At 42.5% G+C, this 72,089-nt stretch overlaps 1 protein-coding gene across 1 annotated transcript; it reads right to left on the reverse strand.

The window, feature by feature from the left end:
- Nucleotides 1-3,140: 3,140 nt before the first annotated feature.
- ube2j1 (ubiquitin-conjugating enzyme E2, J1) lies at nucleotides 3,141-60,177 on the reverse strand. Its single transcript, XM_028605985.1, has 8 exons — nucleotides 59,777-60,177; nucleotides 35,564-35,637; nucleotides 34,198-34,329; nucleotides 33,517-33,601; nucleotides 28,183-28,288; nucleotides 10,971-11,100; nucleotides 9,733-9,861; nucleotides 3,141-3,599 (listed from the first exon to the last, which is right to left on the reverse strand). The coding sequence occupies exons 1-8, from the start codon at nucleotides 59,805-59,807 to the stop codon at nucleotides 3,306-3,308; spliced, it is 981 nt and encodes a 326-aa protein (XP_028461786.1). The 5' UTR covers nucleotides 59,808-60,177; the 3' UTR covers nucleotides 3,141-3,305.
- Between the last annotated feature and the right edge of the window lie 11,912 nt (nucleotides 60,178-72,089).

Raw genomic sequence — 72,089 nt, forward strand, 5'->3', positions numbered from 1 at the left:
CTAAACCAGTCATACACTGTGGACATGTTGTTATGCTGTTTGTATGCACAAAAATGGCGTAATGCGTTGTTATGAACTGGCATTGCTAACAATGGCTAACCTGGCTAGAGCTAATGAAAACAATGAAAATCCAACTTGTACATGGAACACATTCAAATCGGGTGTGACGTCATTCCCAGCCGACTTCGAGGTAAAGCATAACGCACAATGAGCATCAGCATTTTAGTATTTAGCTCAAAGCACCGATGTGCCAAAAATACAGCCTCAAAGAGCCTATATAGCACGGCTATAGACTCTTAGACTCACATCCACTTCTAAAGAATCTAAAAAAATCTAAATCAGGTTCTATGGACACAAAAGAAAGAAGAAAGGATGTTGTACAGCTCAATATCTCCGAAATACACAGCTAATACCCTGTGCTTCACAGTAGCTTTACATGTTCAGATATCTTGGCTGTGAAATCTGCCATAATCACTGCATAGCTTGTTGTGATTATTCAAACCTACATATAATAGAAAATGTGAGATGGGTGGCAAAATGTATTCTACACACATTAGGACCTGGAAATGACCTGATCCTTCATTGGGAGTACTTCAAGGTAACAGCAATGTTACAGGTGGGTCTGTGGGTATAAGAAAGACATTACACATGGCTTTCATTTAAGCGATTTATTTTCTGTTTATATCCCACTATAGCAGCCTTGGGCACAAAAACTGAAGAGGCAGATATACAGAGATTCTGAGAATATGGAAATTCATAGCTTCACACACTCTGCTGCCTTCAAGTCATACCTGTACACATGCAGGTATAGGATGTTGCTCAAATAAATGATAAACTACAGAGACAGAATTGTTCCCCTCAACCTCAACAGATAGACTGCTATGAACTCGGATGTATTTGTATGCTGCCAAGTTGTTGTACGTGTCAAAAAGCCGTCAGCTACTATGTGCAAAAAAAATCATTTAAATTGCTTCCCAGTTCCTCATCACTCAAAAGTATATTAAAGAGGGTAAACGTTAGACAGTGTTTGGGTCTATTTATACAATTAGGGGGGGGAAATAGCTGTTTGCATACAGTTTAAGAGAATGCAAGCCAACCAAGAGATTAATGCACAAGGACGTGGGGTGAATACCATGACACAGCAGGGGAGGCAGGGAGAGAGGCAGCGAGGGAGGAAAGATACAAATGAATGGGATTACAGTGACCACAGAAAAATGCCTTCAAATAAAATATAGAAAATCTGTTGTAGGTGGGAAAGCAGAATGGAAATACAATGAGTCACATTTGTATTGAAAGTAAGCAGAAAAGTTGGCGGAACAGGTAGGTGTTTTTCTGAAGACCACAGTCATGTATACTGGTGCAAATAATCCCTAAAAGTAGCTCACCAGTTAACGCTGCAGTGGTGAGAACAGTTGAAAGCACTCTGCCCTCACGGTGTGTAAACGGGTTGCATTTAGCCGATCCTGGATCAGCTAACTCATTCCCTTCACTGGGGGAGACTGCTGGGAATGACTACACTATGGGCTCTATTTTAATGACGACCCGCACTCCCGACATGTTTGGCATTTTTGCTTTTGGTATTTTGCCCAGCGCACGTGGGAGCACAAAGAGTAGTCTACTAGCCTTAGACGTCTGCACTGAGAATAGATGTTTCAGAACCACGTCCGTGTCTGGAGCAAAGTCACTACGCCGGCAATTTGGTGATTTTGTCAACAAAGGCAACCCAAATACTATACATTTGCAAAATCAATTCTTAAAATTGTAAATGAACAATTCCAATTAAAGCCTTTCAAATCAGTAGATGCATTTTAATTGCCTTTAAAAATAAAAAGGCAATGAATATGATTATAGCAGGTATTACACCATATTCTTTGACCACATTGAAAGAGTACTCCGTGGCCGGGTTAGCTCAGTTGGTAGAGCAGGCGCACATGCATGGAGGAGTATGCCTCGCCGCAGAGGGTCCAGGGTTCGAGTCCGACCAGTGGTGATTTCCTGCATGTCCTCTCTCTCTCTCTCTCTCTCTCAGGAGTTTCCCTCGGTTTCTGAGGGCTGACACAATTTCAATTCAATTCAATTTGTGGTTGTGTCAAACAATAACAACTGCAGACAAAGCAGGTGTCTCTACTATCCCTGCTGTCCTGTGTGTGTGTGTTTAAGAGCTAAGCCCTGCCCTCGGTCAAACGCACAGAGGAGAGGACAGAGAAGCTGGCGCGACCATAAATGAGAGCAAGAGAACTCTAAGTATAGTTTTTTTTCCTCTTCATTCGGCTAAGTGTTATAATGGAACCCACATGGAACAACAATTTTCAGAAGTGCTGCTATTTTTCTTTCTTATTCCTAGCTACAGTAGGGTCACACTTTCTGATTGATGGCTTGTGTCAGAAATTGTGACCTCGAGGCACGTTCTCAACTACTCACTTGCAGAAAGCGTGATAACGTCCCTCCAACGACGCCCCTGCAGGCACACATCACAGTGGTCCCAGAACATGGTGTAACATACGAACGTTGGTAAACGTTCTGATTTGAAATGCTTCGCCACACACACACACACACACACACCTCTACGCACATCAGACTTGTCAGTTATAATGCAACATTCTGCCCGTTTATGTGACAGACGTCAGCTCTTATCAATCCTTCCCCTCGTCACAATATATATTAATCACAATATGATTCATCCGTGAGATACGGAATTGAGACTTAAATTCCATACCGACTACACAGTGGCCGCTTCATTTGCACAATTGAAATAGAGCCCTGTAAGGTGTGACTGACCTGACCAAACAGGAAGTTACAGCAAACCAAAAGAATTATAGCTCATACACTATGTGCAGATGCTTCCATGATTAATTCATTACTTAAATACAAAAATCCCCCATGACCTTGTTGACATATTATATTACAGTTTCAATTAAATAATGGGAACAAGTGGCAGCACTAGGACAGAACTATTCTATGGAAGGGTACGTGTGGTGTGTGTAGCTGCTGAACTGATCACAAACACGACAAAGCTTCCCATTCTTAAAAATGCATGACACTCTGGAGAGTAAAATTCACATTGATTAAAAGACACCCCCCCCGGAGGTGTTGTGGAGAGTGGGAGCTCCTCCTCTGCAGGAATGAAAGTTCAACCCCCTCAGCGGAGACAGAACCCTCTGCTGACAAACAGGGAGCGCAGGAAGTCAGTGTCAGCCTCGGCTCTGGTTCCACTTCGGCTGGCCATAGTTCTGTTAGGGTGGTAGCAGGGTGTGGGGGGTGGGGGAAGGTGACTTGAGCGTGAGGAGGGACGGCCAAGTGTGTGGTCACAGCTCGTAGTCAAACTTGTACTCGTGAGCCAGGTAGATCCTGCGGAAGATGAGTGCGGCCAGGGCCAGAGTGAGCACCACGATGAGGGCTACCGAGCCCGCGCGGCTTTCATCCTGAGGTTGGCGAGGAGTCGGGGCAAAGACCGGCCTGCTGGCCGGTTCTCTGCCGTCTCTCTGGCCCTGCTGGCTGTGCTGCTGGGCACGACGCTGCCGGGGGCTGAGCGGGCGGCCGACGACGGGGGCCGCGGGGGCCTGGGGCCCGACTGTTCCTGTGGCTGGAGACGCCTCTGCCTGCGGAGGAAGATGGCATTGGGGAAAAAAACCAGGCATTAGAGGTGAAACAGTTACTCGACTAATCGATGATGCCAACTGGATGCGGCTGCGTTGCGTTTCGTGTTGTGCTACAGCTTAGTCACGGCTCCATTGTGGCTCTAAAGTGCACTGGATATTTTTTTTAGAAGTGAAGTGTGTCTTTCAGCAGACATCTCTATACAGAGGCTTTCCCTCCAATCTGACTGAGCCTGAGCTATTTTGCAAAGAAGAATGAGCAAAAATGTCTCTAGATGTGCAAAGCTGGTAGAGACATACCCAGTGGTGTAGTCTACGTGATACGCAGGGATACACAGTATACCCGCTAAGAAAGCTCCAGGATTTCCATACACCCACTTAAAAATGCCCAATGACAAGCAACAACATACTTTCTATTATATTTTTGATAGATTTTTAATTGTCAGTGTTTTTTTTCTTCGCATAGACTAAATGAAGGTATGTCCACCTTAAATTGGTGCATAAAAGTGTATCCGAATGCAGGAAATGGAAATCTTTGATGCTCAAAATAACCCTGGGGGAGGACACCCAGACCCCCCACTCAGTTCCAGCTCTCTGTCCTCACTCTCACTCAAAGACAGAGCTTTCGCATAACATTCACAGACCCGCCCAGTGAGGGTTGGCGACAGTGGGGCTGTAAATGCTGGACATCTTTTGTTGCCTTCTGTGATCACTTCATTAAATGTCAATACATGTCAATTTAGCCGATCACCCAGTCCAGCTGTTGTCATTAACCTGCATTTATGTTGATTCTGTTAGACAATGTTGTCCTCACAAAATAAGGATGTGATCTGCAGCTCAGCCAACAGCTTGGAAATGACTGCTGGTTAAAAGGTAGTATTTATGAGCTACAATCAAATCACTCATCATCAATTAATACTCCACCATAATTCCACTGTCTGACAATAGAAATGTAAAATATGTAAATGAGGATAATGAAATCACGAATTTGGTTCTATTAAAACAGCGCATTAAGATGCTTTCCTTTTATGCAACTTTATCGAAATAATAAGTCATTCATGAGCTTCCAGGATCAACACATTAAAAGCTACTCCCAGTTTTGGCATGTATACTAAGTGCTAGAGTTAGTTAAAGATAAAGTTATGATGCTCGTGCTGATAGAATGAGTTCTCTCTGGAGGGCAGGAGACTGTGAGGGCGATGACTAACCAATGAGCAGTGCCGACGGGCCTAGCTTTTACACAGAAAATGTACATTTCACCCAATTAGAGACTGGCTGGAGGGAGCCTGCACAAACTGGACAGATGCAGTAAACACTTCACAATTATCTTACATCCCTCTGTACTCAGGGAACAGCAGCAAGGCAGTGTGGGATACCGCGGGCCGGACAAGTTTTAACTCTTGTCCCTTCAACTGCAGCGGCAGATGGGGAGTCCATTTCTGACGTGGCCCTCCTCAGTTTATCTAAACACTAATCTAGACCCTATTCTCTGCCCATTCAGACTGGATCAATGGGTAGCAGCTGGAGTCAAAATCAATGCTCTTAGGCAACAAAGCTTGTACATACCATCTGAACTGGTGAAAAAGCCACACAACCACAGGCTTCAGGCTACCATGGCACATCAACTATGATGTAATGAGAAAGCGCCGATATCCAGCTGCTTGATTTCATACAACCACAGTAACTCCGTGCAATCAATTGAGCTAGCGTAGTGCTGCTGCAAACTCAGTATGCAGAATCATTTCCTTCCATACATATTCAATATGATTTTTGAGCTCAGTGGGATCTCAGCAGGTGATTAAGCATGGCTCCAATTAAAAGGAACAATGTGAAAGATGTGTAATTGACTGCATACAGACAGCACCATGTCATGTCCTTTTGATTGTACACTGTAGAGCTTCCGAACACCTGCTGCTCTGTCCAACACTTTGGAGCTTAAATGGGTTTAAAAAAGAAGCACAAGAATGCTGTAGACAGGTCGGGTATTAAATTATTCCAAATATCAGGAGAAGGAATCAGCAAAGCCTAAATGGTCCTTAAACTAGGTCGCTTGTCAGTGAATGACATTTATTGTTCAGTGGTATATTTTTCATCAAGTCTTTGTTGATGTTATACATCACAAGAAAGCAGTCAAAACAGTCAGTGGCTTCATTCTACAGCTATTCTTGAAAAGCACACTGTATCTTATTTATTACAATATGATCCATTTACGTTGTGAGATACAGAATTAAGACTTATATTCCATACCAACCATAACCAACTTCACAGTGGATGTTGCATTTGCACACTTGAAATAGAGCCCTGTATGGTGTGACTGACCTGACCAAACAGGAATTTAAAGCACAAAAAGAATTACAGATCATACACTATGTGCAGAGGCATCATAATTAATGCATTACTTTGAGAGCAAAATCCCTCTATTGATTGCACTGAGTTACTGTGGTCGTATGAAATGATCCTTAAACTAAGGTTGCATGTCAGTGAATGAGATTTACTTTTCAGTGGTATATTTTTCATCAAGTCTTTGTTGATGTTATACATCACAAGAAAGCGTCAGGCTTCAGTGTGCTTCTTTCTACAGCTATCACACAGGCAGAGATCCACTGTAGAGGATAACATTGTCGACTCTTGAATCCCTGACAGACTAGAGAGAAAAGGTGATTAGGGCTGCAACAACGAATCGATAAAATTCAATTACTAAAAAAGTTGGCAATGAATTTAATCATCGATTCGTTGTGTCGCGCAACTATTACGCCACCTTGTCGCGGAGATAAAAAAAAGAAATTGAGTTGAGCGCAGAGCGGAGCGGAGCGGAGCAGAGCGCAGCGAAAGAAAAGAAAAAAGCGCAGAGCGGGGGTAGAAGAAATACGGAGAGAGACCGGAGAGACCCGTAACGTTGTTCTGAAACACTCGGCGTAGGCAGAGTCATCCACGGTGTGGGAGCATTTCACACTAAATAAATCAAAAACGTGTTAATTGCAAGATAAGCAAAAGCGACACGGCATGGCAGGGGCGCACCACGGTGATGAGTCAGCACCTAAAACGTAAACATGTTGGAGTCCTTGATGAGGAGGAAGGGAGTTCAACAGCAGGGTAAAGTCACTACACTATCCTACTTCTGTTCCGTTCTGAAGTGAGTAACGTACCGTCCCTCCAGTAGCTCTTCTGGTGCTGCCGTTTACTCGTTATCCAGCTGACTAGCATGACAAGCTAGCGTTAGCTTGTTAATAACAGTAATAAAGCAGGGGTGGTATAGTTTGCAAGACTAAAGACACGGTTTTATTCACTCGCCTTTTTTGGCCCATTAATTTTTCAATCTGTTGTCATGTGTATATTATGTGCTTTGTCCAATATCAGTTATTGTTAACAAATATATTAGTGTGTGGTGTATAAATGAAGTTAACTTGCACTTACTACAATGATGGTAATAATTTAATGAATAAGTGTGTGTGTTTGTGTGTGTTTGTGTCTGTCTGTGTGTCTTGTCTGTATCTGTTATTTGGGTTACTTACCTTTACACAACTATTAACTAAAACAACAAGTATGTATGTATTGAGTTGATGTAAATTAATGCTTTTTTTATCCGATTCATCGAAAAAATAATTGACAGATTAATCCCTAAAGGTGACATATAAGACATGTCATATTTCCAATATGGCGCACAACACTTCATTTAAGTCAGTGGTTCCTTAAAGGGTAACAACTGTTTTTTCTTTTTCAAATTTGACCCTATTTTCCCATGTTTTTGTTTCTAAGTGCAGTGTTTCCCACAGATTAGAAAGCAATTTGTGGTGTGGGGGAAAAGGGGCGGGGTAACAATCAAGTATCAAAAACTGAGGATGACACGCTGTTGGATGCTGTCCTCCTCTCCTACGCTTTCTTCAATGCCTAACAAATCTATCTCTTTCTCTCCCAGTGAGTCTTTCTGCTTGAGCAGCACTGGTTGAAATCGGAAAATATTGTAAACAAATTAATAATATAACTAATTCCACTGGTCGGACTGTTCAGCTCTGTTTGAGACCAATACCTCCGGTTCAGGCTGGTCCTCATCCTCAACACATGCCTTTTTCAGTCGCGGAAAATACTTTTCAATACTCATCTGGATTGAAGCAGCAAACATTCAGTGTAAGAGGAAAAAAAAATGACATAACATTGTTTTTAATAAGTTTATTTGATTCACAGCTGCTACATACAGTGTTTTGACCTCGACAACCCAACTGCATTTTACCGCAAACTTGCGACTCGTTAACTTTCTAAAGCAGGCGCAATCGCTTGTTTGCAAAGGGTCGGGTCGGGACTCCAGCATTAACACACTGAGAACATTGTATTCAGAATATAAAATATTTTTTTATAGCACTTTTTAATGTGTGATTGTGTAAAGGTGTTCGCCAGCCGCCTTCCCTCGTTTTGATGGAGACAGACGCAGTGTGCACGGAGGGGAGGGGCTGTGTGTGCATCTGTGTGTGTGTGTGTTTGTGTGTGTGTGTGTGTGTGTGTGTGTGTGTGTGAGAGAGTGAAACGCGTGAGTGACAAAAGAGAGCAGGGAAAGAAAATGCAGCTGAACGAATACGCTGCCTGTTTTAAATAGTGTAAAAAAATATATATATATATATATATATTAACAACAAAACACAATATGTGGCGGCCGGTGTTGATTGTATGGCGCGTGTGGGACACACTGAAGTGACTGATGGGAACAAGTTTTGGCATTGGTCCGTTATTAAGCGAGATCGCTGCAGTTGGCAGCGGCAAAACAAGCTACAATGTAAGTTAATAGGGCAACTGTCCAGCTTGTATTTACCTTCACAAAAGTGCTTGTTTTGCCCCTGACCGGCTCAGATCAATTAATTAATTAATTAATTAATTAATCAAGTGTCTGACAACATTATGGAAAGGATTTTGAAGGCCTCCTGCACACTGGCACTGGTCAAAGTTTATCTTCTATTAGCTTGAATCAGTCGGCCCATTCTCCTCTGATCTCTAGCATCAACGAGGCATTTTCGCCCTGCAGGACTGCCGCATCCTGGATGTTTTTCCTTTTTCAGACCATTCTTTGTAAACCCTAGAAATGGTTGTGCGTAAAAATCCCAGTAACTGAGCAGATTGTGAAATACTCCGACCAGCCCGTCTGGCACCAACAACCGTGCCACGCTCAAAGTTGCTTAGATCCCCTTTCTTTCCCATTCTGACATTCAGTTTGGAGTTCAGAAGATGGTCTAGACCAGGACCACACCCCTAAATGCATTAAAGCAGCTGCCATGTGATTGGCTGATTAGATAATTGCATTAACGAGAAATTTAACAGGTGTTCCTAATAATCCTTTAGGTGAGTGTATGCCGATTTGATTACAGCAAAGACAACGTTGGCAGTATTGACGGCAAAATAGGCTACAGAATATTTCGTTCTGTATTGACAGATTTGAAAAATCGATAATTATTTATTATTTTTTAAATTACATTTATATCTGCATTTATGTAAAAACCTAGAGACGTTCAAACATCAAAATGTCATTTATTCATTTATTAAATTTATTTATCCAAAATAAAAACGGACACGCCACGCAGCTGACACTCACATGCCATACAGGCAGTGTGCAGGATGCCTAATGAGGTCGACGTTTCTGTTAAAGAGTAAGATCCTTTTTTTTTTTAAACATAAAAACATCGGGGAAAGTGCGTCTCCATGAAGCTCCCAGCTAAGCTCCTCTATCTCGTGACGTAGTTAGGAAGCAAGAACGAGCTAACTACTGATAACATAAGCATTTTGGCTCGGTGGATGTCGATTTTAAAGTCATGTCAAACATTTTTCCCATCCTTTTCCCATCGATTTCCAGCCTTAGCCTGTCACTCCCCCTGCACTAACGTTACTTGCTCCGTGATGTTAAGACCTCACAATGCCTTGTGTTTTTCACCCCCGCTAACGTATCAGATGTGACATGACAAAAGCCTTTCGTTTTCACATGTGGGTAGGCCAAGGTGAGAAGAGGGAGATTAGCTAACGTTAGCCAACATTCGAATAGTAATTTCAGGATTCAAATAGTATTGATTATTTTACTAATCGAATTATATTCGACTTTGGGAACTCGTTCCAACAGCACCAGTCCTGTTTAACCCCAGGGGGGCAGTATGACACCTACCTGCTCAGCCCGGGGCTCTTCAGAAGCTTCCTGGCCTGCAGACGTGGAGGCGTCTTCCTGGGTGAGTGTGGAAGGCTCGCTTTCTGCACCTCCGCTCTCACTTGCCGGTCTAGATAAACTGGACTCTTCCTGCATTAACACACAGGGAAGTGCAGTCATCTACACTGTGCCTTGGCTCCTGTCATAGCGCTGGACAATATAACCTCAAATGTATGTCATAATAAACTGTCACAAATACTTTAACAACTGTAAAGAAAAACAAACAAGAATTGTTTTTTAACAAAAACACTGCATGATATTTTCTCTGTCATGGTGGCTTACTTCGGATGAGTAAGCTAGTAATAAAGTAATGGGCAATTCTTAAATAATAGCACATGGCCAGCATGGACAAATCAAAGCTTGGTTCAATTCCAAATCTGGAATTACCTGTAATATAATAGTTCACACAGTAAATTTAGTATACCACTGCTGCTCTTACTTTCCATTTTCTGACAGAAGTACTAGTTTCATTTACTAATAGTTTCCAATCACTTCTACTTTGTTGCAGGTTTTAAAAAGTAATATCAAAGTCAAGCTACGGTCATTGAAATTCAACACTTCCTGCATATGTTTCAAATCAAAAGTGTAACAGAAACGAGAAGAATAGCATTTGAGCTGTTAGAAGACTTAATGTGAAACGTGTGCAGAAAGTCTCAATGTTTCACTTCATAATCAGAAAAGTTAATCAATTAGAGAATAAAACCAGTATTTCAGTATTGTAAGTAGTATTTATTATATTCTGTAAAAGTTTTGCAGATCAGCCACGAGTGGACCTCGCGGTGAAATTATTTTATTAACTGCTGTTTCCAAAAATGTACACTTGACTTTTTAGCCAACATGCATGAGAAGTCCTAAGAATGCTCAGAAAAAAAGGGCAAATATGAACATTTATACTTCCATTACATCTGGGCAAACTCCATCTGCTGATGAAGATGTGATCATCATATGATCGAAATCCCCAGAACAGCTACTAAATGGACCTTGTGGTGGATAATTAATTTTAACTGTTTCCAAAGAATTAACTTTTAAGTGAGTAAAAGTGTGAGTATGACAACTGTTTATTCTCACTTAAATCATACTGCATTTAGACAATTCATTGACAATTGTAATATGAGTACATTTAAACGGGTATGAGATTCATAATGGTTCATTGACCAGCCCTAACATCAAACAGGGTTCCCGTTACAGCTAGTTTGTACCTTGAAGTTGATTTGCTGGGCCAGCTCTTTAGCCTTGTGGTCCTCTGCGCTGGGGTTGCTGTTGGGGGTCAGAGCCAGGAGGGCAGATCGCATGGAGCAGCCACACGCCTCACAGCAGAAGTCCTGGGACCTGCCGGATAACAGGTGGTACACGGTGAGGTCATCCTGCTGCCAAGAGCACCTCTCATTCTACATGTCACAGTGCTAACCCTTGGCCTAGAGAGTAGGTTGCCCACTAGGCAGACACACTAGTTTACTTTCTGCAGGTCCATTATTTATTCCATCCTGTTGGCACAATAGATCTGTTGTCCTGGTGTTGCCAAGTTGTGTAGCCCAGGCCTCTGTGGCCTACTTGTTAGTGGGCAAGTACGATTTTCTAGACATTTTCACATTTTATGTAATAGTTGACAGTGAAAAGGCAGACTGGAAATAGGCAGAGAGAGAGAGAGAGAGAGGTATAACATAGGGCTGCAGGATTCTTTGTAAGAATTAAGATCACGATTCTTTCACTGCATTTCTTGTCTGTGAAAGTGTCCTTCAAAGAAACAAAGCAAGCATATGGGCTTATATTAAACATTTATTAAATTCCAACATGGTCAACATAGCTCCACATTAAAAAGAAGAAAATCCTATACGTCCCATGTCCTATGTCGTTATTCGTCCCATCAACCCACAGTAGTACAAATAGTTTCTGGGAGTTGGAGGAAAATACAAGTGAAAAAGGTTGCATTACCAAAACCAACATCCACTTGTTTCCATTAAAGACTTTATTCTTTACAGTTATAGTCTATAATGGGCACCGCTTTTTAACATGCAACAAAAGATGCTCTGTAAGCATTTGGCTACCAAGACGCATTCTGTGAGCACACTAAAATGACTTATTTCTGGTAATTTCAGTATGCAAACTGTCATCATTCATTCTTAATGAAATGACGACTTTAATCAACCAAATGTTTGTTACTCTGGCCTCCATGTGTTCCCCTCCACACCTTGACCAATGCTTACACTATTAATTTCCAAGATTCAGAGACCTTCATTTAAAAAAAATAAAAAAACAGTATGTGTGACAGTATTAGGCCATTTGATGAATAAGCAGGTCCCTCAACTCCATAAGTGAACAGCCTGCGTCATAAATGAAAAATAAATTACTGTGAGTACAATGGCAGTGGTTCAGTGACTAAATAAATTACCTGTTAATTATGAACAGGCCCAACATTGATGTTCTGGCTCACTTGTCACAGTATATCAGGTTTACCTGCCAAGTTAACTGAAAAATTAACTTTTTTACCAACTAGCGTGTAGAATAATTACATTTTTACTGATATGTCACACTACCTGTATGCAATTATACGGTGGCTCATGCTTGTAATTCATACTGAAGTGCAATTAGGTTTGAAATACATGTCATGATTACGAAGCAACACTGATGTAATGCATTTGCCGCAACACCTTATCTTAAATACATAATGTCGCGGCTACATGCTTTAAAGAAAATCCTGCAATTCTTCAACCTTTGTCTTATTGTCAATAATGTGTCGACTCTGTCTAGTGGCCATGCTACCTATTCTCTCCAAACCTCAATTTTAGATATTTGGGAAACGCAACTTCAGCAAAACAGCATACATCTGGGAAAGCAGAGCATTTTACATAAACTATGTTTTTTTACAAATAATTTCAACGCTTGTTTCGGAGTCCAACTGAATGGAAACACAGAAATTAGTCCTCTTAATTCGCTATTGTAGCTAACCGTATAAGAATCTATTTTTAGGGCAATATTACGGCTAACCAAACAAGCTGCATATTCATCTGGGCACGACGGTTGGTTTACAGGTGTGAGGCTGTTGCTTACGGTTTTTTGCTTGCCACAATACACGTTCAGCGGAGTGCGCATTACCCAATTCTCAGTGAGTGTAAGCATGGCCCATAGTCAGATTGGGTAACACTTTAACAGTTAGCCTGTCTTTTCATTGACATTTTGTTTGACCCTATTAATTAGCCTGGATCAGTGTTCATGTTGGGCAATTCTTGTTGTTGACCAAACCAAGTTGTAGTGACTGATGAATCCGTCCCACAGACATCATTTTCTGTTGACAAAGAAGCTGTGGTAGGGGCTGCTATATCTCCGCTATCTATTTTGCAAGGACACCATTGCTGCATCCAGAGCTTAGTGCGATTGTAGTTGTGTTATTTTTTTCCCCTATCCTAGAATAGGACCAATTCACGTTGAATCACTCGGTGCCAAATTTCGGTACCTGAGAGCGCGTAAGTCCTGTCCTCTCTGCATGTTTCACAGAGAGCGGGGCTCAGCTTCACAAACACACACACACCAAATACAAGAATAAAAGTTACAGTGCAGTGTAAGAAATGAATATTTCTTTTATTAATAGGTTGTAGGCAGGAGAGAGGGACACTGCAGTTATTAGGTCTAAATAGGTTAGTGATACAGGAGTGAAGCCATTTGAGTTTGTGGCAAAACTTTTCACAGTGCTAATTTTTCATTTTGCGACTTTCGATTGAATAAGACTTTCATGATTTAAGTTTTCTTTTAAATAGTGTTAAAATCTCGTTCTCATGAACCCAATCTCGTCTCTCGTCTCGTGAGCTGGCTGTCTCATCACACCCCTAATAAAAATGTGTAGCCAGTCCAATGCTGACACAGCAACCCGTTCTCACTTCCAACTCGTCGATTACCGACGCTTGGTCAATGGCTCTCAGTGTCAGATACCGACACAAAAAGCACCCTTTAGCGTCTGTATGGAACGCACCAGGCAGAGCAGCAGCTCGACCACGGCACTGCAAGATGACATAGTATGAAGCGCGACAGCGATTAGTATTAAAAATCTAAAATCTGCGTAAGGAGGCAGGTTAGGGGGGTAGATGGGTCAAACAACACAGGACTTTCACCCGGGAGGGGTTTGTGTCCCGTTGTTGTTCAACGTGTCACTTAAATGTACATTTTGTAACCCCACTCACTTCTGAGACTTTTTTAAGCGAGAAATCAACTATATAAAGCTCAAATATGGTACGTTTTACGAAAATTGATGGCTTATTGCAAATTTGGTAAGACTGTGTGTCGGAGTTCAGCTGCCGGTGCTGCCTGTGTTGCTGCCTCGCTGCATGGCCTGCCTTCCTCCACAGACCCCGGCCTGCTGTGAGGTAGCTGGAGCTCTGTCACGCCTGGCAGCCCACAGCACTCCATACCCGCGCAAAGTCACCGTTTTGGAGTTAATGGACCAAACGCTGGTGCTCTGACAGAGCTCCAGGGCCTGCAGCTCCGCTCTTCCTGCTAGCTAAATGGCCCGTGTGTGAGAGTGATAGCGCGGTCAGCGAGCTTGTTACACCAGCAATCTCTTACAACAGTTCCAGTTAATCTTGGCTGGCTGTCAGCATAACTAGCTATATTTACAGTTTGAATTTTTTCACGCCACTTATACAATATATCCTTAAAGGTCTTATAAAGCTAACGGTGTCCGATTTCAAGTTAATGAATTTCTGTGAACAGTGGGGGTTTCGTTAGCTATGACTGTCCCTTCAATCCTAGCTATGTGTAGCTAGCTACAAATCAGGGATAGTTAGCTTAATTTACCGCATAATGTGTGTATATTTATAGTTTGAATTTCATCACGCCACTTATACAATATATCCTTAAAGGTCTTATAAAGCTAACGGTGTCCGATTTCAAGTTAATGAATTTCTGTGAACAGTGGGGGTTTCGTTAGCTATGACTGTCCCTTCAATCCTAGCTATGTGTAGCTAGCTACAAATCAGGGATAGTTAGCTTCATTAACCGCATAATGTATGTATATTTACAGTTTGAATTTCGTCACGCCACTTATACAACATCTCCCTAAATGTCTTATAAAGCTAACAACGGTGTCCGATTTCAAGTTAATGAATATTTGTGAATTGCAGAGGAATTCTAGGAGGAGCTACTGTAGCTCTCATTGATAGAGCTACATCCAGCCGCAGGCTCTATCAATGAGACTTGCGGACAAGCGGCGTTTATTTCCCCAATCGTTTGTTTAAATAACTCAACACATTATAATTACACACATTAAAAGATTAACTGGAACCTGTGGTAACAGATTGCTGGTGCAACAAGCTCGCTGACCGCGCTCTTACTCACACACACACACACACACACACACACACACACACACACACACACACACACACACACACACACACACACACACACACACACACACACACACACACACACACACACACACACACACACACACAACGGGCAATTAACTAGCAGGAAGAGGGGAGCTGCAGGCCCTGGAGCTCTGTCAGAGCACCGGCGTTTAGTAGTCCATTTGCCAAAAACCGGTGACTTTGCGCGGGTATGGAGTGCTGTGGGCTGCAAGCCGTAACGGAGCTCAATTGAGCTCAGAGCAGGCCAGGGTGTGTAAAGGAAGGCAGGACAGGCGGCGAGGCAACAACACAGGCAGCACTGGCGCTGAACTCCGACACACAGTCGGACAAAATTTGCAATTAGCCATCCATTTTCGTAAAACGGCCCATATTTGAGCTTTACATTGTTGATTTCTCGCATAAAAAAGTTTCAGAAGTGAATTTTGTAATGGAATAGCAGAGATCTGTGTGACCTAGCTAGATTCAGAAGGCTGAATCCTGAATACTTGATCTCAAGTCAGTTGTGTAGCCTATGTAAATGTTGGGGCGTGACTGTTCTCTTAAGGTTCCGGATTTTGAGATGCTTGCGTAAGCAACCAGCTTTGTTGAGATTTGCCCGTTTTTAGCGGCAGTTTCAAAATATGAGATTTTCATAGTAAAGGGGTGTCAGTGGGACTTTGAGCTTCTATGTATGTCCTATTTACCCACCGAACTGTCGTTATTCAACTATGACAGGGTAAAATTGGTTTTGCATTCTATCACCCCTTTAAAAATTATACCAGACTCAGAGCGTCAAAATTTGACGGCAAGGGGTCCTGACCAAGCACGTTGAAAAGTGGCGCCAAAGGAGTACGCAAAGCGTTGAAAAAATGAAGCAAAGGGGACCTGACCCAGAGGGTTAGAAAAAATTACGCCAAGGGGTCCTGTCCAAGTGAGTACAATGTTTTTAATTACAGTTAAAATGGCTAAAACTACGCAAATTAGACCTGAATTACCCCATCAAACGCTCTATGAAGAGAGGATGACTGCCCAAAATGTTCTCACTGTGGCAATTTAAACATGAACAAACACACAGAGAATTATTTTTGGAGAAGTGTAGCAGGCAGCCAATCAACAGTGTGTTTGATACAGAGCCAAATTTCAGATTTCCTGATGGTCAGAGTGTGTTGTGGTCAACACGAACAAAGAAAGAGAAACCAGACAAAGAACTCTGAATTAGTCAAGCATTTAAGTTACATTTCACAAAGTTAGCAGCCAGTGCAGTGGGTGGTATTGATTTAGAAAAATGTACCGTCATCTAGGTGCTCAGCCAATGGTTATTTGGCATCTTGATTATGAAGCTTTAAAGATTTTTAGGTTAAGCTGCCCATACCTTACAGGGCTGTGTATGAATCCTGTCAAAAAACTGGCAGGAAAACCAGCTTCAAAAGCTGTGTTTATGGCACTGGCTGTCTGTTTGTATTGTTGGCTGCCTCACAGTGTATCCTCATCTGACAGGTTTGTTATTTAACCTCACCACCTGTGGCACATCTACATGCCAGGTCCCTGCTAAGGGTTCAGACAGCTGTGTGCACTTTTACGCTCTCATGTCATTCTTGACAGTGGGGTTCAGTGCAATATTGCTAAAAGAAGGATCAACACAGCTGCATAGCGCAGTGGTGTGGAAACACACATAAAAATGCAACACATTAAAGAAGTGTCTGTGGATTTGACTTAGAAAAAGCTAATCGTCCCTTGCATCAGCTAATGGGCTGATGTTACAGCTGTGAAGAGGATGGATGAATCATGCTCTGAGGAACACCACATCATCACTGTGGCACTCCTCAGGCTAAAGGTGGCATGGATACATTTGGATACATTATGGTAATAAATGATCCAAATCAGTGTCTTCCTCTGGAGCCAAACTGAAATTGGATTCTATTCAAGTGAAGTTAAGATGTAGCTGGGGAAGAAGCTGGGCTTTTAAGACATTAGACATTTTGCAAGGCATGGTAAATGTTCTCTTACACCTCCAGTCATCTTGTCAGTGGACTATGACAGCTTAAACAGGGAATCTATGTCTCCAAAAGCAGATATTCCGTGGTTGGTTGATGGTTGCGCACATGAATGACTGTTTGAATTCTTTTAGTCATGAGTGCTAATCATCATGAACACATCTAAGCTTTAAAGGTCCAATATGTAATATTTGTACTGTAATAAATCCAAAAATGACACCAATACCTCATCAGATATTAAGGAATCATGTTAAACTGAAATACTATCTTTTCTGACAACAATGCTTATGTCAGTATTTTTTCTTTTTGAAATTTACATTCCGTGACGGAATTTATGTTTATGTTTTGATCTGTGTGTTGTTATCAACGGCTCAGTTTGACAGCCAGGCCGGGTTGCCAGATATACCTGTAAAAACGTAAACCCAGCGCGCTACAGCCGTAACGGTAGTACAGCCATGAAAGCAGCAAACAAACGAACAGGATCAACGGAGATAGATTCTACATAACATAAAAAAAAAGAAAACAGCATGTTTCTAACAGTTGCGTGACCAGAGACGTAACAACCCCCTGGTAAATATTGGAGATGTATTTGAAAGATGAAGACAGCTTGGATCCCAAAATGACGCAGAGTTGGCTTATTTTCTCCTGAACAGGTAAGCATTAGCTTCAGGCTAATTTATCACAGCTACTAGGGACAGGCATTTTTTGTCATTTCAACATTTGTGTACTCACATTGAATTATATAGCTAGAGTACCCGAGTTGGTTACTCGCAAAAACAATTGAGACATAGCCAGTAAAGTGATCCCGACTGGTCCTGGCTAACGCCGCCATGCTAACCCTGCTAACTGTTAACGTTACAGGGAGGACCAGGCAAGCAACCCATGGCTGTTTACAGCATGTAGCCTCTTCAGCGGCTGGAGCCGACAACCGTGAGTTATTTTAAACCACGAGAGGGGGGCTGTAAATCGGAAAGAGAGGACTGTGAGTTTGCAGTGTGTTTAGCGATTGTTGCCGTAATTCTAAGCCAATGAAGTGTGTTCCGTCGGCAAGGTAGTAGTATTTTTAACGTTCCGTATTGTAATTCTAAGCTGAGGAAGTGTGCCTGACTGGCGTTTGGAGAGGACAGTGAGGTTGTGTGTGTTTTTAGCAGTTCATACTGTAATTTTAAGCCGAAAAAGTGTGTCTGTCAGTTGGTTACAGAGCTCCGCGTGAGCACTGGCTTTTATGTCAATATAGCCAGCATCTACCGTTAGCTACTCCGCTGTGCTGTGGAGTAATGTCTGGCTATGTGAGACTAGCATCTAACGTTAGCTACTCCGCTGTGCTGTGGAGTAATGTCTGGCTATGTGAGAAAAGCGTCTAGCAACGTTGTTGTGAATGCTGCGGTCTCAGCCTGGCAACCTCCATGAACTTCGAGTCTGGGCAGGAGGGGGCGGGGGAAACGACTCTCCAGTATTTTGAATTGGTAGTGCAGTAACTATTTTAACCGCTAGCTGCCAGTATTACATACAATATTAGATATTGCACCTTTAAGAAAAAAAAAGTCAAAACTGGAGATTTGGTTTGTAAAATCTCAGATGCATACTGAGAGGACAGCAGCATGTTTGAGATGACAATCAGACAAAGCAGAATTGACATTTGTCATTATCACACACTCTGGAAAATTTAAACGTAGCCTACATCAGCAACCTGTGCCGCCTGCGCCACAGCATTAATTCTAACTATTGCAAGCAGTGTTGGGCAGTGGTGTTTTTGGTTTAACTACTTCTCAGTAGTACAAATTGAAAATACAAAAAATACTCTAAAGAAAGAAAAACAAGGCCGAAAAGACCAGGGATTAACTTGATTGGACAAACAAAGAGATGGAAGTGTTGCTTGCTTTCAAAAGGTCTCCGTTTCTGCCTGTCCAGACTACAACACAACCCCGGAGTTTTCAAAAGTACGCAGGGTCAGCAGTGTTTCCAAATGTCTGTGTTTAAGGGGCTCGGAAACACCGGAATAGTGTCGACGCAAGGTTTTTTTAAAACAAAAACGTATTAGTGTGGATGTAGCCTCATGCTGAGCTGAAATGGAAACACTGCCGCTTCTTTCAGTTTAATTTAAAAGGCATTCATCTTTAAGGATTCGATTATTCTAGTTTAAAAAAAAAATAACTACAGTGATTTTGCTGACTAAAAGTGGCTAACTTTTACTTGATAACATGCTGTGTCTGAAATTGCGCACTTCTGTACTTACACTTGCTATTTTGAGTACATAGCGTGTTCACACTGACAAAGTTTGGCCAACTGCAGTGCACTACGAGTACAAGGATGCTGCACTCAAAGCCATCAAAAATGTTGAGTGTGAAATGCTGGACACTGATCGCTCTCAACATTCACCATATTTGCTACGGAGCGGATGCTACGGGACCACCAACGTATTTTCAAACTTGTGAATTGGGTGGGCGAGGAAGTTGCAGTGGTTACTATTGAAACGGCGAAACACAAACTATACAAATGTAATTTATGCTTCTTCTTTTTAGTAGTACCACTATACTGCTGTCAGTTAGGTAGAAAAAAAGCCGGGTCGACGCCAACTGGTGGCGAAAACATACCGCCCGGCTGCAATTTGCCATTAAACAGAAGAAGAAGAGTAATTTCCAGTAAGTGCATGGAAAATACCCTACCCTGTCAAAATTTACGCACTACACAAGTGAGTACATAGCGTACACAGTGCACTACATGTATAAGTGTACTCGCTAAGGGTGTGATTAAAACGTGACGAGATTTCTCGTCGAGGTGAAAAGTTGTCTCGTGAGGCGATGTGATGTCAGCGTGATGGAGCGTGAAATTACTATTGAAGATCCCCCTGCAACTTTTAAATCATTTGTGTGCAAACATTTTGGTTTTCCTGCGGAAATAATAAACGGCAAAAGAGTGACAGACAAGACGAACACAATATGTAAACATTGTAAGAAAAAAATGCCGTATACCGCGGCTAACACGAGCACTATGCAAAAACACTTACAGCACCACCACAGCTCTCTACTAACTACTGCACCCGCAACGAAAACATTAAAAGGGCAAACAAGTCTAAAAGCCTTTGCATCTCTGCAAATAATTGCCGTGCAAGAGCCACGGCAATAACGAGGGACATACGCGTTTTCATTGCAGCTGATATGAGGCCATTTTCTGTGGTGGAAAATGTCGGATTTAAATATCCTTTGCTGTCTCCACTTGCCAAAGCATACCTTTCCATCCCTGCTACCTCAGTTCCAAGTGAGTGTGTTTTTTCTACTGCAGGAGAGACATAGTTACTGCCCAAAGGTCTCAACTGCTGCCAGAAATAGTCGACATGCTTATATTCTTGAAAAAGAACATGACCATATCTTAGACTGTTCTGCGTAGTTTATCTTATAGAAAAAAATTGTTTCTGTTTGCACTTGTAGTTTTGAGAGAGCAGTACTTTGGTTATTGATACACTTACTGTTTGCATTTAAAGTTTTTCTGTTATTTACACATTTATTTTATTTACACATACTGTTTATTTTTTTATGTTCGATTTGTGGAAAGGAGTTAGATTTCTCATGTGAAATTGTACAAGGCAGAAGCCAGTTGGTAGAGTTTATACAAAACATTTTGCAGTATTTGCACGTCCTTTACTGCATATGATTCATTAAAATAGTAAAAAAAAGTTAAATAACCATCCATCTTCCATCCATCTTCGTCCGCTTATCCGGTGTCGGGTCGCGGGGGGAGCAGTTCCAGCAGGGGACCCCAAACTTCCCTTTCCCGAGCAACATTAACCAGCTCCGACTGGGGGATCCCGGCGTTCCCAGGCCAGGTTGGAGATATAATCCCTCCACCTAGTCCTGGGTCTTCCCCGAGGCCTCCTCCCAGCCGGACGTGCCTGGAACACCTCCCTAGGGAGGCGCCCAGGGGGCATCCTTACCAGATGCCCGAACAACCTCAACTGGCTCCTTTCGACGCAAAGGAGCAGCGGCTCTACTCCGAGCTCCTCACGGATGACTGAGCTTCTCACCCTATCTCTAAGGGAGACGCCAGCCACCCTCCTGAGGAAACCCATTTCAGCCGCTTGTACCCTGGATCTCGTTCTTTCGGTCATGACCCAGCCTTCATGACCATAGGTGAGGGTAGGGCGAAAACTGACCCGGTAGATCGAGAGCTTTGCCTTCTGGCTAAGCTCTCTTTTCGTCACAACGGTGCGATAGATTGAATGCAATACCGCACCCGCTGCGCCCGATTCTCCGACCAATCTCCCGCTCCATTGTCCCTCACTCGCGAACACAACCCCAAGGTACTTGAACTCCTTCACTTGGGGTAAGGACTCATTCCCTACCTGGAGAAGGCATTCCATCGGTTTCCTGCTGAGAACCATGGCCTCAGATTTAGAGGTGCTGATCCTCATCCCAACCGCTTCACACTTGGTTGCGAACCGATCCAGTGAGTGCTGAAGGTCGCAGGCCGATGATGCCATCAGGACCACATCATCTGCAAAGAGCAGCGATGAGATCCCCAGCCCACCAAACTGCAACCCCTCCCCACCCGACTACGCCTCGATATCCTGTCCATAAATACTACAAACAGGATTGGTGACAAAGCGCAGCCCTGGCGGAGGCCAACCCTCACCTGAAACGAGTCCGACTTACTACCGAGAACCCGGACACAGCTCTCGCTTTGGTTGTACAGAGATTGGATGGCCCTGAGAAGACCCCCTCACCCCATACTCCCGCAGCACCTCCCACAGTATCTCCCGGGGGACCCGGTCATACGCCTTCTCCAAATCCACAAAACATATGTAGACCGGTTGGGCATACTCCCAGGCTCCCTCCAGGATCCTTGCGAGAGTGAAGAGCTGGTCCGTTGTTCCACGACCAGGACGGAATCCGCATTGTTCCTCCTCCACCCGAGGTTCGACTATCGGCCGAACCCTCCTTTCCAGCACCTTGGAGTAGACTTTACCAGGGAGGCTGAGAAGTGTGATACCCCTATAATTGGCACACACCCTCTGGTCCCCTTTTTAAAAAGGGGAACCACCACCCCAGTCTGCCACTCCTTTGGCACCGTCCCAGACTTCCACGCAATGTTGAAAAGGCGTGTCAACCAGGACAGCCCCTCCACACCCAGAGCCTTGAGCATTTCTGGACGGATCTCATCAATCCCCGGGCTTTGCCACTGTGTAGTTGTTTGACTACATCAGTGACTTCCGCCTGGGAAATCGGCGACAATCCCCATTATCCTCCAGCTCTGCCTCTAACATAGAGGGCGTATTAGTCGGATTCAGGAGTTCCTCAAAGTGCTCCTTCCACCGCCCCTATTACCTCCTCAGTTGAGGTCAACAGTGTCCCATCCTTACTGTACACAGCTTGGATGGTTCCCCTTCCCCCTCCTGAGGTGGCGAACAGTTTTCCAGAAGCACTTTGGTGCCGACCGAAAGTCCTTCTCCATGTCTTCTCCAAACTTCTCCCACACCCACTGCTTTGCCTCTTTCACGGCAGAGGCTGCAGCCCGCCGGGCCCTTCGGTACCCTGCAACTGCCTCCGGAGTCCTCCGGGATAACATATCCCGGAAAGACTCCTTCTTCAGTCGGACGGCTTCCCTGACCACCGGTGTCCACCACGGTGTTCGTGGGTTACCGCCCCTTGAGGCACCTAAGACCCTAAGACCACAGCTCATCGCCGCAGCTTCAGCAATGGAAACTTTGAACATTGTCCACTCGGGTTCAATGCCCCCAGCCTCCACAGGGATGCACGAAAAGCTCCGCCCGGAGGTGTGAGTTGAAAGTCTGTTGGACAGGGGCCTCCTCCAGACGTTCCCAATTTACCCGCACTACACGTTTGGGCTTACCAGGTCTGTCCAGAGTCTTCCCCCACCCTCTGACCCAACTCATCACCAGATGGTGATCGGTTGACAGCTCTGCCCCTCTCTTCACCCGAGTGTCCAAAACATACGGCCTCAGATCAGATGAAACGATTATGAAATCGATCATTGACCTTGCCTAGGGTGCTCTGGTACCAGGTACACTTATGAGCATCCCTATGTTCGAACATGGCGTTCGTTATAGACAATCCATGACTGGCACAGAAGTCCAACAACAAACACCCACTCTGGTTTAGATCAGGGAGGCCGTTCCTCCCAATCACGCCTCTCCAGGTGTCTCCATCATTGCCCCGTGTGCGTTGAAGTCCCCCAGCAGAACAATGGAGTCCCCACTGGAGCCCCATGCAGGACTCCAGTCAAGGTCTCCAAGAAGGCCGAATACTCCGAACTCCTGTTTGGTGCATATGCACAAACAACAGTCAGAGTTTTCCCCCACAACCCGCAGGCGTGGGGAGGCGACCCTCTCGTCCACGGGGTAAACTCCAACACAGCGGCGCTCAGCCGGGGCTTGTGAGTATCCCCACACCCGCCCGGCACCTCACACCCTGGGCAACTCCGGAGAAGAAAAGAGTCCAACCCCTATCCAGGAGTATGGTTCCAGAACCAAGACTGTGCGTAGAGGTAAGCCCCACCAGATCTAACCGGTAGCGCTCCACCTCCCGCACCAGTTCCGGCTCCTTCCCCCACAGAGAGGTGACGTTCCCACGCCCCCAGAGCCAGCGTCTGCCGCCCGGGTCTGGTCCGTCGAGGCCCCTGACCTTCACTGCCACCCATGTGGCATCGCACCCGACCCCAACGGTTCCTCCCACAGGTGGTGGGCCCATGGGATGGAGAGGAGTTGCCACGTAGCTTGTTCGGGCTGTGCCCGGCGGGCTCCGTGGCAAACCCGGCCACCAGGCGCTCGCCGACGAGCCCGCCGTCTGGGCCTGGCTCCAGACGGGTCCCCGGGCTTCCTCCGGGCAGGGTCACTCCATCTCTGCTTAGCTTTTGCATTCGGGTTTTTGAACCATTCTTTGTCTGGCCCCTCACCTGAGACCACTTTGCCTTGGGAGACCCTACCAGGAGCACAAAGCTCCAGACAACACAGCCCTCAGGTTCACAGAGACACACAAACCTCTCCACCACGATAAGGTGATGGTTCACGGAGAAGTTAAATAAGCAGTGACAAGCAAACCGTCTCTCTGGGAGGTTTTTCAAACAATAACCGTAATAACATTAATAAAAAATAATTATCAAATAAAGAAAGCAAAAAAAGGGATGTAATGAGTAGAGTGCTCTTCAGAGCAGGTACTAAAGTGGGGGTGAGTAGTAAAGTAAAATAGCTTGGAGATCCGATCTCGTCAAGTCGCAGGATGTTAAATAACATTCATCATTAATAGTTGATTTCAAAATGCACACAAATTGTTTTGCATTTTGTGATTTTTCAGTTGAATAAAAAAACTATTTTCCATTCATATATTCATTGAGGATTTCTTTAAAAAAAAATTTAAAATCTCGTCTCGTCTCGTTCTCGTGAACCCAATCTCGTGATGTGTCTCGTCTCGTGGAGTAAGCGTCTCGTCACACCCCTAGTACTCGCAGAAGTATATGAATTGAGACACACTGTTAGATTTTACACAAAATGCCTAACTTTGGACAAGCTCCAGTTTGGTAACAACAGTTATGGCCCATTGTGTTATCACAACTCCAGCTTGACAGCATTTTCAGGTAGACATGCACTAAGTGAAACTCTGAGTTATACGAGTTGCATTAAGAAACAGTAGTGTCAAATACTGCATGCGCACTGCCCTGTGGGATGGATCTGAGGATTTGAAGCAATCCGGGTTACATCACTAAACAGAAGGGGAGCCATATTCTTCTGCAAGGCCTGTCACCAGTTATCTGCAGTACAAAACAAGTGTAGCACTATTCTTACCGGGATAAATGAAGGGTTTATTTGGCAATTACTTTGACAACTTTGCCCCAGAAAAGAACTTGACAATCAGGCAGGCCACTGTATCCCTACACTGTAATAACTATTATCACAATATATGCTGTCAGCATGTGTCCTGTATATGAAATGTTCACTCGGGTGTCAAAAATGATTGACATTTTTCATTTTAAATTCTGAGACTTCCCAGGCTTCTACAGGACCCTGTGTTTGGTTTGTCACATAACAAGCTAGCCATCATCTTCTGCAGTTTACTTGTCAGTCACAAACTCTGAAAAACATTTGACAAAAAATATCCTGCTGTGCAGATGCCCTTTTCTGACTGACAGCTCTACAATCACCATGGGCATGGAAACATAGATGAGAAACCCAAAAAGAGTGCTGCCTCAGCCTTACACAGAGTAAAAAAACTAAAAGAACTTTTTTTTTTCCATCAGGGAGATGGAGCAGCCATGTATTTATAGCAAAGTGCATCTATCTCATCTCTATGTGCTAATGAAACAGCCGGCTGATCAAGACCCCCGTCTCATCTGCTATTAGAAGAGCGACTTTAGCTGGATCCTCTCCTTCTCTGGCTTTGTGTGGTTTCCCTCGGAGGGAAATGTGGTGTGAAATGAAGAGCAACGTGCCCACTCATGCTCCCTCCAGAGGCCGGGTATTTTTGTGATAATGAATTTGTCATGAATTTGTAATACTAGGACTGGCTTGGGCACATTCCTTTCCTTTTGTGACTAGGGACTTTTTAGTGGGAGGCATGTCCACCGAGGCTCATGTGTTGATTACATTAAATGCTCATATGGAGTTTGCTGTGTTAAAGGGTGACCTGGTTTTTTAGTTTTTATTCCTGGATCCTATTTTCCTACGTTTTTGTCTCGAAGTGACTGAGTGGAACAACAATCTTTGAAATTGGTACACTATTTAGCTAGACCGCTGCAGTCGGCAGCAGCGAAACAAGCTATGATGTTAAGTTAAAGGTACAATATGTAACATTACTGCATTAAAAAGGTCTAAAATCGACAATAACTATGTTATACATTTTTTGTTGAGTTGTCTACTTACACTATCCCAAATGTTTCCAACAACGTTCAAACCCAGAGAAATCTGTTAGTTTCTTTTAACGACACGGGACATTTCATTTAGTCGCCTGTCAGTGGCGTCATAAAACCTTTGACCCCTCTAGTTCCTCTAACTTAACACGGGAACCCAGATGATACGTTCGAGAGTAATTGTAAATCCTACAATGTCACAGAAAGAATAATACTCAGTAACCGTAATACAGCTTGCTTTCTGCCACACGGCATCATTTTGTCATTGACTACATGGCACTTACAACACATTAATACAGCAGAGACCTTATTTTTAAATTAATTTCAATATCCATCAATCCAGCTTAATGTTATGTGCTACGTTGACAGGTAGCGCATGCTAATGCTTGGTGGGGAACGTTATAAGGTTACAACATCGTTCAACACGCTCATCAAGTTATTTTAAGTATAGTTGTTTTCTAACCCATGATTACGTTCGCCAGCTGTATAGATGGACAACTAATCTACTGCTAATTTAGCCAGCTATCCCACCCTGGTTTATCTGCCTCGCTCCCGCCGCTAAGGGACTTCAGTCGGGACGAGAGCCGACAACAGCCCCGGGGACATGACATATCTACAGTTAGCCAGCAGCCAGCCACTATCGTTAACTTACAGCGATCCGAACCCAGCCAGCACAAACTCCAGCGCCGGGTGATAGCGATGCTAACAGCAGTAACAGAAGGTTTTAATGATTCGTCGGGGGAAACAACCAAGTCCGAGTCTGGCTGGCCGCGGTGTTGTGCTGAAATTCTCCCCTCTTTAGCGGTCTTCTTTACAGCTAAGTTGACTGCGGAAACAACGGTTAAGTTTCGACACCAAAACGACTTAATTAAGTTTAAAAAAAGGTGAAGGTAGGGAGAATTCCGGTAGCAACACCCTCCAGCCATCGGACGTAAAAGTTATCCCATGGATGTAGACGTAGCCTCGGCCGCAGAGTATCTCAGCCAGCCCCAGCCACGAAGTAAGTCTCTCAGCGGTGTTGAGTAACGTTACAGCAATCCCCCAGAAAATTACATATCGTTCGTTTAAAAAGCTTTTGCGTACCTTTAATTTACGTCCACAAAAAGTGCTCGTTTTGCCACCAACCGGCTCAGATTATTGTTCTAAGTGTCTGACAACGTTATAGAAAGGATCCTTACAGAGGCCAACCCTGTATTTAAAGAGTAAGATTGTTTCTGTTTAACATGAAAAACCCCGAAATAGCCATTGCCAAACCCACCAAACCCATTTAAATATACAGTAATATTATCATCATAAAAACACACTTCATTCAAAGTTCACCGAAACAAAATAAAACCATGAAAAGCCGTCTTGGTTCGTCTTTCCACTGTTCCAACAATCACCACTCTGGTTTGGTTGAAATAAACACTTAAATTTACCCATTTACGTGTGGAAATATGCTGGCTCTATAGACGCTAAAAGTATTGTTTATTTAAATGGAGTCTGGTGGGTTTGGCAATAGCGATTTCAAAGCTGTTTCTGGGTAAACAAAAAAAGATTGGTTACACTTTACCTGAAGGTATCTACATAAGAGTGACATGACACTGTCATGACCGTGTCATAAACTTTATAAACCAGTCATAAACATTCATGACATAACGCTTCTTTTAGTAAGTGTCATTCGGTTTTTGTCATGACAAGTTATGTTAGGGTTAGGGTTAGGGGTCATGTGTTCATGACAGTGTCATGTCACTCTTATGTAGATACCTTCAAGTAAAATGTTACCAAAGGATCTTACGCTTTAACAAAAAGGTCTATCTCTGTAGGGATTTCCATAATGTGGTCACATAGAATAACAGTCTGAGCGTGTCCGTGGCAAAAACAGTACTTTTAGTGAAAGAAATAGACAAAGCACATTTGCCCCATTTGAATGCATTGCATCCCGGTTTGCGGCTGCCGGTTACAGCGTTATTGCAGTGGATACATTTTTAAAGATTCTTGTTCACATTAGTCACGTAAACACCAATACAGCCCGGGCTGAAAATCATGCATGTAATGTCAGTACTGACCATATCCTTTACCGGTGTGTTGCTAATCCGGCATGCAAGATCATATAATCTTTACGATGCACACTCTTCCTCACCACTCACCTCATTATCATTCTCTATCCATAGCAGTGCACACACAACACATGCTCTGCACAGAGTAAACATTGGAGTGATTTTCATCCACCAAAATCTTACTTTTTGGCAAGGGCCTTCCTCTCTTCTGGAGTATAATCAAGAGATCCTATCGCCCCCTCTCCTTTTGTTGGCATGAATCCGATTATAGCTATTAGGGCGGTTCGGACTGGAAGAGAAACGGACAAGAGGAGAAAAAAAACAAAGAGAGGATGAGAAACATTAAAATCAGAGCACGTTCAACATTCCTGGGTAAAACAGGGAAGGTTAAATTACACGACAGGGCGCACCTGTCGTCATGTTCAGTGACCGTGTTACGTAAGTGGGAAGGATGCTTTGTTTTCTGAGCGTAAGCCGGGATTTACCCTGGCCTATTTGAGGACACCCACCATGTGTGTACCATGTGTACACATTCTCCAGCTGGCACAGGACACATTTTACAATATGGTCAGGGTCAAGGGTTTGTTTGGGTCTATATTATGACTGGCTGTGTTTTGTCTGTGCTCCAGTCTATCCAATATACTAAATACATACTCTGGAAGCCCATTTTATCTGACTGTCGTTGAAAAAGATAAGCCTACTAAAGTTATCCATATTGGATTTTATTACAATACAGTAACTATACTGTAGACTACCCATAGAAACGGACAACATTACATGCACACTAATATTTGTTGTGTTTTTTGTGATAAGGCCCACACTGCATCATTTTGTTAGTTGATCATTTTGAATGTTATTTTATAACATATCATTGAAAACAAATAACACAAGAGGCGACACTTTCTTTGCTGAAATGCAGCATTTATTTTATTGGCTGCCGCTCACACTGCAATTTAACAACAAGTAGAACTATTCAGAGGTTATTGGGCCCATCCAATTTAACTCCACATACTGTTGTGTTGATGTAGTTTATTGTCAAAACGTTCGCTTTCTTCCAGGTCGACTATTAAACAAACAGGGGGGGCGGGTTTGTTGTTCGGACAGACCTGCCCCCACTTCTAAAAAAATCCTAAAGGAAACACCGATGTCCTATTTATGATTCTAATGTCCATTTAAGAGCACTCATTCATACTGTAGCAGTCATCACCATGACCACCTTTTAGTTGTAACAGCTCATCATTTCTCCATTATGGTGTATAACTTAATAAACATGTTGGAATGACCTTATTAGATTCCATATGAGGGCACGTTGGGTCTCTCAAACTGTTACAAAGCCAAATTGGACATAATATGGAAGCATTTGAAATGAATTATGGAGCATTTGAATTCATTCTTTTTCATTATTGTATTTCATGGCTAACTTTACCAATTCTTTCACGATAGGCTACTGATACCTTATACCACTATAGCATCTTCACCACCAAACCGTAGCTATCTTCCCGTAGCTGAAAGCCTCGTCAAGATACTATGTATTTGCAGTGCGGCCTGACATGAAAACCCTTTACATAAATTAGACTTCACTCAGTCTCATTTGAATTAACTAACAAAAAAAAAAAATCAAAGTAGAGCAGTAAGTTAGTCATTTGCATCGACGAAGTTAAGTCTGAATACAAGAAGAAGAAGCAGCAGCTCATTTTACTTTGATAACAGTTTACATATACATATACATATATATATATATACATAGGTATATATACACACATCATATATATATATATATATATATATATATATATACAGTGGTCCTCATTTCCTGTTCCTTTGCATGTTTGTCACACTTAAGTGTTTCTGAACATCAAACCAATTTAAACAATAGTCAAGGACAACACAAGTAAACACAAAATGCAATTTGTAAATGAAGGTGTTTACCATTAAAGGAGAAAAAAATCCAAACCATCATGGCCCTGTGTGAAAAAGTGATTGCCCCCTAAACCTAATAACTGGTTGGGCCACCCTTAGCAGCAACAACTTGCAATAACGTGCAATGAGGCTTTTACAGCGTCCTGGAGGAATTTTGGCCCACTCATCTTTGCAGAATTGTCCTAATTCAGTTACATTAGAGGGTTTGAGCATGAATTTTAAGGTCATACCACAACATCTCAATAGGATTCAGGTCAGGACTTTTTGCCACTCCAAAGTCTTCATTTTGTTTTTCTTTGGACTTGCTGGTGTGTTTAGGATCATTGTCCTATTAGAACCCAAGTTTTTCAGCTTGAGTACACGAACAGATGGTCGGACATTCTCCTTCAGGATCTCTTGGTAGACAGCAGAATTCATAGTTCCTTTTATCACGGCAAGTCTTCCAGGTCCTGAAGCAGCAAAACAGCCCCAGACCATCACACTGCCACCACCATATTTTACAGTTGGTATAATGTTCTTTTTATGAAATGCAGTGTTCCTTCTACGCCAGATATATTTGGACACACACCTTCCAAAGAGTTCCACTTTTGTCTCTTCGGTCCACAGAATGTTGTCCCAAAAGTCTTGGGGATCATCAAGATGTGTTCTGGAGAAAGATACTTTGATGTTCTTTTGCTCAGCAGTGGTTTTCTCCTTGAACTCTGCCATGCAGGCCAAGTCTTTTTCCTGATTGGAGGCATGAAACTTGAGGCCTGCACTTCTTTTGTGACCTCTTGATGAGTCTCATTTGGGGTAATTTAACTAACTCCTGGGAAGGTTCACCACTGTTCCAATTTGTGGAAATGGCTCTCACTGTGGAGCTGGATTCCCAAAGCTTTGGAAATCTTTATAACCCTTTCCAGACTGATAGATCTCAATTACTTTCTTTCAATTGTTCCTGAATTTCTTTGGGTCTCGGCATGATAGCTTTTAAGGATCTTCTGGTGGACCTTACTGTGTCAAGCAGCTCCTATTTTGATGCCTTGATTGTGAACAGGTGTGGCAATAATCATACATATAGAGAAATTGAACTCATAGGTGTGGACAACCACAGTTATAGTATGTTTTAACAAGGGGGCAATATATATATATGGTTTATTTTTTTTTCTCCTTTATAATAAACACCTTCATTTATAAATTATTTGTATTTATATATATATACTTTTGTTTAAATTGGTTTGATGTTCCAAACATATATATGACACATATGCAAAGGAACAGGAAATGAGGAAGGGGGCAAACACTTTTTCACACCACTGTATATATATATACACACACACACACACACACACACACACACACACATCTAAAGATATAATATAGATCTAAAGAAATAGGATTATGTAAAACATGAAAACTTCTCCAGAGTGATATCAAAGAGAATGTTTGAATTACTTAGGACATTTTATCAAATATGTAGGCGTAGCATATGAACTAAAACAGCATCCAACAGAGGTAAGCGTAACCATGGAATCACTAGAGGTGGCCTGGCTGTGAAGTGCAGAAATCAATTATGTAGCCAGGCTTTCTGGTGTCATTCCAAAAAGAATGAGGCACATTTAACGCTTTAAAAATCCAGCAAGGGAAGTCAAATGTCTAAGGCGTGGCCAGCCATGTAACTTGCAGTATGTTGGTAAAAAGAGGTTTAGAGTAACTTTTGTCTTTGATTTTATTTTATTATTGACCCGTTATTACCTTTTTTCATGAGCGGGAACTAGTAGGGAAAAATGCTTTGAGGAAGATGCACTGTCCCCCACTGAGTTCCCCCTGATTAAATGCTAAGAAATAACATGTAAGCAGAACTCAGCAAATGGGCAGATCGCCAGCAGAGAACTAAAATGAGTTCAGTAGAAATAAATGATCAGTTTTTACCCTGCGGGTATGAAAATATGCATTCTTCTTCTAATGAAAAGGTTCACTTTTAAGTACTTAATAAATACTGGTTATTTTGCAGTGGCCGGCAATGCTAAGGATATGAGGCTAAATCCAAATAAATCTCCCAAAAATATTGAACCCTAAAATCAAAAGCGAATCTGCGTTTTGGTTTTTCTTTACACATTTATAACTTATCGACAGAATTGGAAGATTTTAGCTGGTCCATGTTGTGCAAAAGCTTTGGACTGTCATTTGAGATAAAGAGGCCTGCGTGGGCCACTGTAAATGGCGCGCATGCTACAAGCATGCACAGAGACGTTTATGCTCAACGCATTGTTCGTTGCCGTATTCTCTGAAACACCAGAGGGCGTACAAACAAAATAATCTGTGGCTAAGCAAGAAGTAGTGGAGAAGAAGAGAGCCGAAGTAAAGCAAAGCAGGTTGCCTGGCAGCGAATTTACGAATCCTACTATGGCCACGCCAAGACCCGCCCTACAAAACAGCTCGATTGGTTGGGGTTAGGCTTTTGACCTAGAGTGGTTAAGGTTAGGATAGCCGATTGGTCAGGGGATAGGACCTGTACAAATGGGGTTATGTAAGCATGGACGCCTGGCCAATAAATGCTATTGATGCTACATCCTGTGACACCCTGCTGTGCCCTGCTACGCCATGAACTACTACAACTACTATTTCTAGTCACTGATCCATGTTCATCCACTGTTCATCACACCCCCAACCGGGACCGCCAGACACCGCCTACCAAGAGCCTGGGTCTGTCCAAGGTTTCTTCCTGAGAGGGAGTTTTTCCTTGCCACTGTCACACTGAATGCTTGCTCTTAGGGGAAATTACTGGTATTGTTGGGTCTTTTTAAATTATAGAGTGGGGTTTAGAACTATTCTAGCTGCAAAGTGTCTTGAGATAACGCTTGTTATGAATTGATATTATAAATAAAATTGAATTGAATTGAAGGGTGGGTCTTGGTGTGGCCATAGTAGGATTTGTAAATTCGCTGCCTGGCAACAGTAGTATGTTAAACACCGGCTGGAAACGACAGCTGTGGTGACGTCATTTTATGGCGTGCGCACCGCGCGCACGGAACAATGCGGCAACCATAAAACTAGCTTTAAGACTTGAGGTTTTCATTCCAACCTAAGACCACAGCACCTTCAACTCTGAGTTGTGTGATACTTCTACTACCTGAAAATGTCAGAGAGTGGGGCCTGCAGATAGGCTTTCAATTTGCAGATAAAGGCTTTTAAAGCAAAAACTACATAAACAGAAAATGTTTCAGGAACAATGTGACCAGGAATTGGGGAGAATTTAACACCACTGGCAGCCAAGATGACATTTTACTGCCGTTAGCATGTAGCTACACGCGACAATGTTTAATAATTTAAAAAAAAAAACACTCCAGTCCTGCCTACTCTGAGCAGATGACCAATCATAGAAGGCCGGCTTAAGGTTGCGTAACACTTGGCCGAGAGTAAAAAAAAAATTCTCTGAAATACATTTACCTCATTATTTGAAAATCACACATTTTAAAATTGTAGATATGACAGAAAACGGAAAAGCATAATATGTCCACTTTAAGACTTTTTCCAGACTACACTAAAACAGTGACATGTATTTGGAAAACTAATAAGAGAAACTCAGGGCATGTGAAAAACTTTGAGGAAACTTACTGCTCCAAGAGGGCTGCCAGGTCTCCGGATGGTGGCCAGAGATGCTCAAACAAATTTTCTTTCCAACTTCAAATCTTCCATTCGGCTAGGAGGGAAGGCAATAAAAAGAAGGTGGAGGTGAGTGGTGTGGGTGTGTGGGTGTGTGGGTGTGTGTGTGTGTGTGTGTGTGTGTGGTGGAGATAAATCAACAGAACATACATTCTCAAAGTTTATGACAAGCAGACAGACATGGAAGTTTGACACAGTTGAGATTGTGGAACGGGGAAATGCATGCTGCTTTTCTGCAAAAGTAAGAGTTTTCAAACAATAAATGCAAACTGAAAAATAAACAAAGGAGGAGCAAAAGGAGCTGGAACATAATGAAAAAGTGTCTGTCGAAAGAATTAAAAGGTACGCTTTTATCAGCCCGTCATTAGTACAGGCGTCATACAGCTGTCTGAATATAATAAGAGAGTCTCATATTATCACAAAACCAGTGCAATTCTCTCTGACATTGTGATGACAGCCCGGGCTTTGACCTGACAACTGTCACTACGTGTGATGTAACCACAAATGGCTGAGGGTTAAATGACAAGCTGTCCATTTTCCACTCTTTGATCATCTGATTTGGCGTCTTCCTGTTCCGCATCAGCGGGAGAATAATCAGATGTGATATAAATGTAGCCTTTGCCGGCGTCTTACCGTGAGGAGGATGATGCTAGGGGGCTTCATTGGGTACTCTGGGGGAAGCACGATCCTGCCGTGGTAAACCCCGCCGTCGAAATCGGAATCTGGGGGCCCACGTACGGAGAAGTGCCATTCAAAGAGGTTATCCTGCAAAAAGAGAGAGAAATGTCACTGACAACCTGTGATTTCTCAAGTCGTCTCAGTGTTCTGTGAAGGGTTAAAACACTGACAGCAACGTGTCCTATTAGATGTAACCCCCACACAGCTGTTTGTTGTGCTAATCCATTGTCTAATTGTGTAGATTTAACTAATAAAGAAAGCAAAATGTCTTAAATTATGAATCTTCTATAGTTTAACTGTAATTCTCATTTTTCTGTGCCTTTATTTACAGGTTTAGGTACATCCAGGTTGGATTTGCCGGAGGGGATGCGTGGGATTTCCCCCTTTCTGGTCTACATATCCCATGAAATTTTTTTTCCACCGGTGTAGACCCCCCCCCTCCTCAAAGTGATCAATGCTACTTCACCAATAGACCATTATATACCTAAAATAGAAGAATTCTGAACAAAGCAAAGCGCTGTAACGTGAACAGTATATATATATATATATATATATATATATATATATGAGATAGAACAATAAAATCTAAACGTCAGTTGCTGGTTGTATTTAGGCGCTACAGAGCTCCAGGACGCTGTAGTGCGGTGATGACAGTGAAGTTTAGTCACCCAAACGACTAGTTAAGTTTGGAAAAAAGATTGTGGTTTGGATTAAGACATTCCCGAGGAACGAACAAGCATTTCCTGGAGGAAAGCATGTTGTTTTCGCCGCAAAGTGAACTCCGCTCTCCGGCTTGAAAGCGCTTCTTCTAATTTCAGATTGAATTGAAGTGCATATTTAAGTGTTTGGCATGCCTGACCGAGCGTATATCCATGGTATTGCAAGGAAGATTTACTGTAATTCTTGAATGTTTTGTTTTGTCGTGCATGATCAAAAATCATCTGCTTTTTGCAAAAAAAAAAAAAAAAAAACCTGGGTATATCATATATTGTTATTTTCGGGATAAGGTTTAAGGTTTATTTACTGCCATTCTACAACACATGGTTGCATAAGGAAAAGCAAGTTGTAGTCCCTTATGCGACACAAGAAAAAACTAAACCAAAAATCTGTGTATTGTATACGAGTTGAGAAATAACCCTAAACTAAAAATGCCTTTTTTTGTATTGACTTTACATGTTCTCACAGATGCTCTGAAAGATGCTCTGTTAGACTATACAGGATCGGAAAAGGTGTTGTTGTAGTGATCCTCAACTAAAATCAGATAGTATATACTGGCACTATACAGGCACTACAGCACAGTGGTGTCTTGTGGTGAACTTACCTCCAGTGGCTGGGCGTGGTAGTGCTCTGTGGGATCCCTCAGTTCAGCAGCCTCTTTCATCAGCCTCTTTACCGCTGGTTATTCAATGAAAACAATGACATGAGAAAAAAAAAATCTTGGTCAGTGACTTTAGGGTAAAACATGATCATTACAGATCAAATGTTCATGTCCACCACAATGCTTTGTGTGTGAACCACGACATTTACACCAAAATGTCAACGACTGCAGCAGTTTTGCAGGCCAACATTCCTGATTTCTAGATGCAGAGGGCTGCTAATGTGCTGCTCCCCCGTGGGTAACAGGACGCTAACACAGACAGACAGATGAGAAGAGCATGCAGAGGAACAGGGCTCCATGTACTGACACGTCTCTGCTGAAAAGAAATCACACTGACTGTCACACTCATTCAGACAGCTTTGGCACTTCTGTTTCCTTATAACTGTTCAACAGACATTGTATTTAAGCAAGAGGCCTACCCAGCTTTCTTTTTCCGTTTAAATTTGCTGTTAATGCAAACTCAACAATTCTCCATGTTTACCTGTTGACTTGTTGAATTCAGCAGAATGTACATTTCCACAGCACTAATTCCATTAGACAAGAGTCTCATTCAGGCTTTAAATGTGAAGCATCTCCAGAAAGTGCTGAGCTTTACTGATGATAGCTTAACAGAACAAAACATGTGCAATGTAGAAATGATTAGAATGATCATTGTAATGATAAAATTAGCCTTGAGGAATTTTACATTTTACACGACTTTACCCTGTGGGCAATCACAGTAAAATTGAGCTGAAGTGATTGGTCGATTAATAAATCGCTCCAACAAAAATGAATGAAATAAATGTATTAGTTGCTTATTGAAGATGAGCAGATGACTAGCAGACGACAGCAGGCGTCCTGATCTCGCTGCATGCTACAAAATACAGCTGAACTTCTAACTCGAGGCAGAAAGCGAGTAAACAAGTTTGTTTTTTTTGAAGTTGTGCTGAAGGGGTCATGGCAGCATTTTGTGAGTTTATGTGCCGACGCAACACACTCTCAAAACGAGGCGGCAGAGAATCATCTGCCGGCATTAACCCTTGTGTCATGACCTAGCCCACAACACACTCAGGCCTGCTGTGATGAGGTTTATGAGGTTGTTTGTTGAATACAAACAACCTCATCACTCTAGGAAGGATGGTTAGTCCAGCTGATAATGGTGCAGTGTGTGTGTGTGTGTGTGTGTGTGTGTGTGTGTGTGTGTGTGTGTGTGTGTGTGTGTGTGTGTGAGATCTCTGCAGGGTAAATCCAGACAGCTATCTGTCCAATCTGAGTTTTCTGTTGCGCGACTAAAACAACGGTAACACTTTCATTGGTATCTACATAAGAGTGACATGACACTGTCATGAACACATGAACCCTAACTCTAACCCTAACCTGTCATGACAAAAACCAAATGACACTTAATGACAGAAGAGTTATGTCATGAACGTATAGGACTTGTTTATAAGGTTTATGACACGTTCATGACAGTGTCATGTCACTCTTATGTAGATACCTTCAAGCGAAGTGTAACCAAAACAACTTTTGAATGAGCACACGTTCCACCAAAACAAGTTCCTTCCTAGGGTTGGGCATCGAGAACCGATTCCTAATCGGAATCGTTTCTTTATTGGAATCGTTTGGAGGATTTGGTTTCAAATCTGATCATAGGTTCCACATTTTAAAAGTTTTGGTTTCCGTAGCGGCCAGGCGCTTGTTGTGTTGTAGCCGTGCAGCACAGTAAGCGGTGCCCTAGCGTTGCTTTATTTTGCATTGTAAAAGCTGTAAAACTGCAACCCACCTATGAATCAAAATAAAACTTTCCTCTTATTTGTGAAATAAGCATCTGACCCGTTTCAACTCGACCATTCAAAGAATCGGAATCGAGAATCGATAAGAACTGGAATCGAAAGGAAGAATCGGAATTGGAATCAGAATCGTTAAAATCCAAAACGATGCCCATCCCTATTCCTTCCCAACAGCCATTTTCCACTGGGCGCGTCCGCGCTGCGTTTCGGCTGCGTTCCGGTTTTGTTCCGAACTTTGCCGCACACCACACCACGCCGGGAGCGTCACAGAAGCAGAGCGCCTTGCCCGCCCGACTCGCAGATTGTATTGTTTCTACAAAGTACTTTACAGAACAATCACGTGTTTATTAAACTAGTATCTACCTTTCAATCCAAGCACTCCTCTAATTAAACTCCATGCCTTCTCTTTCATGGCGTCCTGATAAAAAAAGATCTGTGATGTCTTATGTTTTTCCACCTTCCAGATGAATCTCTCGTCGTCTGTGGTGTTGAAAAGGAAACTAACGATATTGGGGGGTGCTTTGGTAAACTGACTGGGTGCGCTCGCTGTTTCACTTCCTGCCCGGCTGCCCGAACGGCCCACGGCTCGCGTACAAATAGACCTGCCGCGTAGCTTTAAGGGGGGCTATTCGGCAGAGGCACCATTATTGTGTCCGGCGCCCAAGACGATTGTGATTGGTTTAAAGAAACGCAATAAACCAGAGCACATTTTTTTCTCCTATCTCAGAATGTTGTGTGGAAGAGCCAGACCCTCCTCAGGAGCACTGTGGCACTGCGAGACTAGGAGGCCTGCCCACGCTTGTGTGGGTTTAATCACTGCTGTAGCAGTAAAGCCCCTGACACACCAAGGCAACCTGGGTCGACGGTTAGCGACCCACCGCGGGGAGACTTCTTTGCAGAGAGAATGGATGACAGGTCCTCTGTCTTCGGGTTAGGGTTAGCAGTAGGCGCCGTTTGGTTCTGTCGCAGTTGATTCAGACAAACCCTGTTTGTTGTGAGGCAAAGGCAAAGCGGGAGGCGACGTGAGGTGACGCCACTAGTCCTTGGCCGTCGGCTTGGCACGTCAGGGCCTTAAAGGACAAAGACGCTGCTTTGACGTAATGCTGACTACCAGGCTGCAGCAACACCAGTCAGAGTACAGGAGGCAAGGTCTCAAAGTGAGGCCACATTAGAGTCCATCTTGGGCAAAGCCTTGGGTTAAATATCCCATCATGCTTTTACACAAGGTCATGAGTCGCAACAACAGGGCTGATGTCACAGTCTCAGCCTTGTGCAAAACAGCCCATCGCAAGTTCAAAAGGAGTTGTGGAACTATTGGACAGCAAGGTCAATTTGCTTGCTTTTGCTCTCTTATGGGCTGCTATTAGCGCTCAAGCTATCAGCTACCAGCCCGCTGCAAGAGGAAACCGGATGGGGCTGAAAAATCGAAATGTTAATGGTGAAAGGAATAGCGGAACTAAGAAGTATTCATGGGCGCAAAATTGGTTTGGAATCCAATCGAGTGTGGACTGCTAGGGTGTTGAGCCGGAAATGGAGACTGTGAAATGAACACAGGAGAAAAAGACAAAAGGGCAGCAGTGAGGATGGGCGGGAGGGCAAATAACAGGGATGAAGGCGAGGCGAGCTCAGAGGATGTGCAGGCTGCAGGGGTGAGTGAAGCAGTGGAGCAGAGAGATGGCCTGACACCACGCAGTTTTCAGAGCACGTGTTCCTTCTGATTATGCCCGAGGACAGACACTCTTCAGTGAATATGTGAACCAACCACAGTAATCTCACATTGGACACACAAGGAGAATGGGGGAAGAGTCTGTCTGTCTGTCTGTCTATACGCGCAAACAAGGTTTCCCCACCTACAAGAGTGCAAGGGGGTCATGGAGTGCTTGCAGTCTTAATCGAGCTCAAACAAGGGGGAAGATGCATCGTGGCCAAAAACTGATCAAAATACACCTAATGTTTTTACCTTTACCTTTCAGCAGTGACGCCCAAATGAAGCTTCACGACCCATTAGTCGTAGATGTTGACCCAACTAGATGGCACTCTTGGTTTAAAGGAGACGGCTCACTTTGTTGAACAGAGTGCGCGCAATCTGTTGGGCTCAGAAAATAAAGAAAATGCTTCACACAGTTTTATTTGGACAACTGTATCACACAGGGTGATGAAACTCACAAACAAATGTTTTCCAAGTTTTAGAACAGGAAGGGAGCCAGGTTTTCTGCCATTGGTCTCAAATGCACACATCTCTTTGTTTAGAGCGGTCAGCTGGAAAATGTGGGTCTGAGACCTGAGCTGAGCTACATTTTCATCAGAATGATGAAATAACCTATTTGGGGGAAGTTCTGCTTGAGCATGCTGGGATGTGTCTTTATCGGGGTGGCTAGTGGTTCGGCAGTAGAGTGGACGCCTCTCAACCGCAAGATCGGCTGTTCGATCCCAGGCACCCAAGTTAGTCCCCGGATGCTGTATATGTGGATGCTGTGTGTATAGCTGTCCACTGCTCCTAATTCTTAGGATGGGTTAAAAAGCAATAATTTAATTTCCCTACATTGTACTGTGTGTACATGTGACAAATAAGAATACAGTTAGTTTTTTTTTAATGTTGTGGGTTGGATTCAATCCTCTAGTGTAATTTCTGCTCTGTGACTACACATGCATGCATACATAATTCCACCTTCATCAATGACAATCTGTTGAGTTTTCAGAAAATGTTAAGCTTCAACAGAAACCCAAAATACGACAAAGCTGTTTGCCCATGTGGCCCCGCGCATAAGAGCCAACAATATAATTATAAAATAACAGACAGGAAGCTTAACTGTGCAGTGATCTGTGAACAGCTGAATATGCACTCCACAGGGTGAGCGCCATCCATTATGGGTAGCAAGATAACATTTCAAATTCACAAATGCTGAGCCAGCTGTGGGCGGTGAAGCCTAATTGCTGACAAGACCATCCAACAGTCGGAAGTGTGATCTCTGAAAGGGCGATCAGTGTGTGTCCATCAGCTGCTGTTTGTACAAACCTTTCAAATCCTTTAATATTCATTTCAGATGGTCTTTGTAAAGACCAGTCTTTACAATTGACTTCCCGTAGGCTTAACTACGCCTGGTTTTAGCGATGCGCGTTCTTGCGAATGACCGCAGGAACTATGGCTATTGCCTAGCAACGTGCGTTGCTATGATATTTTTGATAGATTTTCCTCTGTTTGGTAAAGTTGTAGCCATTTCAATGGAGGATCAAAGCAAAAGAAAAGGCAATTTCGCTGGCATTGAGATAAGAAAATTGATACTGAGCTGTACAGTCAGCACAGACATACGTTGACTGCCAAGCAATCCAACGCTATATCTAACTAAAAGAAACAAACAACATTGAGACAGATAACGGAGGCTATCATGATTGCTCCGACTCAGGCAGCCTTTGTACAGAGAGCGATGGACGAAAAAAGTGAAAAGACTACTACTACTACTGACTAGGCGTAACAATTACGCCCGGGCTTAGCGAGAAGAGGGCTTAAGCCAAGGTGGTGCAACTGACGTAACTATAGAACTCAACAGCGTGGTTCCGGAATTCCACTGATTTTCTCCATAAGGATTTAGATAATCAGCCTTAGGGCCCTATCTTGCACTCATCACAATGTACACTAACGCATGTATCATTCTTATTTTGCACCCGACGCACAGCAGACTTTTCCCTCCACAGATGCACGTCGGTAAATTAGGGAATGAACTTACTCTCCCAGGGGCTGTTCAGTGAAAAGAGGAGGCATGTTCAGGCGCAAACGTTCCCTGGTGCTATTTTGCAGTTTCAGAAAACAATTCTGCCACAGACCAGGAAAAACCTGGTCTAAAGTCAGTGGCGCGTAATTCAGATGCTATTAAAGGGGCGCATGCTTGGCCATACTGTAGCGTGTGCACAACGTGCATACACTTTGCTTCTCTCATCTACACGGACGCAGCAGTTCCCATTTTTGCAAACCATACATAATTACAAAGATATTACATATTACTGAAAATGCGCTTCAGGTGTTTGGATAGGTCAGGAGGTCAGAAAGTCGCAGCATTCTTTGTGGCTTGTTGTGTTTTACACAACATTTCCATGAATCATGGATGTGTTGATTACATAAATGAGGAATTTATTACTTTGCCGCATCCGGGACAGCTCCCGCTGGCGTTGCGCCCGATATTAAAAGGGAATGTGAGATGACGCTCTGATTGGTTTATTGCACGTTACGCCCAAACCACACCTAGCTACTTCAAACCAAACCATTTCAGATTTGCGTCGGGCGCAAGACTCATAATCCGCCGGTATAATAGCAACAGTGCCCGAGATCCGACCACAAAGCTACTTGCGTTTCAGATTTGATACTTGCGTTTCAGATCGTTAAAATAGGGCCCATAATGTCTAAACACTCCGAGGCAGACTGAATCCGAGCTACGAGGTTGTGAAACAAAAGTTTCTGCTCCTGTTGAAGCTAGAAGTCTGTATGAAAATCAACCTTGTTTTAAGAAAAACATGTTTTATCCGCGATCTTATGGAGAAAAACTACAGTACCCACAATCCTAAGCATAACAGCAACGTCTCCGATTGGTCCAACTCGCTGTTACCATAGAAACGTTTACCCTACCCGCCAAACCGCGGGTAGGCGAGCTTCTACCGTTGAAGTCTATGATAGTTTCTGTACACAGTCTTGTACCTTTGCCGTTTTTTGACGTTTTGACAAAAGAAATTTGGCGCCAAATCACAATGTTTTATGTTCACTATTCATCTCGTAGATGGATGGCTTGGTTTGAGACTTAAAACTCTATATATAAGCAATTTTCCAAACGTCAATGAAACAATTGAATGTGGAAAAACACTTCTGGAACCAGAGCCGTTAAAAAAGTGGGCGGTCACTGTTGAGCTCTATTAGGTCGGACTCAGAACGTTGAGTTAGGCGGTTCTATAGCAAATTTTTAAACCCCAATTGAGGCTCAAAATATGTTTAACGAATCACATTCTTTTAAATACCTTCAATCCAATTAGGTTTCACTATCAACATTTGCAATAGGGCTGAATCATTTTGCGAAAAAGTCATATGGACGATTTTCAATACTGCGATTGGCGTTAGCGTAAGTGAGAGCTAAAATCGGTGAACGGCGTCGGACTTTAGCGTAGTGCGAACAGAAACCAGAGTGTAACGCACACAGAGCACCTTTTTGGTGGGCTGTGGGGCGGCTGTGGCTCAGGTGGTAAGAGCGGTCCCCTACGGATCAGAAGGTTGGTGGTTCGATCCAGATTCCTGCCATTCCATATCAAAGTGTCCTTGGGCAAGACGCTGAACCTCCGAATTGCCCCCGCCTCGGAGTGTAAATGAGTGTGAATGTTTATCTGATGAGCAGGTGGCATCTTGTACAGCAGCCTTGGCCACCAGTGTGAATGGTTCCTGCATTATGTAAAAGCACTTTGAGTAGCCGTTAAGACTAGAAAAGCTCTATATAAATACAGTCCATTTAAATTTACTTTTTTGGTATACTAAATTGTGCATTTTTTTGCGATTATGTAATCGCGATTGTGATTGGATAAAACGTACAGCCTTTATTCGCAAGTGACCAAAGGTATAAATAACTACAACACCAACATTCAGCTTAGGTCCATAATCATTAGTTATTGGCTGAGATGTCAGAATGGCTACAGTTTTTAGTAGCTGCATGCGTAAAGTCCACAACCTGTAGCTACAGCTTGAATATGAAATCAGAAGATATGAAAGTTTGATAGAAAATGTATCCGTCACTTGAAATAACTGGTGCAGTCGGCTTACTCTGCAGGGCCTTGTTTTTCTCGAGGGGGTTGCTCCAAATACTGGAGATCTCAATACATATTAAGTCGAGAAGCTTAGAATATTGATATGATATGCATTAGGATATGCTACCTAAATGTTTTCTACATTGCTGTCAAAACGTGCTGACAAAAATTGAGAGATAATTGATTGTGTGTCTTTTTTTTATTACATAACAATGACGAGGAGCATCATTTTAATCCTATTGTATGTGATTTTACAAATAATGAAATTGCAATAATAGTTGTATTAATAACGTGATATTGACTTCAGTCATATTGCCCAGCCCTAATTTACAGGTTACTTTGTACATGACATGATCATTATTACTCATATGAATTGATATGTTATGATGAAAACAGGCAGATGGAGTCATGTTTTTTTATTTTACCCTGTTAGAACAGTTTAATAAGCACAGAACAATTATCACAGTACTATTCAGTTTTATAGGCCAGAAAAATATGATTAATTCGATTATCTACTACTCCTCTTGATATCTATAATATCAAATCAAAGTCAGTTTATATTAATGTGACTATATGTAACTTTTACACATTTCTGAAACTGTAATGTTCCATCTGATGATCATAAATGACCTGTGGGTTACAGCAAACGAGACTAACACTGAAAAGAGATTTTTCACAAAATGATTGATGACGCTATAGAGCACACATTCTGACGGGTCACAGATTTTGGTGTAACACCAGAAAGGCCTGTGTTATTGTATCCAGCCAAATAAAGGGTAGCAGGAGATTTCTTTATATAGGCCTAATTTTATTTTAATGTTATTTTAGAAGTTATCTGCTGTAGTTATGGCTGATACTGGGGCAGGACCATGACAGAGAAGAAGGAAATTAAACAAAGAACACCTAAAAGCTAAAAGGGAAAGTGAAAGACAACGGGCAAAATCGAGTCAATCTCGGTCGGGCATTCAACAAATGGAGACAATTACAGAATTGCAAATTCAAAACGTCCCCGAATTGGCCCCTCAGGTATGTAATTAGAGATGGCCCGATACCATTTTTTGCTTCCCGATACCAATACCTGAACTTGCGTATCGGCTGATACAGAGTACCGATCCCATACCAGTGTGTCATATATGTTTTAACAATTGTATACTACTATCCCTGTATGGATGTGATATTATTTCTATCTTTGTTGTCAGTCTGGCTCAGGTTAAACTCTTTGTGAAACATGAACAAATACAAACAATGAATGCCACAGAATTTTCTTTTATTATCCAGTTAGACAGTCAGTTATAACAGAAAAAGAACATAAAGTACTTTAACATAGATTTTCTTTAGGGCTTTATTACGTGGTATCGGATCGGTGCATAAACTCCAGTACTTCCCGATACAGATACCAGCGTTTTAGGCAGTATCGGAGCCAATACCGATACTGGTATGTATGTAAATAACTTTACAGTATGTGATGTGGTTGTACGTCAGTAGTCTAGATTAAATTACGTCCCCGGTCAATTTAGCGCGGACGTTTTATTCTTTTCAGTCTGTGTTTGTGTTGGCCTACTACTAATCTTTTCCCTTGTCCCCCTGTACTTGTGTAAAGCGTCCTTGGGTTTCATGAAATGCGGTGTATAAGTAAATATTACGTTGGTTGCTACAACAATCTCCTAATGCTTTAACTCGTGACACAGTTACAGTGATACCCGGTTTAACTCACAAGACATCCAAAGTAGGCTAAATGACCGTATGTAATACTTAAAATTCAACAATGCATCTGTAACGTATTCTCTTATTGTAAATGATTTTCTGTCTGAGCAAAATATTCATCGCGATTATATGACGGTAATGCTAACTCAGTAATACAGCACCATAAAGAAAAGACCTTTATGACAGCAGGTGTGCTAAAAACACTACCGCTTTTGTCCAAAGGGGGTGCTAGAATCAACACAAACTGAAAATTACATATAGTAACCTTAAGGGACACACACACTAATCAATTAAAGAGTAGGGTTGCAAAGGGGCAATTTTCCGGTAAATTTCCGGAAACTTTCCATGGAAAGTTTAGCTGGGGAATTTTGGATACATTCAATTTGGAAACTTTCTTGCTGAAATGCAGTACACTCTTTAATCAGCTTCAATCTGCTTTAGAATGTTGGATTCTAGAAATGATCTGTGCAGTGGGTGTGGCTTCAATAGCCCTGTAGTAGGTTAAGTAGTAGCCAAAACCATTGACCTTTAGTTTAACATATGAAAGTAGCTAGCATGCTGCCTTTGATTTACAATGGTTATGGTTATATGCGTGCTAAGCTAACCATCACCGCTGTCTTTTGTTTCCAGCCTATCAAGAACAAGTGGGCTATACAGTGAACACATATAGGTTAATAGCAATGGGTTATGTATTACCACCACCAACCCCAAAAAAGAAAAACTCCCGTATTTTAAAAACTAAATGTTGTATGTAAGTATGTAGTAGCCTATGCTGATTACCGCATGCTTGCATGTCATTGACGAATATAGGGAGGACATTCAACTAAAGTTGCATTAAATCAGATTGTTTTAACCAAGATTATGCTGCAAGATGGGGGTTTATTCAACTACATTTAAGTTCCCTGTTATAGACTAACAGTATTATAACAAGCAATATTAAAAATATTAAGTTTATTCCCATTAATTTGCGTTAATTCCCATGGAAAGTTTACAACTTTGAAAATTCCTGGAATTTTGAAACCCTATTAAAGAGCCTGACCTATTTGGTAACACTTCATAATAACCATAAATGGTATATTGATAGTTAATTAAACTTCAGTTAATAGTTATTTTACGGTTACCAAACAATGACATTAGGATTTGTAACATTTACTAATTATTACTAATGTTATAATTTAAAGTTACTTTATCATTAGTTTAGTACTATAACACTATACACTATAACACCAAAAGTAAAAGCAGCTGGCACCCGGGAGTGCAAGGATAAGAACAAAGTGTCCTCAAGACGTTCCTGAGACCACAGAATTGTTATGCAAGAGAGAAGAAAAGAGCGGACAGAAGCTGAGAGAAAGAGAAGCAGAGCTGTGCTGCTGTTGTGACTGGAGATACAAATGCCAATCTAACCATTGTGGACCCAGGAGGGAAACTTTGATAGTGCTAATTGATATGCTGGTCTGATGTCTGTTGTGACTGTGCTGTCGATGTAAAGCCAGTGGAGAGACTGAAGGACATGTGTTGCAGTGCTGAGGGTGTGAGGAGGAAAAGTGAAAGCTGTGGAGGTCTAATCCTGGTCTGTGTGTCTCTGTTTTAGCTCTGCAGGGTATTTCTTATATTTTTTGGTTCTTACATTTTTTTATAATGTCATATTTATGACATTAAATTCTTGTCAGCATTCAAATATTTTAATCTTTAAGTTGCCGTAGTCTCTCCTCTCACAGACCATTCCCAAATACGTAAAATCCATGAGCTTTTTTTACGACCTGCACTTGTCACGCATACGTTGCCGGACCGGCTATCAAATCAAAGAAGAGAAAAACTCTGATCACGCACGCACGCACGCACGCACGCACGCACGCACGCATATAAAACCACCTACTGTTCGTAGGTGGTTTTATATAAGATATAGTTTATTGTCCCCAAAGGGAAATTTGTTTTGGACGCTGTCCATTCTGCAGCGTTACAAAAAGACTACACAGAATACACAAAAGACAACACAAATACAAGTAAGTAACACATACTCTCATGCAACACAAACATGCTTCCATATACATATAATAAGCACATTAACTACTCCTTTCATTGGCATTTCCCATTGAACAACCCAGTCGGCTGTATTCTCCGCAATTAGTGTGGCACAGCCCTTGCACAGTACGATATTGCACATATTGCCCAACCCCAATAGCCTACATATCGTACATAACTTATAGATGTTAAGTAGTCCAGATCACTCTATGGATCTTTCTTCAAAACAACAAATGCCTTGATTTAGTGAAGGGCTTTGGCATTACAAGCACAGTTAATATGTAATTATGTGTGTGCTGGGAGTCTGTGGCATAAAAGCAGCATTTTGCATGTTTTTGTAGACCTTTGCAAAACAGCCCAACTTTTCAAAGTTGGCAAATTATTCCCCCTACTCAAAACATATCTTGTTTCTAAATCAATAAATCAGATAAAGTAGCGCAGAGCTTGATGTCGAGGTCCTCCCAACGTTGAACGTACTCAGAAACGTCAACTTCGAAGTAAACGTGGCTACATTTCTAATGAAGAAGACTAAATCCCCTTTCACACATGCAGTCTTTCCCTGAAATGTGCAGGGGCAGAGAACAACTAAACAGCGAAAAAACACCTTGAAATGTAAAATCTCCCTTAATACGTTTTTTTCCATTTTTCATTCAGAACGCAAGACAAAATAACAGTTTACTTGCAAAATGTAATGTGAAACATCGTTTTACTCCATTACATTGTTTTGGTGACCGTTAGGAATCCCAATCGCAATTAAAAGTTGATTAATTGCATAGCCCTATCATACTGTGCGGGTAAGCCTGTGTAGGATGCCTGGACCACACAGTACAGTGCAGTGTATGGCTCAGAGTCACTGGGTTTGCCTGTATTGTATACAGTAAATTCAACTTCAGTGTATGGTACATGCTTGTTGCCCGCGGCGACAAGCCCAAAGGCCTTAATTGTCCTGACAGCACATGAAGTAATGGTCCCTTCAACAACTACCCAGCAGGCTTTGGCACAAGACAGCAGCACTGGGCCTCATTCCTACAGCAGCAGCACATTATGACTGTGTGGAGGTGGACTGAGTGTGCAGAAAAGACAGGTTTCTTTTTGTGAGCAGTTATAAACTATTTGTAACGTCCTCCATCCCACAGTTATCCATCTCCACATACTGTATGCACACATGCTATGGATAATCCCGTGTCTGAATGCTGTTAACTTATTTTTTCTTATTTCCAAAACCAAAGTGAGCGCTATTTTTCCTTTGTTAAATAAAGTTTCACAAATCCCAACATTCTAAAAAATACTGCCGGCATGGGTCAGAAAGAAAGACACTTTGGTGGTGCGGCTAGGAGGAATGGCGAGACTTAGAGAGCCATGGCTAAAAGATATTGAAGTTAAAAGATTCTCTTTATAGTTCAAGCGCCCGGTTAGTCATGATATACCACTTGGGGGATCCATCAGTGCCCTGCAGAGTGGAATCAGGAGCCCTGAAAGGTGTGATAGGCTATCAGAGCTGAGCAGGCACTTCAGAATGAGAGATGAACCACTTTAAAGAGTCTGCTCAGTGCCTCGTCCACCAGTAATCTTTGGGGTGGCAGCAGGCAGCTCCAGCTTTGATGGCAGGGCCAGTGGCAGCTCACACTCAGCCTGGGACAGTTTGGGTCATGGACAAGATATCCTAATGTCAAAAACAAATCTCAGAGGGAGATATCTGATGTCAATGATCTGTTTATCAGTCTGTGTCGCAATATTTGGGGGGAAAAATCGCAATTAGATTATTTTCAAAAATCGTTCAGCCCTAATGAAGTGGCACCGAAACTAGGCACCTAAATCCGTGTTGCTATTCAGTCAGGTTGTTTAGGACACCAGGTTTCACTACCCAACCCTAATCTTAACATAAAACAATTTACATCAGCCGTTTTCATTCCTGGGTTCTCTGTTGAGTGGTGCTGGTTGCTGTTTTTCCGTGGTAGAAAATGAATGTAAACAAAGTGGTGTGCCAGAAATGGAATGCGCTATGACTTAGTTGCCCCTTCTAGGCTAATGTTGGAAATCTCTTTGGTGGATAGAGCATATAACAACAACATAAAAAAACATGCTGATAGTGCCATTGGCAATGCATGAGCCTGAGTAGTGTAGTAAATATTATTATAATCATAATTTCAGCATTAAGTATTCAATTATAATTCAAATATTTAAAACAATAAATTAATTTAATGGTTTTAAAGAGGAACATTGAGAGATTTACATTTTTTTCAGAGCAGTAATCCTACATAAGTGAAAGTGCCTGGCTGCTTCCCGGGTAAACTATTAACTTTGTGAATTATAAACTTTTGTATCCCTCCCACTACCCAGACACCTTTACTTTTTTGCCTCTTAAAATATGACTTCCTGCATTGGCACTGGATGTAGATCATACATTGCACATTTATCCAGTATGAACGTACTGTAATTCCTAGGGAAGCTGCACACCACTGTACTGCCAGTGCCTAGATGCACTGTGACAGGCACTCCAGTGCTCCATACCCCATTCCCATTTTTGGCTCTTCCTTCCGGTAACCGTAAGCAGAAATGACAAGGAAAAGCCCTTCCCACACAAGTGCCTCTGGCTTCTGTTGGGTTCGCGAAGGTCTGGTCACTGGCCCAAGGCGGTAGGGTGATAATCCTTGTACGCCAAATCATCTTATGTAACATATTTTGAGTGTTTGCCACTGGGAATGATTCATAGTTGGTCCAGAGGGGAGAGAGGACACACTATTGCGTAATAATAAGCCATTTCCAAAGATGTGAAAGTCACAGAGCACAGAAAAGAAGAAGGAAAAGATACCTCCCAAGTTGGAGCACTTTTTATTGTTACTCTGTTGTTGTTTCCACAACATTCAACTAACAGCCAGGAGTAAAAATGAGAGAATCTTTCCTACTCCAGCCTGTTGATTAACCTTGTGGGTGCTAATAGCTTCGAGCTACATTTCTCGTGACACATATCCACAGTTGATATCGTTGGGTCATGGTTACTCGAGATCACTGATAGGCGACGTGGCTCAGCGACTGACGGAGCTTTAACATAATCAAACCTTTAACTTTTCTGCCAGCAATACGGTTATTTACGTGAATAGACATTTATAAAAGAGTGTGAACATTTTATTTAAATATTTAGACATTCCAAAAAATTCTATTAAAAGCAATGTCTCTTCTATATAAACAATGGCTCCCTTTTAAAAGTCTTTGTGTCTGACAATATCGCAGCATCATGTTCCTTTGTTATTATCTTAGCTTTAATATCACAATCCATGCAAGATGGATGAGTGCTTGAGTGAACTAGTGTAACGTTTTTAAGGTTTTAATGTAAAATGGTTAATTAGCCACTTTAATGAAAGGTGGTGATTGCGCATTGGGTATGACACATGCCTTTGGTGTGGGAGACCTGACCACTCAGACTGGCAATCAGAGCAGGGAGGTCTAACAAACTCTGAGTTCCAACCTGAACTTTAGGTTGACTAACTGATCTGTCAAACTCAGAGTTTCCAGTTTCAGAACAGGAGATAAGAATTAGGTCAATCCACTCTAGAGTAAAGTTAACCCTTGGTAAATGGTGTGCAAGAGCATTTAAAAAGCCCTCATCAATGGAATGCAGATAACATGACTCATAACCAAAAAAAGCTTGAACCTTCTACTTCTCCCAAGTGGAGTTAGAAATATGAATGAATGCTTATGCAGAATATGAACATCTATTTAAGAAAAAGAGCAATACAGCTACAACTGCCCTGGCAGAAAATTGCTGACGAGTCAAAAGAATTTAAAAAAGAATAATCAAGTTCTATCTCGAGTATTCCACTTATTTAACATCTGTGCGCATGCACGTCTTTATATTTATTCAGGTCAAACTTAATAGGCACAAAATGCACTTGGCAGCAACTGAAGATGAATGAATTATAAAAACCTATATCACACATGTATAATTTCAAGCAATTCTGATGTTGTTTAGCATTATAGAAGTGGAATTTTGTAAGCAAACAGAGTAACTTTTTCAGCCATCCTAAAACTGCCCGTATTTATTATTGTCTTTGAAAGTAACATTAAATGCACTTATGCATAAGTCTCCAAATTTGTGCTTGATGGACAAATTCAACCACCATTTTAGCCAATCGGAAATAAAGGAGGGGAACCACCACCACCACTCACATTGGGTTGAAGAGATGGTCTTCAGTTAGAACCATGGGTGACCTATGGCTGAGGACATCTCTGGTGGAAACTCATCTTAGTTAGCGCTAGCTCACTATCCCACCCAAACATCATAGACACTCAGCACACTGGTTTTCTATAGTGGTAAATCTTTGTAGGCCTAATTGATGGCTGTTCTTCTTCTGGTTTATTCTTGTCCTATAGACATTTACAATTTATTTTAAGGTGACTTAATTCAGTTATTAATTTGGGAAATTGTGATGTGGCCTGCCAGCAACGGCGCCTCTGCAAAATAGCCTCAGGAAGGAACTTGTTTTGGTGGAACGTGCTCGTTGAAAAGTTGTTTTAGTCGTGCAACAGAAAACTCAGATTGGACAGATAGTCTAGCTAGCTGTCTGGATTTACCCTGCAGAGATCTGAGGAGCAGTTACCCATAGTCCTCAGAAATCCACTGGAGTTTAAAATGTCAACACAAAAAAAGCCCAAGGCAACGGATATTCATATAGATAAATAAGTTAAATCCAGCAGAATTTCCATTGGCAACGGAGCAATCCTGAAAGTGGAACGTTGGGGATGTAGACTACAGATGGTGTAATCTGTCTGGTGGAGCCTGCTTTAACAGACCATGCAGCTGTAAATTCTCTTAAAACTCCACAGTTCATAATGGATTAGAGAGTAGAACACAAAAGATTTAAACATTTTCTTACAGGAGGATGATGAAGGCCCATTGTCAGCTGCCACAAGGGAAGATACAGAGAGGCCTATTGAGGTTTACATCTTACATCTAACTGATGGTATACCATGATAAAACTTGCACCTTATTTCTTTACACAGAGCAATGCTGGGTGGGGGATTATGAGGAAGAGGGGCCATCCATTTCCACAGCCCAATTTGGCTCTGTAAATGTTCAGCATTGGCCCATGGCCTACAATGAAATTAAGAAGGCCATTGTAAGTTGTAATTTTCTATTTTCTATAGCTCCCTGTCAAACAGCTGTACAAGTAGGGGTGGGAATCACCTGAGGCCTCACAATGTGATATCATCACAATACTTAGGTCAAGATATGATAATGTTGCGATTTTAAACATATTGCAATATATTTCCATTTATTACTTTTTTTCCAACTTCAAATTTTTCTCAATTTCAAATGATGAAGGAACCTTTGTTAACATCAGTTTTATCTAAAGAGATACATTTCTCGGTTTCAATTTTTTTCAAATTTTATTGCTGCAAAATGGAATTGTCAATGAGACAAACTGACCAACACGTATATAATAATAGATCAATACTTGGCATCTGTGTATCAATACTATGCTGTATTCTTTCCCCACCCCCTACAAGGTGTACTTAGAATTTTTTTTTTTTTTTAAATGCTGATCTTGAAATGGACCACATAAGGCTGCAGATGAAAAAGAAAGCATTTGAAATACAACTGCTAGATCAGTCAAGAGTGGGTTGAGGTGGATGATTTTACTTGTTTCAACAACATGACAAATATTAAGTAGTGTACTGCATTTGTACTTGTAGGATATCTCTTCATAAAAAGAAAGTCATATTGGGATTTCTTAAAAAGGCCCTGAACACCCATACAGGGGTTTTCAGTTAATGTGGCTGATTGGGCGTTTTCCCAGGACTGTACGGGTGCAGTTAGACTGATAGAGTGACATCTTCATGAGTCCTCTTTTAGTGCTGTTGCACCCGTTAGGGCGGGACAAATGACAGCTTTAGGATTCTTATTGGTAGAAATAATGTGCAACCTAATAAGTTCCCATCAAAGCTCATTCAACCTGAGTCTCATCACCCAGATCAGCCAGAATATCTGAAAACACCTGTGTCATGTTCGGACAGTTTTTTTTTTCTTCCTTTTTTTAAACACACTATTATCTGGCATTGCATTAATTTCAGTGAGAAATTGGTCCTAGGTAGTTTAACAAGTGCCTTGAACAGAAACTCCAGTGAGATCAGCTCTATAATACAGCAATTGTGAAACTGAAACTTCCAAATCTAAACAAATCATGTAGCCTATGTATCTGTGGGAACCTAGCACCTGCATGTGTTGCATACGTGTCAATGTGTGTCTGTCCTTGGAGCAAGGCTGTACACCCATAGCAAACTTCAAACTTACATGACACTCTAGTACAGACATACTCAATCTTTTTTACAACTGAAAAGACCAGGGACCCACTCATGTACAAAAAATACAAATTTATCATGACAATTGAAATAAATGAATTTGAAAACTTTTCACATGGACCATACTTTGATAATCACTGCTCTAGTAGGTTCTTGGTTATACGTGGCATGCACTCAATGCTTCTAAAATCTTACCGGTACCTTTTTTCTAGATTTTTGTGTCTGTTGACCATATTCTCAGTTTCAGTTGATGTCATAAAAATACATTATGTCTGGTAACACCTGCATATGAAGAAGTGCTGGTTAGGGCTGCTTGATTATGGAAAAAATAATAATCACGATAATTTTGGTCGATATTGAAATCACAATTATTTAACACAGTTACTCATTAACATTTGGATATAATGGACAGTGTCCAGGGTATAATCTGTTAGTGTCCTTTATCTCACAGAAAGAGTCTTTGGATCAGAATAAAATCTGTTTTACTACGGTGAGTCGGTTCAGCTTTACAGACATCACACATAACATTACACAGCTAATGAACAGTTCCACAGACATAACACAATGTGCATCTCACATCACATGTTCACTCACTATGACCACTACTACTGTCATTACGAAACATTGTGCCAAAATATCAACAATAATGTCGCCGTCAGTGGGTTTATTTGCTAGCTAACTTTAGGAAAAATCCAGCACATATACGGTACCTTAGAGTAACGTTACGTGAAACAGGTGATTTAATGTCCCTGCTCATTAACATACAGTTTGACAACAAAACTAAATGCTGAGGGAACATTACTATGTTTTTTCATGTTGGTTTTGAGCAGTATGCCTATGCACCACCACTAAAAAAAAGCTGGAAAAAGTTTTAAACAGTTAGTGAATACAGCGTGTCGAGGGGTATACAACGTCTACTACAGCGGGGGGGGAGCAAAGGCAGAAGGACCGCAGGGTTAGCTAACGTTAGCTGTTCCCAGACAACTGAGTTGGTTTTGCCTTTTTTTGCTCACCAAACGCTGCTGCCATCTTTACTCGCGCTGAGTTTTTAAATTCCAGCGGAGGATATGCACACGACTTGCCTCCCTGACTGGCTTTGGGAGGGGCGGATGCGCACTTGCTGATGTGCGCATGTCATTCAGAACACAAGACAAAATTTAGAGTGTTCTTGCAAAACAGAACATGGCAAAATAATCGTTTTTTTCTCGATTATACTATTTTGGTGATCGTTGGGAGAAAAAATTGAAATTGAAATCGAAATTCAATTAATTGCACAGCCCTAGTGCTGGTGTAAATGTGCAATACTCCATTAGACCAACGTAATAATAAAATAAACAAAGGCATATGCATTTTTATTCACTTACTTGTTCTCAACCTTTTTGCCCCGCCCCCCCATCAAATGAGATGTAGGCTAATTGCCCTGAATATTACGATTGATTGATGATTAGGCCCCAACTTTGGTTGACTGTTTAATGAAGACTTTCACAACAAGACCAATTTGTAATGCTGCAGTACGGAGTTCATTTAAGATGATGCTCCGACGTCCCGTTCCCTGTGAAGGCAGCACCGAGCTGACAGAAACGTTGAAGAGAAGAAGATGCAACATCTCGTCCAGGGTAAACTGGCAGGTTTTAATGTTGCAGACCACTGTTTTTTTGCAAGGAGTTTAAATTGTAAACTCGTATTGTTGTGCAAAACGCCCCCCCAAGGGCACCTTAACGCCCACCTTTCCAAAATATTGCTTCCAGCGACCCCCTGTCATCCTCTGAACGCCCCCTGGGGGGGGCTCTAGCACCCCCGTTGAGAAACAGACACCTGGCTAGTGGCTACCACAGTTTAGTAAATAACTCCCAGACAAATTTATGTAAACCTTAAATGTGCCATATAAGTTTGTAACACAGACTGAATGGCTGGTTTAACAGTAACTCTACTCTCACTGGTGGACACGAACAGTGAGTATATGTTTACATGATGATGCCAATTTTGTTCATTCATCGGAGATAATGATAATGATAAATGTATCATTATCATCTGCTCATCAGAAATGGAAAATAGGAGCGACAATAAAATGTCAAATTTTCTGCATTACCAGTAACAGATTTTTACTTTCATCACAGAGATCATTATTATATTGTTGGTAATATCCTATTTTTGGTAAACTGATTACGTAACTCAAGTTGATAAAAAAAAAAACCTGGCCACAAAAAGTTTTTGTTCTTGTTACAAAACACACTGATAGAAAACAGAAACCTGAGGATGGCGTTCCATGTCATAGTATCCCTCTTTCTTTTGTAGAACTCCAGGTAGCATATTTGGGTTTCTTAAAACCAGGATTATTCAGGTTTCTTAAAAAAAAAAGATAGTTAGCCTATCTTTAATAGGTTACAGTTGAAAATGACGACAGAAATAAACAAGTTTGCGGATTTCCCATACCTCCGCAGTTGAAATCAACTACCATTCTACAGAAGTGATTTTGTGTTAGGACGTTCACTGTGATTCAATCTAGATATTCCAATAATTTGATCATAGCTGGGATATTATTCTCAATGTGAACACTCTCACAAGGTTTATTATCATGCTATTATCACATATTTAATATATATTATACCTCAAACCCATTGACTGTTTTCATTTGCTTGTCTACTGGGTTCAATCCCCAGACTCCCCAGGTTAAATCTAGGTGGGAAAGTGCCCTTAAGCAAGGCCCTTAACCCAAATAATACTCATGGCCAGCAGATCAGACTGAGGCGGCTTCCAGGTATGAATGAGTGACTGTGTGAATGTAGTCTAGTCTCCACTTTTGGGATTGCTCCAGTGCCGCAGGAAATGCAGTGTTGGAATTTTAAAAACCCAGGTGGATTTCTGAGGACTATGGTTAACTGCTCCTCAGATCTCTGCAGGGTAAATCCAGACAGCTAGCTAGACTATCTGTCCAATCTGAGTTTTCTCTCGCATGACTAAAACAACTTTTGAACGTACACATGTTCCACCAAAACAAGTTCCTTCCCGAGGCTATTTTGGCAGCGGCTCCGTGCGGAGCTTAGCGCCGACCATGATGATTGGGATTGGTTTAAAGAAATGGCAATAACCCAGAACACCTTTGTCTCCCATCCTAGAACGCTGTGTGGACTCGCCAGACCCTCCTTGGCAGCGCTGTGGAGGAGGGTCTGGCAAAACGAGACAAGTGTGAATGTCACAGCTCGTCGTCGCAAATGAGAATTTGTTATCAAATCGGCTTACCTGGCTAAATAAAGGATGAATGTTGTTTTTTTTTTTTTTTTTTTTTAAATCACCCCTTAAATCATTCAGTTTTTTTTTTCTTTAATTTATTAATTATCTACATGTCTATGCAGGGGCGTCGGACTGGGCGTAAAACCGATACTGATTACCAGGACCCAAGGGGAGAGAGAGCCCTTGAAAAGTCTGGAATATATTTTATTTCACCTGGATATTTTCATTTCCTAATTAAATTTCATAATGCATGTCAGATGAAATGTAAAGTTAGTGTATTGGCTGAATAACTTGGTTGATTGACTGACTACATTTTGTATACAAAAAAAGACTAAGGTCTCACCCACCCCCTGCTAATGTGCCAAATGGTTTAGTCCATCTGCACGCATTTTGTTTATGTTAGTTCAGTTGAGCTAGCCTAGAAATCTAGACTCCCCCTAGTGGCAGCAAATTTATTTGGCAGCCAGGGGGGGTCTAGGCACTCTCCGTTGACTTTCAAGCTGCAAAAACCAAATTTTGGTCAGGCCAATCACATTGTGTATAGAGTCGGAGGGCGGGGCTTATGGCTGCTGCTGCTGGGAACAGCGGACTTCTGGAAGACTTGGAGTTCAGCTTTTCTTTGAGAAAAGAACAAAGAAAGGCACAGAAATCATTCTTAAAAAAGGATGTGTTCGGAGTTTTGCCGACCGGATACGGCAAAAGTTTAATCTATCAACTAGCTCCGCTACCTTCTTTGTTGCTCTGCCTGGTTGTAGGCTATCCTATTACGTGCAGAGGGAATTTGAAAGACAACCGTTTATCCCGCCCCTCGGATCGAGCTCCGTCAATGGTGAGTTCCCAGACCCAACATCTGGATGTGGGTCTGGCTTGTCAGGCTACAGTTGAGCATCTGATAGAGCGCAAACTTCTGCTGTAGAATTTCTCAAAGAAAGCCAAATCATGCTACCAAAAAGAAAGGAAAGACAGAAGAAGGAGAGCAAACAAAATGAGGGGAAAAAATTGGTAACTGACTTCTTTTCAAAGAAAGGTGAGCACAAACTAAAAAACAAAAACCATGTTGCTAAACTGTTTGAATATCTCCGCGACTGTTAGCGCTAAAAACAAACTGAGACAACCCATTGAAAGAGCAGAACATACACTTTCAAATGATAATTTGGTTATACATGTAATCTGAGGTAAAGGCTAAATAAATAAACTACACTAACAATGCTGTTTGCGCACAACACACCATTGCAATAGGCTAATTTAAAACATGTTTAATTTTAAATTAATAGGCTATAATGTCTATAATTAGCAATAATAGGCTAATCAGTGTCATAGGTAGCTTGGTAGCTCATCGGTAGATACATATCATGTCAACATTATAGTTATGTCAGATTTAGTAGAAGCAGATGTTAACATTGTGAAATGCATGGCCCTCAGTTTCAGAAACTGTCCCACCAGGGAGTGGAGTAGCAACAGACCCCTCATCCTCCTCTTTGGATTTAAGAGAAGGGGCGCTTATATCAAAATGATAGCAAACCATGTTTAGCAATTTTGACTGAAAGGTGTTAAGTAACACTAACATCTTAGTGTGTTTTATTATGTTAGGTTACAATTAGGATAAGAGGTTAATATCAAATGTATCCTTCATAGAGAAAGATGATAGAGATGTGATTGAGGATGATGGGAGTGAAGACAGCAGGGAGCATGAGTGTTGCTCTGAGCACAGTGTCGAAATGAGAGCTGAGGAACTGGAAAGTAGGCAGAGCACTGCAGACCAGTTTTTTCCAGAGGATCCAGGACTATGGCCAGATAAATTAACAGATGATCAGAGAGACACTATAGTATGCAGGTTGGCAAGTAAAGGTACAGAGAAAACAAACAAAATGTAGTAGTAACCACAGTAAAGTAGGCTAGAGAATGTTGACAAAGGAGGTTTGAAATGGGGGGCCATCAGGACTGCCTATGCATAGGGTCCAGGGTCTTGTGCTATGCCCCTGTGTCTATTCTTGTACTTTCTAGCATTTATAACATAGCACATTTTTCTGTACAGTTTTTTATGTGGTAATACTGAAGCAGACACACCATTATGTCTGGTGAGGTCTTTTATTAACATAATACCAAATATGCATCTTTCTATATAGTTTATTCATTGTAATTTGAACACTAATACCAATACCCTGACTTCCAGTAATGTGTTGTACCCTCATTTGCACTTCCATTTTTTTCTAATGTATTTGTATTATTCTATTATGTTTTAGTTTGTAATGTATATTTTATGTTACCACATTGTAGATATAGTATATTTATACGATTCATTTTAGTTGTATGTTGTGCATCTTTGGCAGAAAAATTTCCCTCAGAATGAATTAAGTTCTATCTTGTCATATTTTAACTTTTCTAACAATCTTCCAGCCACTGCAAGCTTAAATAGAAAGTCTGTGCTTACGTTTAAATGATGATAATGCTTAATAATGTCTTATTTTAGCACGGGGCAACAATGTAATGTTTACAACATTCAAAACAGGGCAAACGTTTGGGGATTCTCTGCTTGGAAACCATGTCCAAGTAGTCACAAAACGGCATAGCAAACAAAAGAAGTTACTTTTATCTTAAATAAGTCTCACAAAAATCACAAAAACATGTAGGCTAAAGTGCATCCATGTCATGTCGTATCCGTTAATGTACCCAGGACCAACAGCAGCTTCATCTTTGTTGAAGTAATCACTAAGAAACAGCATGTTGCTGTTAAACATGGAGTTTTAATTCTGCCTGTGACTCACTTGTTGCTATGGAAATAACCCATCTACTGTAAACCGCTCAATAAATATAATTTTGCAAATCCCCACTATCACATCGCTGATCCCACCTAGGTCATCCTTTGTGTACAAAAGCCTCGCTTCTGCTGTTTGTTTTTTTACAACTTAAACCCAGTGAAATACTGTTAATAAATGACCATGACTGTAGCTAGCTAATGTTACACACGAAGACGTGTCCTAAACAGACAGTAACGTTACAAAACGGAGAACCACGTAGCTCTTTCAGACCAGGAAGTGAGCTGTACCAATGCAATTAGTATGAAAGCTGAATGAATATAGATGTTTTGGTTCTGAATACTAAATAGTGCAAAAACAAAGTATCTCCATATGGAGTTCACATACAAATGTAAGCAGCGAACACGAGCACTAAGAAATAGAGTCAATAATATTCGGCTCATGTCAGTGTAGAAGTTTAATTTGGATTTAGATTGTTCACAATTAGTTATTTAAGAAATGTCAACAGTGAACCGGTGGGTTTCAACTGTGTCGGTCACGTTAGCAAACTCGCTGACAGCTGCAGAACAGCAACAACAACAATTGTAAAGTGAGCTTACCTGGACTCTTGAGGTTATATTTATTCTCCATACCAACAGACGTTGAGCACTCTGGTTAAAGATGAAGTCCTGTTGAGTTAATGTTGCTAACTGGCTAGCTAGCTCCCAGCTACCTACTTAACGTTAGCTTCACTTAGCAGCACCGGCTAGCTTGCTTCGGGTCCTCAAATATGAGCAGAACAGTTAAAAACGTAGGTCGTTCAGTCTCCACGATGTTCCAGTATGTAGGTACACTAGACGATATTTTAATCTAGCCGTCACAAGAATATTGAAGAGTTGTTGCTCAAGTTATGCGCTGTTTCGGTTTTGAAACTGTTTGTTGAATGTTATCCGTGTGACGTCATTTGTGGAAACGTAAACAGGAAGTGACTGACTACTGGCCGTCTTATACGTCATTTATATTTATGTCAATAGGCTCGTTCAAGATGAACTGCGCCTCGCCTGTAAAGTAGACGAGAGCAGGCGGCAGCAGCGGGCGGCGGTGACAAAAGTCCGCTCTCTAGTCGGACAGTTTTCCAGCTGATTCCAGCAGCATTCAGGCTGAAGAGGAAGTGACACAAACACTGTGGTTCGATTCCAATTTAATAAAATGTTATCAGACCCATATATCAGCTCCTACACAGTCTCCAGTTGATTTTATAATGACAGAGTAGCTGTCAAAATTCTCTACATGTGATCTGTTGCTGTTTTTAATTAACAACAGACTGTAGATGATCTGTAATCTGAACAGGTTTATGGCGCTTTTCCATTACATGGTACCTACTCGCCTCGCCTCGACTCTACTCGCCTTTTTTGGTTTTCCATTACGAAAAAAAGTACCTGGTACCTGCTAACAGGTACTTTTTTTAGTACCTGCTCAGTCGAGGTTCCAAGCGAGCTGAGGCGAGCCGAGAAGGTGACGTGAAACCCTGCAGGCTGCTGATTGGTCGGAAAGAAGCGTCACTGATCACTGCATTGCTAGCGAGAGACGCCATTTTTAAATAGTTTAGCCAGCTGTGTTTTTTTGCTGCCGGAGGCTCCCCGCAGAGCTTTCTCCGTAGCATACAAGTGGCCTGATGGTTATACTGGTGCGCTGGTGTGTGCATGTGTGATGTGTGTGTGTCGAGTCGCCGTATATGTGTGTGTGGGGAGGGAGCTAGTGAGCGAGGGAGAAGTGAGAGAGTGACGGCGATTATCTCCAAGAGCCAGTAGCGACTCTAGAGTCATATATATGTGAGAGAAACAAAGCGAGTAGCGACTCTAGAGTCATATATAGGTGACCACGGTGGGAAATCTGGAGCAGTAAACGTTAACTATCTCTTTGATATCATGTTGTTTACGGAGACGGAGAACCAGGAAATGCGTCGGGAATATGTCAATGGCAAAAAACAAGCTACTAAGCCACGCCCACGACAGTCGCTATGACGACCAGCCACGCTGAGGCGATACTAAAATCTGCAATGGAAAACGGACGCACAGCGAGTCGAGGCAAGTAGAGTCGAGTAGAGTCGAGGCGAGTCGAGCAGGTACCATGTAATGGAAAAACGCCATAAGTCTCTCTGACTTCTAAACATAACTATAAGCCTCACTACATGTGTTCTATACAGAATAAGCTTTTAAATCAGACAAATCGCAGTTAAAATCCCTCCGATTCAAAATCAATAAAAAAGTTTACATAAAACGTCATCATGTTGAATCAATTCTGAACCAATCAGCTGTTCGATCAGCTGAGAGGCCGGCGTTTCCCAGCATGCGGTGGGTCCACCTGCGTCCGCCTGGCTCTTGCAGTTGGTGAAAAGCAACTGCGCTACCTGCGTCTCAGAACTGCGGCCGCCTTGGTCTCGTGAGATTATCGTTGCCCACGTGTGCGTGACGTCAGAGCAAGTCGGGATCAAGTCGGACACAAATCTAACCGGCATGCATTGGGCGGCGATCGCCGGTGATCGATTCTGCGCAGATCTGGCTCATCTCGAACGAGCCTAACGGTCTTACCCTGCGTTCATGGACATCGGAAAAACGTTTTTCCGAGTGAAAACGTCACCATTCACGTAACATCCTGTGGGAATCAGAGGTCGGAAACTCGGGCTGGATTTTGATACCCGAGTTTCCCAGTTGGTGACGCGTTGTTGACAACTGACGTTTGATGAGGGCGACTTTGGGTCACTGAACATATTTTAATGACAATAAACTGTTTATTGTGGACAAATGCCTCAAACATACACAGACATAATATGTTTCAAATTATTCATAAATAGGCCCACGTAAAAAAAAAAACAACACATTATCCGTGTCCTTTCCCGTTGGTTGTCCTGCAGATAACACAAACAAACACCTGTCGATGTGCTGTTTGGATGCTCGCATAAGAAAACTGTTGTGGCCTCCATGTTTTCACACACCTGATGCTCTCGGCTACGGCCGACCGTTGGTGGCAGTAATGCAAAAAGTTGTTATGCCAAACGCCAATATAACAGAAGAAGAAGAGCACGCATCATATGGCAAGCCTTTTTAACATTTAACAGCTAGACTGGATATGTGTTGCAGATATCTGTAATTCAGTTTTGCCTAGTCAAAAAGAACATTTCAGACATCCGCAACTACATTCTTCCTATACATAATTGTCATTTCAGATATCCACAAAGACATTCTTCCTAGGACAAATGACGTCACTTTTGACATTCATTTGTATGGGGTTTATCATTACAGATATCTACAATTCAGTTGCGGATATCCACTATGCGAATTACGGATATCTGCAACTGAATTGTAGATATCTGTAATTCCAGTTTGAGATATCTACAATTTGATTCTGACTAGTCATAACAGTTCAAGATATCTTTAATTCACCTCAATTCAAGATATCTACATGTTCATTTTGAGATATCTTAAATTAAGTTTTGACTAGGCAAAATTACATTGTAAATATCTGTAACTGGAATTATGACTAGTCAAAATGGCGTTGTAGATATCTTAAACTGCAGTTAGGGATAGTCATAATTTAATTGTATATATATATCTTATCAAGTTATAGATTATAACTTATAGGTTATCTTGAAATTAATTTTGATTAGAGATATCTGAAATTTGAGATATCTGTAACTTTCATTCTGCCTAGTCAAAATGTAATTACAGATATCTTGAATTTAAGTTTTGACTAGGCGAAATGACGTTGCAGATATCTGTATGCAAATTAGGCCCGCATCCCACTTTAGGCGGAGCACCTGTTAACTTGTAATTAGCACTGATTAGCACCATGTCGGAGCAGCCAGAGGCCGAAGGAGTTTTTAATCGTCTTTTTAATGCTGCAGCCCGTGCAAGACAGGAGCTGGCAGCGAGAAATAATGATTCAACGTTACTTTCCACAACAAGACGACTATTTCGCCGGCAAGTTCATTGAGTTCGGGGTAAGTTTTCTTTTTTAACATCAGAATTGCTAATGTGCTTGCAGAAGTTCGGGGTAGCTGTTTAATAATATGCTAACTTAAAGCAAAACCGTTGCCAAAATGCATTCTAGGGTCTTTGTGAATGTACTCGAGTCAAACGTCTGTTTAAAATTATACTTAACTACGACAAAAACTGCACTCTTTAAGATTGAAGGTTGTTTAGTTTTAGGGTCAACGCTAGGGGCACTACTAGCACCAAAATTGCTATTTTTAAAATACTAGCTAGCTAGATGGCTAGCTAAGACCACTCGACACAACATGACACTTTGCTTGTATATTATAAGGGTCCCTACACATGAACTCTAGCATTGAGAACATTGTTCGTGTGCGAAGAGTTTGCTTAAAAGACGTTTTTGTTAGCAGAGGACTTAGCTAGATACCTCACGTTGTCTTCCGGTTGCTGCCATACGTAGCTAGCTAGCTAGCGAAGTTCCAGCATTAAAAACGTTATTTTAAGTAAACTCCTTGTTCACGAACAATGCTCTAGTTCAAGTGCAGCTTTTGTCGTCAATACCCTTTTTAAACAAACGTTTGACTCGTGTACATTCACAAAAAGACCCTAGGTTGTATTTTGGCCATGGTTTTTGCTTTCCCAGCTTGTTTTGCTGGGTTTACTTATCTTGCTTCCTTACTGTAAAGTTATTTGTAGCATAATTTACTGGCCTGATGTACCAGCTTCATAAATATGTACGCTTAACGCTCAAAAATAATTTTAGCCAAGAATGACTGCTGACAGTTATGTATTTGTGATTACAGGAGGATCTGGTGGACGCAGGGAAAACCCTATTTGGCAAGCAAAACTTTTCCTCCTTCCAGGGCCAGATAATGGTTTTCTGCCTCCCACAAAAGAACTTGAGGAAATGGCTAAACTTGGATTAGGTAAATGTGAGATTGAAGCACATAATAATTGAGGGTTATTTACTTTTACACCTTATCTAACCTTCTTGCAAAGGAAGCTATAGAATGAGCTGCTTTGAATTTTGTTGGCTTGACCCTGTCTGGTCCCATTTGTTATACTGTCTCTATATTTGGAAACATTTGACAATGTTAAAATACATTTAGCATTTGTTTTAAAGAAATATTATAGAGCAGTTTACTCTTTGATGCATTTTCATAAATTCCCATGTAGCCATTTTAATAGTGAACATATTAACACTTTCTCATGCCAAGGCATCACTTTGAAAGTGTCCAGGAATACCTTCCAATGAATCATTTTGCATCAACATTCTGAAGTTACTCAAAGGTGGTTATGGTTAATGTGTGAGGATTTGGGTGGTGCATTCAGAGGCTAAGCTACACCATATATCGTATGTTTATGTTCTTTCACATTATGCTCAAAAGTGTGATGGCCTTGTGAGTGAGACCAGGCTCTTTCTTCTCAGTCATAGGCAATTTTCTTAAGAGTGTAGGGTTTGTTTAGTTTTAAAGCTGTTAACTTATTAGAAACACAAATTATCTTAGATTAACTGTGGTAGTTGTACAGGTCTACTTTTGGGGTTTGGCAACACTACGATTATGTCTGAAAACAGTTTGGATTCCTTGATTTGTAAAATTTATTGTCTTTGAAACTGGCTACTTGAACATTGTAGGAGTCAGGGCAAGATCTCTCAGGACTGCTAGGAGTCCTGAAAGATCTTGTATATAGCAACTAATCAATGTTACTTTGCCACTAGTAACAGATTATACTGATGTTTACATTTCTATTTTTAGGAAAACCTGTGCATGAGTCAACAGAGGCCGGACGCACAAACTCAAAGATTCAGTTAAACTGGAGTTTATCTGAATTGAACAACTTTGTTTGCCAAAGCTACCCTCGCGTCAGTTTAAATTTGGTAGGCTTTGAATTGGCAAGAACAGGCAAAGGACGCAAGATCCAGAAATTACAAGTTAGTTCTGTGAAGGAATTAAAAGCAGTTGTTGGCAAAAGCAGACTTTACATCGTGCCACGAGCCACTGTCTTGCAGCAGGTATGGAATTGTATACCCAGGGATTTATATCATACTACAATCATACATGTTCTCTGTAACATCTATGCCTATAACTGAAGTTACCGTCTCTACTCTCAGGTAACATCACCACCCTCTGCCATGTCCCAGAATTCATTCCCACTACTCGCAGCTCCACCAGTAGATGAGACCTCACAAGTGGTTTCAAATCAGGTCCATATTGAAATGATTGCACCTTTAATGTTTTATGTCCACTATGCACTTTGTAGTGACATCATCAGAAAAAGACAATTGTGTGTGTGTATATATATATATATATATATTTTTTTTTTTTTTTTTTTTTTTTTCTTTTTTTTTCTTCTGTGTACTACCAGGTGGCATCCACATCCTTTGCCATATCCATTAATTCATTCCCATCCATCCATCCATCCATCTTCGTCCGCTTATCCGGTGTCGGGTCGCGGGGGGAGCAGCTCCAGCAGGGGACCCCAAACTTCCCTTTCCCGAGCAACATTAACCAGCTCCGACTGGGGGATCGGCGTTCCCAGGCCAGGTTGGAGATATAATCCCTCCACCTAGTCCTGGGTCTTCCCGAGGCCTCCTCCCAGCTGGGCGTGCCTGGAACACCTCCCTAGGGAGGCGCCCAGGGGGCATCCTTACCAGATGCCCGAACCACCTCAACTGGCTCCTTTCGACGCAGCAAGGAGCAGCGGCTCTACTCCGAGCTCCTCACGGATGACTGAGCTTCTCACCCTATCTCTAAGGGAGACGCCAGCCACCCTCCTGAGGAAACCCATTTCGCCGCTTGTACCCTGGATCTCGTTCTTTCGGTCATGACCCAGCCTTCATGACCATAGGTGAGGGTAGGAGCGAAAACTGACCCGGTAGATCGAGAGCTTTGCCTTCTGGCTCAGCTCTCTTTTTCGTCTGGCAGTGCGATAGATTGAATGCAATACCGCACCCGCTGCGCCCGATTCTCCGACCAATCTCCCGCTCCATTGTCCCCTCACTCGCGAACAAAACCCCAAGGTACTTGAACTCCTTCACTTGGGGTAAGGACTCATTCCCTACCTGGAGAAGGCATTCCATCGGTTTCCTGCTGAGAACCATGGCCTCCGATTTAGAGGTGCTGATCCTCATCCCAACCGCTTCACACTCGGTTGCGAACCGATCCAGTGAGTGCTGAAGGTCGCAGGCCGATGATGCCATCAGGACCACATCATCTGCAAAGAGCAGCGATGAGATCCCCAGCCCACCAAACTGCAACCCCTCCCCACCCGACTACGCCTCGATATCCTGTCCATAAATACTACAAACAGGATTGGTGACAAAGCGCAGCCCTGGCGGAGGCCAACCCTCACCTGAAAGCGAGTCCGACTTACTACCGAGAACCCGGACACAGCTCTCACTTTGGTCATACAGAGATTGGATGGCCCTGAGTAGAACCCCCTCACCCCATACTCCCGCAGCACCTCCCACAGTATCTCCCGGGGGACCCGGTCATACGCCTTCTCCAAATCCACAAAACACATGTAGACCCGGTTGGGCATACTCCCAGGCTCCCTCCAGGATCCTTGCGAGAGTGAAGAGCTGGTCCGTTGTTCCACGACCAGGACGGAATCCGCATTGTTCCTCCTCAACCCGAGGTTCGACTATCGGCCGAACCCTCCTTTCCAACACCTTGGAGTAGACTTTACCAGGGAGGCTGAGAAGTGTGATACCCCTATAATTGGCACACACCCTCTGGTCCCCCTTTTTAAAGAGGAACCACCACCCCAGTCTGCCACTCCTTTGGCACCGTCCCAGACTTCCACGCAATGTTGAAGAGGCGTGTCAACCAGGACAACCCCTCCACACCCAGAGCCTTGAGCATTTCTGGACGGATCTCATCAATCCCGGGGCTTTGCCACTGTGTAGTTGTTTGACTACATCAGTGACTTCCGCCTGTGAAATCGGCGACAATCCCCGTTATCCTCCAGCTCTGCCTCTAACATAGAGGGCGATTAGTCGGATTCAGGAGTTCCTCAAAGTGCTCCCTCCACCGCCCTATTACCTCCTCAGTGGAGGTCAACAGTGTCCCATCCTTACTGTACACAGCTTGGATGGTTCCCCCCCCCCTCCTGAGGTGGCGAACAGTTTTCCAGAAACACTTTGGTGCCGACCGAAAGTCCTTCTCCATGTCTTCTCCAAACTTCTCCCACACCCGCTGCTTTGCCTCTTTCACGGCAGAGGCTGCAGCCCTTCGGCCCCGCCGGTACCCTGCAACTGCCTCCGGAGTCCTCCGAGATAATATCCCGGAAGGACTCCTTCTTCAATCGGACGGCTTCCCTGACCACTGGTGTCCACCACGGTGTTCGTGGGTTACCGCCCCTTGAGGCACCTAAGATCCTAAGACCACAGCTCCTCGCCGCAGCTTCAGCAATGGAAACTTTGAACATTGTCCACTCGGGTTCAATGCCCCCAGCCTCCACAGGGATGCACGAAAAGCTCCGCCCGGAGGTGTGAGTTGAAAGTCTGTCGGACAGGGGCCTCCTCCAGACGTTCCCAATTTACCCGCACTACGTTTGGGCTTACCAGGTCTGTCAGAGTCTTCCCCACCCCTGACCCAACTCACCACCAGATGGTGATCGGTTGACAACTCTGCCCCTCTCTTCACCCAGTGTCCAAAACATACGGCCTCAGATCAGATGAAACGATTATGAAATCGATCATTGACCTTGGCCTAGGGTGCTCTGGTACCAGGTACACTTATGAGCATCCCTATGTTCGAACATGGTGTTCGTTATAGACAATCCATGACTAGCACAGAAGTCCAACAACAAACAACCACTCTGGTTTAGATCAGGGAGGCCGTTCCTCCCAATCACGCCTCTCCAGGTGTCTCCATCATTGCCCACGTGTGCGTTGAAGTCCCCCAGCAGAACAATGGGTCCCCCACTGGAGCCCCATGCAGGACTCAGTCAAGGTCTCAAGACGGCCGAATACTCCGAACTCCTGTTTGGTGCATATGCACAAACAACAGTCAGAGTTTTCCCCCCACAACCCGCAGGCGTAGGGAGGCGACCCTCTCGTCCACGGGGTAAACTCCAACACAGCGGCGCTCAGCCGGGGCTTGTGAGTATCCCCACCCGCCCGGCGCCTCACACCCTGGGCAACTCCGGAGAAGAAAAGAGTCCAACCCCTATCCAGGAGTATGGTTCCAGAATCGAGACTGTGCGTGAGGTAAGCCCCACCAGATCTAACCGGTGGCGCTCCACCTCCCGCACCAGTTCCGGCTCCTTCCCCACAGAGAGGTGGCGTTCCCGTCCCCAGAGCCAGCGTCTGCCGCCCGGGTCTGGTCCGTCGAGGCCCCTGACCTTCACTGCCACCCATGTGGCATCGCACCCGACCCCAACGGTTCCTCCCACAGGTGGTGGGCCCATGGGCTGGAGAGATGGGAGCCACGTAGCTTGTTCGGGCTGTGCCCGGCGGGCTCCGTGGCAAACCCGCCACCAGGCGCTCGCCCGGCGAGCCCGCCGTCTGGGCCTGGCTCCAGGCGGGGCCCCGGGCTTCCTCGGGCAGGGTCACTCCATCTCTACCTTGCTTCTTCATTGGGGTTTTGAACCATTCTTTGTCTGGCCCCTCACCTGAGACCACTTTGCCTTGGGAGACCCTACCAGGAGCACAAAGCTCCAGACAACACAGCCCTCAGGTTCACAGAGACACACAAACCTCTCCACCACGATAAGGTGATGGTTCACGGAGAATTCATTCCCATCGCTCTCAATTGCTCTAGTACAAGATGAGACTGTGGCTGAGAGTACCCAAGCTCAAAGTGTGTTTGCAAATCAGGTACTCAATTTTGACAATGTATAGAATCTATTTTTTAAAGTATTTATTCATTTTCTGTGTACTATTTTGATGGTGATTTGTTTTTTTTATTTAGGCTCTTAGAGAATGGCGAGCAATACATGCTCAGCAAGACCAGGAGTATAATACAAGTTTGTTGGTGGATCAGGAGAAGGTAATACTTAAAAGTTCTATTTATGATTTACATTCTCTTACAGAATGCATACATACATTTTAATGTAGTCCTCTTTTAATCGGAGAGGAAGAAACTAGCGTATCAGGCCTGTGAGGAAAGACGTCAAAAGGTTTGTTTATAATATATTAGTTTGATAAACTAGCTGAAGGTTATTTTTTTTAATTCTTTTTAAATGAGAGAAATCACATTTAGGCTATTGAGGCAAGACGTCAGCGAATGTCTGCATGTGAGGAACCCTCAGATGGGGCCTTGATCAAATTTAAATATCCAAATGGACAAATCAATGGGAGGAAATTCAGCTTGTCAGAGCCAATCCAGGTGATGTGTGTTCAGTTTGAGAAATATCAAGTGTCTTCTCAGTGGGTTGTAAAACTGGACTGGTGTTAAACTGTTTCACATCTTTTTAGATCTTGTTTGACTTTGTGGGACAAGATGATATTGCCAGTGAAATCTTTGTAGTGCAAGAAGCCACATCCTCAAGATCAATTGAGAGCAGTTCATCCGGGTCAATAATGGATCATGGCATAAAAGCATCTTCAACTCTATATGTTCTTTGGTATTCAAATCAGGATGTACAGGTAAATGTGTGTTGAATTTTATTTCCTGTCTCAAATGAAAACGGAATGTGTTTTGGTTTGTGCAAGCTCATGTATTGTGCATGTTTTTCAGGAAATTCTCTCGGATCAACAAAATGATGGAGCTCATGCCTTAGACGATACATCTCATGGTCAGTTATTGCTGGCTGAGACCTCCTCCCAGCCAAGTCTCTCTGTGCCCTCTCTCCAGCCACTGCTGTGTGAGACCACCCAGCCAAGTCTCTCTGTGCCCTCTCTCCAGCCACTGCTGTGTGAGACCTCCACCCACTCAAGTCCCTCTGTATGCTTTTCTCTTGACCTAATATTTTTGTTTATGTAAATTTTTCATTTTCTATATCCTGTTACATTTAATCAGGTGGTTAAAACTTATAAAATATGGTACATATTTGGCTTATTAATAAAATGCATGAACTTCTTTGGTTGCAGGATTGATCTACAAACCATATTGAAAAAAATGGTCAGCAAAGTTGACGGAAGCTTCTGTCCAACAAGCAACCAAATAAATGTGTGCAGGGATAATGTGTTACTGTGTAGCCTGCGGGCGTTCAAGCGTAGGTTTTTCAACCCTGAAGCAAAATTGGATGTTGTGTTTGTGGATGAAGATGACAATGGTGAAGGGGCAGTTGACGAAGGCGGCCCGACAAGAGAGTACCTAAGGCTGTTAATGAGGGCTGTCCACCAGTCCAATATCTTTTAGGGCCATGAGAAAGACCGGCAGTTGTCTCTTGATACTCAAGGTAGGGAAGCCCAAATTCTTAAAGGGAAACTTCAACGATTAGCATTAAGCTTTGTATCAGTAGAACCCCGGTAGTATTTTTGAATGACCATGCTTCCCTCCGTCATGTCCCCCTGAGAGGGGAGATCTCTGTATTGAGGGTCTGGAAAAAAAACCTCAGATGACGCAAAATGATGATTTTTGCGTCATCTGAGGCTTTTTTGCCTAGAGGCAAAAGACTACAGCCTGTATTCATTGTGTATTAGGAGCCACTTCCGCATAGCCCAAAGGGGGTTGGACTGTCGGCTTTTTCCGGAGATTGCCGAGGAAAAAACGAGTGTCAGCCATCTTGAATCCTCGCTTAGATTCTCAGCAGGAGCAGAAACTGTTCATCCCGACGGAAATTTTGGGACGCAAGCTTTTATTTTGAAAAGTAGATGGGACGGCATGATATGGGACGCTCCAGGCTGCAGCCATACAGTCTTGGAAATTTTAGAACAACAATTATGTGCATTCAAACTACCACACATGTGTACCACCGGGATACATTGGAACACATCGGAGAATATGCAGGACACTTTATTACGGACGCAATACTCGACACACTACGCAAGCTTTGCCTGCACGGAGACCAGAGGTGGTGCTCGATTCCTGTGGCCGGTAAAGTGACCTCATCAGTGGGGAGCGTTGAATGAGTGTGCCGGTGGAAAGCTAACGCTAGCCAGCCATCTGTTCACCAATCCTGCTTGCAAGTGTCAGCTCATTAAACAAACTGGACTACATCCAACTTCAACGAAACTCCCAACGCAAGTTCAGAGACTGCTGTATTTTTGTTGTTGTGGAAATATTGCTGTGGACAATCCAGCCTGCTGTCACCGGGTAAGACTACTAGTGGAGGTGGGCTGTGTTACCCTGGACTGCCTGTTGCAGAAATGGGGTGATTTGTATCCAACTAACTGCTAACTGCTGGTGGAGTTTGTGACTGTAAAATGCCAACAATTCTAGCTACATCCCACGCAAATGTACGGCTGTGTTTATACTCGATATTTATACCACAGCCCACCAAGAGCTAATGCTAGTAGCTATGAGTTAGCCTTCTTTTATTAAATGGCTTGGTTGAATTCTAATGTAGAATTCGGTCTGTTATTTCTTAATAACAGACCGCTGCTAAGGATAACACACCGTTGCCATGCATAGCAGAGCGTTGCCATGGACACAGTTCTGTTTACTCTGGAGCTATCAATCAATCCACTGAAAGAAGTGCAGATAATGTATCAGCTGTGGTTAAAAAAAGCATGTTTTAATGTTTAACACCACTTGAGCCACGGTGAAACGTTTTTTCGTGTATATGGTTGAAATGACAATAAAACACACTTGTTTAGTTGATTGTCTCACTGTCTGTCTGTAAAGGGCAGTCGTGGCCTGATACAGCAGCAAAGCAAGTGCATTCTGGGATTTGGTGTCTTTCATCCATATGAGCCAAAAACACATTTTCTGTTTTATCTTGGCCTAGAAGGCACCTATTTCAATTTTTTTTTTTCACATTTCTACTACATAAGTGACCCAATTTAAAGATATATTCAGCTTTCCAGCGGTGAAATTTCCCTTTAAGA

This window comes from Perca flavescens, chromosome 18 (assembly GCF_004354835.1).
Source record: "Perca flavescens isolate YP-PL-M2 chromosome 18, PFLA_1.0, whole genome shotgun sequence".
In the NCBI taxonomy this organism is placed as follows: domain Eukaryota; kingdom Metazoa; phylum Chordata; class Actinopteri; order Perciformes; family Percidae; genus Perca; species Perca flavescens.

Excerpts from the sequence above, each read along its gene's own strand:
- ube2j1 (XM_028605985.1), bottom strand. The coding sequence starts at position 59,807 with ATGGAGAATAAATATAACCTCAAGAGTCCAG. Across the intron at positions 11,101-28,182 it reads AGGAAGGCCCTTGCCAAAAA|GTCCCAGGACTTCTGCTGTG; the intron begins GTAAGATTTTGG and ends GTTATCCGGCAG. Across the intron at positions 9,862-10,970 it reads CCCAGCAAATCAACTTCAAG|GAAGAGTCCAGTTTATCTAG; the intron begins GTACAAACTAGC and ends GTGTTAATGCAG.